Genomic DNA, 72089 nt, shown 5'->3' on the forward strand with positions numbered 1-72089 from the left:
CCTCCCTGCCTTCCCATCCCCCCCCGAACCCGATGTCCCACATCTGCCCCGTCCTTCCATTACAACCCCCTCCCGGCTTCATCCACCCCCCCACCCCCCCACCCCCCGCCCCTGTCAGCTTCACTGCTCACACATCACCACCTCTCTTTAAATAGAAATGTAAAACACACTCACAGTAGAGTGCGTGAGGGTCTCTGTCCATTTCTCTCTCTCTCTCCCTCTGTCTCTCTCTCTCTCTCTCTCTCTCTCCCTCCCTCTCTCAGCCTCCGTCAGCACACGGCTTCCTGTCTTGTCTGATCTGCTGATACCCACCGGGCCCGCACACTCCTATCTCTCTCAGCGCAATCGGGGTGGTCCAGAGCGACCCCTTTCGTCTGGCCTGTCCCGTTAGATGACATCGTTTATCCGGTCGGTGGCTTCGGTGGTGGGCCCACTGCAGCTGCCCGGGCCCAGGATGTAGAGCCCACACTGGGCCCGTCCCAGAGAGTTTCAGAGGCTCATAGGGAACAGTCCTGCAGAGTGGTCTTTATGTACCAGCACCAAGGGAGCTGGCCACCATTGCAAAAGCCATAGCAGGAAATGACCAAGGAGGTGACCACACTACAGCGCTCCAGCGCGCACGTGTTTGGGGCAGTGCATCAACAACCGCCATCCCACATCGCACACCGCACTGCAAGGCATGATGGGACGGGACACACGCTTTGAAGTGTGTGCCGTTCACCTCCGCGCGTTCTCTGCTCTCACGGAACCAAGATAACGGCGCCGCTCTCTCCCCTCCGCGCCCACCGGCTCTCATTAGCGGTTTGAATGCAGTGCCGTGCGAGCCGTACTCTCCCCTGCTCCTGCTCCACACACCTCCACACACACACACACACACACACACACACACACACACACACACCAGCTGTTCTCCTGATGAGCCTGTCCCTCCTCCTTCTCCTTTCTCTCTCATCCTCCACTTCCTCCCCACAGGGCCCTGCTGATATCCCACTACACTTCTCCAACAACCCCCCCCCCCCCCACACACACACACACACACACACACACACATACCTCTCCACCACCATCCCGTCAGCTTCAATCGCTCCACCTCAGCTTTCACTCTTGCTTCCTCTGTCTGCTCTCTCTGCCACGGCAATGTCATTTTGCTCTTTCCTTTCACCTTCTCTCTCTCTTTCTCCCCACCTCCCTCTTCATCACCCCTTGTTGATTGCCCTCTCATCTTTGTCCACCCAAACATACAAGAGCACACAATGTCTTCAGCACAAGTTATTATGCAGTCTAAGTTATTAGTCATATTGCAGCCCCACCCCCACCCCCCCCCCCCTCCTTAGACATTCCTCCTTCCTGTGCCTATCTTTCAACTCACCACAAACCCATGAATCTCTCTCTGTCCTCCCCCTCCTCACCACTCTTTCCCCCTCTCTCCCTCTCCATCTTTCTGTCTCTGGCCTATCTTCCAATTCATGGCACTCTCACTCTCATCACCCCTCTTCTTCTCTCTTCATCTATCTCTTGCCATCTCTCTCTCCTTCTTCTCTCCATCTTCATCTATCTCTCTCTCCCTTTCTCTCTCCCTGTCTCTCGCTCCCTCTCTCCCCATTTTCTCTCGCTCCCTCTCTATCTCTCTCTCTCTCTCTCTCTCTCTCTCTCTCTCCTCCTCCTCTCTCTCTTGCTCCCTTTCTCTATCTCTCCCCCCTCCCCTTTCCCCTCTCTCTATCTCTCTCTCTCTCTCGCCCCCCCTCTCTCTCTCTCTCTCTCTCTATCTCTCTCTCTCTCTCGCCCCCCCCTCTCTCTCTCTCTCTCTCTCTCTATCTCTCTCTCTCTCTCCCCTCTCTCTCTTTCTCACTCTCTCTATCTCTCTCTCTTCCTCCACTCTCTCTTTGTCTGTCATCCTCACCTCCCCCCCCCCCCAGTGTACTCCCACTCCTTCACTTTGTCCATTAGCTCTCCCATCATCCCCTATCCCATGACCGCTCTTATCGCTGGAGCGCTGGACCAGCCTCTTCCTCCACTCTCTTATCTTCCTCCTCCCCCACCCCCCTCTCTCTGCCATGTACATCTCTCCACTCCTCTCCCCCCCCCCCCCCCCCCCCCCCCCCCCCAGAGCCCCCTCTTCCCTCCTCCGTCCTCCTGGGGGGGCCAAATGGCATGCCCTGACGCACAAACCAATGCAACTGAAGTTCAGAGCCCTGCTGATTAACCCTTTCAGGCCCGACGGAGCTGAAACCTCTCGCGGTTTCCACTTTGGCTGACTTTGAAATGCTGAAATTATTTCGTGTTGACTTCGCCACTGGGTTAATTTTTTGTGTGAAAATCATCTTAGGAACTTGAATTGCAAGGAGGTGTGGTAGACCACTGTGGTTCATACACACAATAGGCAGATAGAGAGGCAGAGAGCATTCTCTGCTCCCATTGAACCCAGCAATTACAAACATAGCAATTAAAACATTATGTCCAGCAATCATGCCAATTATTTTTGTGAAACCCTTCAATGCACTCTCAATAAAAATGCGTTTTTCTTACCTTCATGTTACCTCTACACATTATCTCTCCCTGAACGCAGCAGGGGAACAATACATTTAAATTTCACATTTCTGTTTTCCCAAAAACAGGGAAATACAGTGCAGATGGAGCATCAGTGTTTGTGCTTCTGTGGTGTGGTGCAGGAAGCCCAGGTTCTGAAGGGTTTACCCGGTCTGTCCTGGTGATTCTCCGGCTGCAGAGTGTGCCACGTTAGCCGACCCTTTCCAGGTCTGATCCACACCTGGCCTGATGAAAATGTCATGTCAGAGGGGTCCAGCTCATCAGAAGAGCTCTCTGCAGTGACTGAATCTGTCCCCCCCCCCCCCCCCCCCCCCCCCCCAACTCCAATCTTCCTTTTGATCTTCAGTCTCCTCTCCTCTCTGTCTCTCCTTCACATCTCATTCTTCGCTTTTTCTCCCACCCGCCTGCGTCCTTCTTTCTCTCTCCTTTCCTCCTTCATCACTGCCCCCCTCTCTCCCTCTTTCTTCTCCCTCCTCCTTCACTGAACCCTCTCTCCATGCAGTACCTAAATACAGTACTTCTCAGACATGATCCCTGTCTGTACTGGTCCCTCAGTGATGGAATGAGCTCCCTGCAGAGGTTAGGACAGCAGAATCACTGGCCGTCTTCCGACACAGTTCCTGCTCGACTATGTCAACTACCATCACTCTGAGTCACTCTGTAAAAAGGGCCCCTGCCCAGCAAAGAAGTATCAGAAATTTTAAAAAAGAAGAAGAAGAAATATCCAAAGGCTTTCTCCTAATATGCTTGCTCTGCTTCAGGCTCGAGCTCGTTCTGCCTGTCTGTGAATCCGCGGTGACAAATCATAATGTTCTGAAAAGTCTACAGTAAAGTCAAAATGGCCAAGATCAGAGACTGCCTGCAGTTCTATTAGAGATGGGTGTCCACATGCCTCTGAACGCTTTTCCTCACTCTATTTTCCTCAACACAAGCTATTTGCGGTAACGGTTTCAATTATTTACACAGAATCTTGTTTACCTTAGAAAAAAAAAGTTATTTCGGGCGAAAAAAAGTAGGACAGTTGGGGCAGAGATAAACGCTAGTACGACCGTAAGCTCGGGGTTCAAACGGACTGCGTGACATTCAGCGCGATTGTGTCTGTCACCCGGACGCGTCGCGCTGGGCTCCTCCGTGAAATGTTAAATGAGTTAGAATTTGCTTCAGATGTAAAAAAAAAAAAAAAAAAAAAAAAAACTATTGATTATGTTCCTTCGCGATCTCCCTGCGTTAAGCTGAAACGGCGTGTTCCCGGGCCGGGAACAATGCGCAGGAAAGCGTGAAGGGACGAACAGCTTGCAATTACCGCTGGCAGCAGCAGGCAGAGAGGAGCGGCGGTCTGACGGGGCCACTTAGGAGCGGTAAGCAGGAGGTCACAAACAGCTCGCTGCCGAGGACGATCCCCCTGCAAATTCTCCGCGCACAACCGCCGAGATCCGGCGTCGTCCACGGCTATTTATAGAACGCCATAGTGAAACAAAAAAAATGCACTTGGTGGCATTTAAACAACTGCCCGTTTTGGTATGTGTATCTGCAATGTGGATGAATAAAAATCTCCAAATTCTGAGACAAAGCAATGCCACAAATAAGGTCTGAACAAAAACTGGAAATCTGAAAATCTGGAAAGGAAACGTGATAAAAGGATGAGCAAACCACCTTTTTGAAGGCCCTGAAATCCTCTCCACCAATCAAAACCTGTTAATACATATGTATAAATGACAGGCAACATTTACCATTCTTTCACATATACACCTAAAATTTGCAACAGTTATTGTGACTTTGAATCCTGTGCAATATGTGAACAACTAACTGTGCTTCTCGTCAAAGGCAAAAACAAACACGCTAAGTTCAAAAAGCATTCTGGACTGGAAGCATCCCTTTCTCCTCCAACCATATGTTTACTTATTGCCATTCGTATCAATAAGTAATGTTAGATTCACACTGAGATAAACGTTTGTGCTGAGATAAATGAGGTGCATTGCTTGACACCATTGAATCATCGTTGCTTGAAGTAGGAGGAGTTGAGATAAAGAAGCCTTTACGTCTTTGATGATGTGAAGGTTGGCTGTATTTTGGAGGGGGATTCAGACAGGACCAAGGTAGAAAGATGCCACAGTGATACTGGTATGTTATCACGGTCGTAAATAAACGCAAGGCAAAAAGTCTTTGCCCAAAGCAGGAGAAAGGTCTTTGCCAAAAGCAGAGAGAAAAGTCTTTGAAATCACTTTACTTTTAAAAGGCCAGGCAACAGTGTGGGGAGCAGTGCGTTCTTGTGTGGGAATTGCAGTGAAACGAGTCTGAGTTTCAGTCATTCTGTAGGCTGGACAGGAGTCTGTTCAACTTCATTCTGCGAACAGTGAGACTGATAATCACCAGGGAGACAATTCAATTCTGAGAAGGTATCAGCCTCAGGGATCTCACAGTTTGTCTCCATTAAGTACCTAGCTGTTAAAACGTAATGAAACGTCAATGCCTTTTACATTAAGGCGATGCATATGATAAGAGTGTGGATATTAGTGACGTTTTATATTCATTTCTTAGAATTTCTCACACCTTAGAAACAATCTGTTCAAATCAACTATCTGTAAAACATAATGTGATATTTTAATATACACATTTAACACGTAGCAGACTTCATCAAACGCAGACAAAGATTATACTTCCCTTCAAAAACCAAACAAGCCGAACATTTACCGTTGGTTTTTCTTCTTGTTTAATTTAAATCCAAGTGGCTTGTAACTGAGGACTGCTGCCTAACAATCACTGTTAACTATTGTGCTGGCATCTCCCTTGTTGCCTGGGTGACGGTCAGGGAAAGAGATGCGCAGCAAAAGACGAGAAGATCAGGAGGAAAGAGCAGAGTCTTTTGGTCTGAGGTCTTACTTCCCCAATTGGATAGATAATATTGATAGAAAAAACGTGGTCGAATTTGCCCCTGGTCATTCTGCATCTCGGTTTTGCAATTGTAAGGGAACCATATCCATCATCCTGACAGCATTAGCTGATGCCAAATACCACGGTGTATGTGAGGACCTGTAGGAAATGCCTTGATGGGGGTGTGCTGGAAGGCTCTCACTTAATGCAATTATAATAGTTGTAATATTATATTATATAATATTATATTATATATTTAATATTACTATATATTTTTTGATTATATTGTATTATATTGTTATAATTGTAATAACACAAAGTCATTCAAAATATTTTGCCTATGGAAAGACTTATGGTCTAAGAATGACTTCCTGTTAATAGCATTATGATGAAGGATGCCATTTTGGCTACAAATCGACCAATGATGAGGTCCGCTCGCCCACCAATGGTGGCCCATCATGACAGTCCACACCTCACACAGGGTCAAGAACATTAAATGGGATTTAATGTAACACACAAGGCCATATTTTTGGTGAAGGATTATTTCTGGGGGGGTCTACATTGGTGGCATTCATTGTTATTAACTGCTGCTTGATCATCCAATAACACGTGTAGCACGGTGCCAGTGATTGGATCTGGATTGGCCACGGTGATGAACAGCAGTGTGATGTCGGACATTACAGAAGCAAGCTGGTGTTAGCGGCGTGCTGTGTGGAAGCATTCCTCTGCAACCCTATTTGCTGTAACATTGGCGAGGCCTTTGCCACGTTGCATCACAAACAACTCTCGCAGGAGGACTGACCTTTCTTCTTGACAGAGGCAATGACAATGTACATTCATATATGTGTGGCCATATGACCTTCTAAATGCCAGCCAGGAAGCTATTTATATGGCTTATGACATCACGCCAGGAGCTTTTCTGTGTCCTACCATGTGTGTAGGGTATTAAATACTGTATTTGCAGGACATATGGTGTTAAAGCCGTCACTGTGACATTGAGACATACAGTTCAGTGTGTGGTCCTGTGTGTGTGTGTGTGTGTGTGTGTGTGTGTGTGTGTGTGTGTGTGTGTGTGTGTGTGTGTGTGCGTGTGTGCGTGTGTGCGTGTGTATGTGCATGTGAGTGTGACCTCCATGATACCATATATTATATCCATGTCTTATTTCTGTGGCTCATCTCGTGCATGAGAGAGCACAGAAACCTTTTTTCGTGTTCATAAAAAAACCCTTTAATGCTGGTTTATATTCCAGTCAGACTCAGTTGGCAGTACTGTCCCTATCACACAGTACAGTGCATTCTGAGAGGCAAAACTGCAGTTGTGAATTATCACTTAATTGCTCATGTCTTGTAGCAAACAGAAATACTACTATAGTGAAGGGTGAAGAAGCCCTTACAGCATGGCTCAGAGTACTGCTGTGCTGTCACATTGAGTCCAAGGGTTTTTATTAGGAAAGCATTCAGATGAAGGACGATGCTTTCAATGTCATCTTTCACAAATCGATTTACTGAAGTGGTCGATGGTTGGTACCTGCAACGCCTAAGGTCATCTTTTAGGTTGGAATCTGAGGAAGGAATCACACCTAGCCATTAGGAGGTGAGGTTGTGGACCACACCCACTGATTTCAGAGAGCAGAAAGGTAGAAGGAGAGGTGGAGGCGGGGACGGATGGGGATGCTCTGTGCCTCTGGAGGGTGTGTTTAGGTCTGTATGATTTTGGTCCACAATGGAAAAAGCAGTTCAGCAGTGACAAGGCTGTGTGTGGACACCTCCTTTCACATGGATGTGGACCACTGAGAAAAGCACATCTCTGCACCTCAGGCATCCAAGATTTGTCTCAAAGCCAGATGCTGAGCACAGGTGACACTGCAGCTTGTAGCTTCTCCATAAAGCTGCCCCAAATCCCACAGAAATACAGCCAACGGTCACACAGTCCTTGAAAATCCCTGAAAACATTTTCATCCTGGAAAGCCGTGGGAAACTCATAGAAAGTGGTTAGATATCTCCCCATCCTTGAAAGGGCAGTAAAATCCCGAAAAAAAAGAAGTTCAGTCCTATTTATTTAGTGCTACAGCAAGTGAAATATATCTTATATGTTTCTTACATATCTTTCTCGCAAATTCACTATCTTGATGTCATTTACTATCCGGTCATAGCAATGTTCGTGCACTGATTTTGCTGACCAATTGGCTAGCTCACTGGCTTGCACTTGAAGCCCTTTGTCAAAAGTTATCGCTGGCTGGTAACCACTGCCAGCAGCATTTGCAAGCATGTTTCCATGCAGACACAGAATACTTTGGAAATGATTTCTCTCAACACGTATTCCTCCTGCAGTTCTGTTTTCAAGATACAAGTCTTGAGAGAAATTGCAAAAGAGAGAACAATAATCCCTAGAAATCCTTAAAACAAAAAGTCATGGAAAGTATCTATCTTGATTTCATGTGGGAATTCTGATAGCCTGCTATTTGTAGAGGGGATCTTGAGCCCCACACAAGCCACCATCATCAACATCAAGATGATAGCAGGTGTGGTTCTCTTTGCTCCCTAAAATAAAACAAGTTATCAAAAAATCCCTGACCAAAATTGTGTAGAAGCACCCAAAAAATACATTAAATATGACATATTCAGACCTCATTTGCATCATTAATATTTATGCAAGTATATGAACAAGTCGCTGACATTTTGGTGCCGGTTGGTGACCTTCGACAGGCCGTCAACATGTCATGTGGACGGAGACCTCCAGGAGCCAATGACATCAGGCCCTTGTCCGCCTGTGGATCACAAAGTCTTCTTACAGTGGCAAGATATGACCACCCTCACTTATTATCAATTGTGACAGCAATGGGCAGTGGAGAGCTGTGATTTAATTAAAGAAAAAAAAAACCCTTGCCGGTGGTCTGGTTGAAACGGCCCTTTGATGTGTGAGTCATTGAGAACTTCGGCCAGTCGGCTGCTGCATGTCGTTACTCCCGGATACAAAGCTCGTTAAGTTCGAGGGAGGACACAGTGACGAATGGCAACTGTCTGCCGTCTGACGTGACGAGCCGCTGGATGGAAGCTGCGTATTCTGTGTTCTGCCTACTGGAAACCAGCGGTCTTTAAGAAAGGGACCACACAAACGACCACTCAATCAATGCTGATGTAAGGTCCCAGGTTTTCATTAGGTCCGTTTGTTAAGCAGAGCTGTGTGTGTTTTTTGGAGGTGTTATGTATGTGTGTTATTTTGAATATGAATTTTGGATTTTGGTCAGCTTGTTTGATGGCTAAAGTTGAACCATGGGGTCATTTTTCCTCTTTTGATAACCATTTCCTTTCTCTTCCCTCCTCCCTCTTTTGGTCTGGTGAGTGTGTCTGAGTTGTCCAGATTTGGGGAAAAAAATCAAAACAGTAACTATTTTGATTGTGAAATATGATTAAATATAATGCTCCCAATAATGGCTTGAATTCCAAGTGTGTTTTGGTGGCTAAGTGACTGCATTTGTCATCCAGAGATCACAAGGTCATTTCCCTGAAGTCACATTGCTATTAGCCTTTCAAAATATACTTGACGTGAGTTTCCTCAGTAATGACCCAACTATTAATGGATAAATTGCAGGTTAGAGAGGGAGAGAATCATTTTTGATAAGGCCTGTACACCTGTGGAATGAGGACTTAAAGAGAAACTTGCAGATACACCCTCTGGGAAAGGCCTGGCGACAGCCAGTGGTCCTGGAAGGTCTTTGGGAGGCGGGGGGTTGATCTATACCCTGGGCTTCTAGGTATTAGAGTCACTAAAGCCCTTTGATGTCTTTGCAAAGATTTCCACATTTAACAGGAGTGTAGGCAGAGTCACCTGGAAGTAGAGTATCACTGCTACCACTGCAGAACCCTCAGGAAAGGAGCCCAAGGTCCTACTGCCGTGGCCTGAGTGAAAAGGGGCGTATAGGACCCACAACCATGCTATTCCATCAATCCTTGCTTACTTCAGCAAGTGGCCAGGAAGCTGGGATAACATCCGGCTTGAATAAAGCCCTGCTGGAGGGGATATCCCGTCACTCTGGACCCCCATCTGTGCTCCTCACTGGCCAGGGCCGGAGCTCTGAGTCCTGGATCTTTGCTGAGATGTGCTCCAGACTGTCAGCATCCAGATGACCAGGATAAGCCCACTGCACTCACTGAGGGATGGACCTGCTGAGAGGGGCCCAGCTAGACCTCATTATGGTGCAGGACGAGGATGTCCAGGTGGCCCAGATGCTCCTGGAGCTACATTCTGGTGCTCGTGATGCCTGGTGGAGAGCTCAGGATTATCAGCTGAGGAGAGCTGTGTAGTCCCAGTCTGCCACTCCAGTGCTGTACATGATGTAAAAAAAAGGTAAACACTGGTGTTTACTTGAGTTCAACACAGCTCGCATGGATTTGGGGCAAGCTGTCTGCTAACTCAACGCATAGTGTAATATTGCTCTGTACTGACGGTGGTCTGTCCTCTCTAAATGAGCTGTTGATTGGCAGTGCAATTGTACCAGTGCTGAACAGTTACATCTAGAGTGAGAGACTACATTAATTAAAATGTAAAAACCATTCTATTTGGTGGTAATTTTATCACTTAAAGGCATTATTAAGTTAATTGAACTCCATCCACTGACAATTGTTGAGGTTATATTAACAAAAATTAAAAAAAAAAAAAATTATATTAAATTAAATTAACTGCACCTATTTACTGAGCACAATTGTGGAGATAACATTCACAAAAATAGCAAAAATCCAGAAGGCATTTATATTACTAAATGGCATTAAATAAGTTCATTGAACTGCTTTCAGAGCTTAATCAACCTACAAGCAATCGTTGAGATTGGATTCACACAAACAGCAAAACAACTGTGTCAATTTAGAAGGTGTTTATATCACTGAAGGGCATTATTAAGTTCACTGAACTGCTTTCAGAGTTTAATCAACCTACTAGACTGGATCCACATACACTGCCAAACAACTGTGTCAGTGTTGAAGGTGCTTATATCACTGAAGGGCATTATTAGGTTGATTGAACCGTTTCAGAAGTTTAACGGACCACGACGGCAGCCATTGTTCGGAAACTTGCAGTGCTCCGATCGCACGGCTTTGAACTTCTCGGTCGGATGAAGGCAGCTATCGTGCGTTTGATCCGGAAAGGTGCTCGGCAGCCGCGCCAGTAACCAGTCAGTAACCGGTCTTATCTTCATTTCTCTCATTTTTCAGGGATTAAAACATGATTCATCTGCGCAGAAGATAAACGTCCCACCACAGCCGTAGAAAGGGAGACTGGAATAGAATCTAAACTGTGTGGGCAGGCATGTCCTTTGGAGGGATAACGGGGCCGCGTATCAAGCCTCAACGATTTATTTTATTCATCGCCTCCACCTCCGCTTGCGACTATTTCTGAAGTTGATCGTTCCCATTCGCCGAGACCGTCAAGAGCCAAGGCATCTGTTTCTTTACCCTGAACCGAATCCAAAACCATGTATTTCCTTACAAAAAAGGTAATATATGCTGACAAAATGTCCAAAACAATGCAAGGATGTTCTTTGTGTATGTCAAAATGTGCAGTGCATGCTAGAAATTAGGTCAATTTTTGACACCTTTTGCCAATTTTATGGATGGTTATTTAGTATTAAATTAGATAAATTGTCAGGTATGTCATGGAACATAGGCCTATTCATGAAAATGCATTTGCAAAAATGGAAGTAGCATACATACTTTGTTGGGTGCAGATTTTACATATTTAAAAAGTATTCCATTAGTGTTATAAATTGTACCATGAACATTATCCTTAATATGTGGGCACCCCTGTCTTATAGTACATAAACAACCAGCCATTCAAGTAAAGCACCATACTTTAGGGATTTTAACTACATATTTTGGGTTTCATATTTGACAACGTATTAACATGGCTGTGTGTTTTTCTTACAGAGGACTTCAGTGTGCTGAATCCTCCCCCTGACCAAACTGGCACAGTCCTTACTTTTAATCTTCCCTCTATTCATAAACTATTTTTTGTTTTGAGAGGAAGCTTCCCAATTACCATTATAGAATAAGGTATAATTTAAAATGTTTGTTTAACTTCCAGTGTTGGCAAATGTTTTGACAGACAGCTAGAGAGAGTTTATTCAAACCTGTGGATCCTAGTCTTAAAAACCGGTGAAAAATTATGACAGGTAATTATTAAATAACGTTATCAGAATTCAAAAGTTAAAGAGGTTTCTCAGAGGTCTGCAGCAGACAAGGTGGTTTGCGCAGGACTTCCGCCCCCTGACGCAGTGAGTTGAGTTATTGTGAAAGTTTGCTTTTTCTGAAACAGACGTCAATGTTGGTGAAAAGATAAGGCTTCCATTTCACATGGGAATGCTTTTCGGGTCTTCGGGGCATCAGATTACGTTGCGAAGCAATTACAGGAATGTTTCCAGGGAAATTATGCGCCCTGACATATTTCTGGGAGCCAGTATTGCTGTCTGCTTTGGAGCGCTATACTCTCCTCCCTTCCAGTGATGTCTCATTTGGCAGCTTCAATACGACAACTCGGGCGCGGATCACCCCAGATTCCTGCAACGCTATGGGTGGTGTTTACATCACTAAAAATGGGCTTTGAAATAAAGCTCCAAACTGCTGTTGGAGGAACTTGAACTCCATAGCTACTCTTTGAATACCTCACTTAAACAAAACCAAAAAAAAGCACTGAAGTAGAGGTAACCACTACTAATACCTAAAAAGCATTGAAAATATATGTATTGATCTTTTTTGACCTGAGTGGCTTTAACAATGATCAGGGTAATGGGTAATGGGTAATGCATGTCAGTCTTTTTTACACCAGAAGGCTCACTGCACATCACCTGAGGTGGAGAGGGAGAGAGTTATTTAGCCAATCACAGTAGGGCATTAGAATTCCAGACTGAAAGAACCTGATTGAGAATTTAGCCAGGGCTCCAAGGAATCCCCTGTGTACCAGTACCATGGAAGTCCATGGAAGCTTTAATGACCACAGAGGTGTAAGATTATTTCGGGTATAAACAAATGCTCTTTTGGACAATGACATGCTCTTGCCCAATTTCATTCAGTGAATTCCGTTCAACAAGAATGCCTGGATAGCAGGCTCATCAAGTGGTGAAATAAAAAGCATAGATGAAAGCACAAAGCTCAGGGAAAAGCATAAAGAGTAGGGAATTCATTTCTTAAAACAAGTTTTAAGAAAACTTGAGGTTAGGACCTCAGTTTAAGGTGGCATCTCCTATACCACAGTGTCCCCATCACTGCACTGGGGCTTTGCTTTCCTGTCAGATCCAGAGGGAAGACTGCCCCCTACTGGACTACCAACACCGCTTCCAGGTGCAACGTAGTTTTCCCCAGATGGTCTCATATCCAAGCACTAACCAAGCCCATGCTTGCTTTGCTTCAGCTATTAGGCAGAAGAGTGATGTAGGATGGTAAGGCTATTGTTTGATTGACAGCACTGTTTGCCCTGTGTATTGTCCATTGCATGGGATTTTCACCAATCAAACAAAATTTTTTTTCAAGGTTTTAAAAAAAACACACCAGCCTGTGTTATTATTTGGACAGCGTGCGAAGCTTCGTGCCTCCAAGCGGTCTCTGCTGTCAGGTCGTTTTCTTAGCGGCCGCTGTCAGGCGTCCCTGACCGCCGGGACTCTGATGTGACATGTCAGGCCACAGAGCACGGTATGGAGGCTGCAGCTGTTGCCGATGCATTTCGTTTACCTGCGCCTCTCTGATATTATCATTATTATTATTATTATTATTATGGGCATTTAGCAGATGCTCTAATTCAGAGCAACTTACATCGATTACAGTTTTTTATGTCATCCATTCATAGAGGTGGATCATTACTGAGGCAATTGTGGGTTAAGTACCTTGCCCAAGGGTACAGCAGCAGTGCCCCAGCAGGGGGATTGACCTGGTAACCTTTCGGTTTCAAGTCCTGCTCCTTAACCACTATGCTACACTACTGCCCAGGGCGATGCCTCCACCCAGCACCGGAGCCTGAGGTGTGCTTTGCTCATGCTCCTCACGGACCAGAGTCCCATAGATACAAACAGCTGTACACAACACAGTGCAGTGTATAACTAACAGCTACACAGATCCACAGCCTGTACTCATGTATGCTTTAACTCATGCTCATTGTACATTAGCTGTTCATATATAATGTACCTCATTCACTCCATCCTTGTTCCATGTATGTGTCCTGCACTACTGTTGTTGTTTGTTGTATCACTACTGTCGCTTTATCACTAATCTGTCTATCACTAATTTGCTGTTGTCACTGTGATGTTGTGTGAAAGCACTATGAGAGACATTGGAACCAGAGTCAAATTCCTTGTATGCGTAGAAGCATGCTTGGCCAGTAAAGCCTGATTCTGATTCTGATTCTGATTCTGATTCCGATACTCCCTTCTAACCAAATATTCAGCTCCCGCTTTCCCCCCGTTCTCTGTGTAGGAGGTTCCAGTTGGTAACAGGTGGGGTTCATTGCTGGCTCTGTTCCTTTGCTGTCTGTGGGTGTTCTGTATTAAAACACGAGCCGCTCCAACAATGGCAGAGGCAGAATTGTTTTGTAAAGAAAGCAACAAGCTGACTGTCTAGTGCATACATTAAAAAAAAACGGTGAGAATCCATTGTTTGAGCATCACTTCCTGTCCTTTTTCTGGTACGTGATCCTCTCCCAGATGGAGATGTTTTGAGAGGAAACTTTGTTCCAGACGGGTGTTTATGTCAGAATAGATGTCAGTTTTGACAGGAAACCAGACAGCACTGAGAGTACAGCACAAAATTCAATCAGGTCCTGTGCTTCTAGGAAACATGCACATGCCCACGTGTAGAGACAATCACACACATACAAATACATACATACACACGCACGCACGCATGCACACACGCACACACACACACACACACACAATACGAGACACACACACAGACATACATACACACACACACACACACACAATACAATAGAGACACACACACGGACATACAGACACACACATGCATGCAATTTAGATACACATACCCACACACATACAGACACCTACATACATACATACATACATACACGCACACACAACGATACAATACAGACACACATACCCATACACACACACTCACAAAAGCAAATATCATTCCTTAAAAGGATGCCGCTGCGTTTGAAGTGTACGTGCTTCGCTTGAGCATCTCCTGTGAATAAACACTCAACAGTATGAAACGAGCTCTCTACACACTTTCCACAGTGAGTCACGCTCTGCTCCAGAGGCCTCTTGTTCCTGTAGGATGTAACATGTTCTCTCCTCTGATGCTGAAGCTCCTCTGTGGGCAGTCGGAAAAGGACGGACCAGAGAAGTTGCCCTCATTTTCACACCAAAGTTGAAGAAAAAAAAAAAACAATTTACAGCAAAAAAGACTAGCAAATAAATATCTTTCTGTGAAGCAGAAAGTAACAAGGTAAAATGTACATGATTGACTGAAGTCAGTTTTAAAATGCTGAATTAGACAATATCACTGAGAAAAATATGAAAAAATTAGATATTTTTACACATACACATTTACACTCCAGTTATATGCATTTACACATATACATGTCCATATGCATATTATGGATTTGTAAGGACTGTGTACAGAAAAAATCAGCACCACCTTAGCACAGTGATCAAATGAATGTCATTCTTTGTCACTACTTACTGAGCAAAATGCATGCTACATGCCTTCTCATATGTACCCATACAAACAAGCGCACTTATCCAAAACGCATCTCACAGACATAAACGCATGGTTACTCGCAGGCATATTTTAGCACAGCTGGTCCAGCCACACCATTGAATGTCCCATTGTAAATTTTCTGCACCATTTCACACATCCTATATGATATGTGTGAAATGGTTCAGAAAATGAAGACGCATTCAATTGAGACGAATGTGTTACTTAAGCCTTATGGCTTTAAATCAGCTATATCAAAGACAGCAGACATTATTCATAAAACTGATGTACCACCCGATTATATATATTAGACTGTGGACATTGTTCATAAATCTAATGTACCATAGATAGACATTTATTCATTCTGCATTATAGTCTTCATTGTGCATTATATGTACATATATAATATTCTAGATGGCATGTTATGATGTATTGATATTGGTATATTATAGATGATATAGTATGAAAAGGCGTTTATTTCTCGATTTCTGGACTTCTAGCTCAGAAGTCCAGAAGCTCACCCTGGTGGCTGTTCCATGTGGAAATGCCAGGTGGTGAATTTGACCGGATGCTAATGCTTACAAGGCCAGTGACTGATGTACCAAAAGAGTCACCTTCAGATGACCGACAGCGGCAGAAATGCAACTGGCTGCAGAAAACCAATCTCTCTTGCTTTATTGGATCCATTTAGCTGACAAATGTCTCTTATCTGCGAACCGGCAGTCAGGAAATTTCAGCAACCTTGAGAGGAAGGGGGGGAGAGACGAGGTTCACACTCTTTTGAATTCGTATGCATAATCAATGATTTTTGAATTTGCTTTTTTAAAAAATGGAACGCGGAAAAAGTCACGACTCTGGCACAAGTCAATATCGCCCAGAGGTGAGTCGGGCAGGGACGCTGGGGGAAGGGGAGAGAGAGAGAGAGACGCATCGGGGAGATGTTCGGCGCTGATTTCACGGGCCCAGCTCATGTGCTTAACATGATCTGGTCTACGGCAATCGCGGGCCCATGAGAGGCGCCTCCCCCTGGTCTAGCCAGACTTCAAGCACGACACAGCGAGGGGCAGGACGTCCAGGCCGCGGGAGGCCGTAATGATCGCTGTTGCATACATTCACGCTCCCGGCGGTTCGTCTCTTGGACCGCGTTTCCGTGCGCGCAGCATGCAGCGGGGCAGGAGAGCGGCGGTTTCATTACTCCAGCGTGTCGACGTTACCGCTTTCCTCACGTCTCCCATCCCGTTTCTCATCACTCCGGTCTCGCCCCGAGGATGTCCCGGCCCGCAGGCTTATGCCATTGTTTCATCTGTCATCTCCTCCCCCTCTTCTACGCTCCGCGGGCAATTCTTATTGCTACGCGGTGTGGCTGTCTCTTTCACTCGCACTGGTCCTACATCTATAAGGTCAGGTGGTCGCCTCGAAGAGAGGAGCTAAGCCTCGGCGTTTATGCGGCGGCCGTTTTGTGTGCAGTCATGTGCTGCGCATGATACATCATCTGTATTCATTTTCACAGCGTAGCAGTCGAAACCGGCCTCAAAAGCTGCGATCTGGAGCGCAGATCACAATCTAGGGTGCCGCAAACACACAAAGCACAGCGGAAACCGATCGGGGAGATTTAATTCCAATTTTGCTCAGGAAAGGAGCTGCTGCCGTGATACGAGAATATTGCTTTCAATTTTTTTTTCCCACTTTTTTTCTTCTTTTCTCCATCCCTTTCTTTTCCTTTCCTAATCTACCCCTAGCAAATTAAAAGCTAAAAAAAAAAAACCCACAAAATTCCACACTGAAGAACTTCATGATTGGTTGATCTTTCAGATTCAAAGGGTGAGCTTATCTAATGTTTTGGTCAATAGCATGAGTTTTAAATCCATTGAGTGAAGACTATTAATGCACATTTCATCTTGTTTTTATGATATATTTTGAAATCCCATTTCATTACCAGTTACTTGTGCCCTTAGTTGTTGAAGTTGACCTTGTGAGTTGGTCTGTTGGTTGAAAATTAAACCATTTATCAAACAAAATGTTTGGATGCATTGATGGTGCTGAATTTTAATGATGTTCTTAGTGTAGTTATAGAATGCATGAGAAGTTGCACGTGTACCGACTACCAAATACCGAGTGAATCATATTTAAGCTTTTAAAAGTTTAAGGCTTTAAAAATATCATGGTACAAAAAAGGTCTATTCACCTGTGAGTTAAATGTCACCTATCACCTCGGAGTGGACTGGCCTCATTCTGAAACGCTCAGATCAAAACGTTATTTTTTTTTTTTAGCAATCTCTGAAAAAAAAAAAACAATTGTTTAAAGTAAGGAGTTTAAAAGTAGGCCTTTTTAGAACTTCAGGCTCCAAATCCTCCTATTTGTCTGAGAGAAGAGGGGGGATTTGGACCAGCCCCCTCCCTCTGTTTTGGCATATGATTGATCTTCTCCTCCTCACCCCGCCGGCCCGTAGGTAGATGGGTAGCGTTTGATCAGCGGACCCCTTTGAAGAGTGCAGAACGCTTAAGACCCCGGCGTTATCTCCTGTAATCTCCTGCCGCTGTGTAATGACTGACTCAAATCCAATCCAAACAGCGGCCCATGGGGTGACCTTCCAACTCAATATCATACGAGCAGCCGGCCGTTGTGGAGGGAGGCACCGTCCTTTTAAAGATGATTCACCTCTTTCATTCGACAGCGTGGCACCAACGGACTCCAGGCCTGTTTTCAGAACTAGGATAAATGTTTTCAGCGTGTATTACCTTATTTTTTACAAGTGCTCTGAAGTGATTCTCCGATTCTTCAGAAATAATTTTCTTGCTTTCTAATTTCTATTAAAATCAGTTTTATTGAATGTTTCTTCTTTATAGTATGTGATGTGAGCTTCACTACATGGTGTAGGTTTCTATTTTTTTTTTAATTACGCTGAAATGAGTTACTTTATGTCAAAATGACTTGTTTTTCTCTTCTCTTCTGTTTTGTCCCCACAAGTGGATAGCATGAAAATACAACTGTATAGGAAGCCAGCGGTGGAGGCCGTTAAATAGAACCTATTTTAATGGCATTGTTTTGGCTTTACCGTCTGATCGCATAGAGAGACTACCGAAAGCCAGCCACTGGTAGCCAATTTGTAGCACGAAATGAAATTGGGGGCTCGACCGACATTTCTGACAATTTAGCTGTGAGATTAAGTCCCTGAAAACTTCAAAGACGGCCTAGTCACGCACGTCTCGGGCGGCCGAACCCTCGGGGACGTGCCGTGTGAGCTGTGCGGAGCCGATACGCCCGCATTTTTTTTTTTTTTTGTGCCTGTAAGAACCGTCAGCTCTGCCTTTCCACAGACAGGCCTGGCACAGTGTCAGTCTCCCTCCTGTGACGGCAGCCCGGGTATCGATCGGAAGCGGTGATACAGAAACACGTACAGGTAATCAGCCTGAGCGCAAAGCCGGCAGCAGGGAGCAGGGCACAAAAAAAAAAAAAAAACGGGCACAAAATATGCAACCCGTGACCGCTCTCAAGGGTTTCATGAATTCGAGTTTTGTATGCATTAGAGATATGCAGAACCTTGTTTTGGCCGTATCTGGACTACCAGGTTGAGAATGTGCAAGTAATGGAAATCTCTCTCTTGCTCTCTCTCTCTCTCTCTCTCTCTCTCTCTGTCTCTCTCTCTCTCTCTCTCCCTCTCCTCTCTCTCTCCCCCCCTTGGCTCCCTCCTCTCTCTGACCTTCTCCCGGTGCTCCTGGGGTTAACTCTGCATTAGGAAAAGGACAATGGACCATTCAGCCTTCATCAATCATACATCATACAGCACCTATGTCATTGCTAGGACATAAATTTGAATGAACAGAAAGAGGGTGTTAGAAAACACCACCAGGGTCTCATGTTCCAGCAATTCAGGCAAAGCCAAGAAGGGATTCTTAACTTTCACACTCACAATTTTGCGATGAAAGGCAAGTGGTACTCCCCAATATGAGAGACTCTTGTGTTTTTCGTGAACTTCAACATTGTATTTGTGACCGCTGTAAAGTATTTGTGAAGTATCCCCATAAACAGCCATCCACCTTGCTCACTCATTCACTGTGAACACAGAGCACTTGGCAATTAACAGCAGTGACAGCATTGTACCACTAGAGGGCGAAGAGGCCAGTGAAGTAGTAACTACCGTTGACGTAGACAGTTTTAACACAATCCTCTTTCCTCAACACATTAGCTGAAAATCATGATCTTCTCTCCTCCTCTTGCCAAGTCCAGACGTAGCGAGATGCTAATGAGGTGCAATGCTACCTCTCTGTGGATAATAGGGAATACTGCAGCTCTCCTGAAGCGCCTTTTTAAGTCTTTAAGCAGCTCCTGACGTGACCGAGGAGAAGCTGTGGTGAGGTAAACACTGGCATTGCTGGGGCGCCTGCCGATCCAGCTGATCCAGCTGCCGCATGAAGAAATATCTCATGAAGAAACCATTAAGCCATGAATAACCTGAGGTGATGCGGCGACTTGCCTCACAGTCCATGGCGTTGTATTATGAGGCTGCGCTCAAATGCCTGTGCAGTTCTAATTGCGCACCCCCCCCCCCCCGCCACCAGCTGGCTGATTATGCAAATAATAATTGCGGCACTTCAAGCTGTCGTCGTGGAGCAGAGGCGCCTGTACCAGCGCGATTGAACCTGATGGCACTTATCGTTTTTTTTTTTGACCAAAAGGGGTAGGTTACTTAGGAAGGACAGCTGCTCATTAAAAACGGACTGTAGCTGCTGCGAAAAATGTCCTCCTAATCCATGCTGGTCTCTTTGGGTTCAATCCGGCAGCTTTTTGTGTCATTTTACACCCATGTGTGCTGTCCTTCCTCTGAATTTTACTGCTTATTTTACTAATTCACTGTGCAGAACCGGGGTTAAAACGATTACTGAACAATTGGGGAAACAAAAGCAAAGCACCTGTTGGAGCACGGTTCTGGCCCATAGTGATTATAACAGCCACACCCCAGGACAAAACATGGAGAGCTGAAATAAAAAGCTTTTGCGCCACAGGACATATATATTCTATCGTGTAATATAGGGTGATATATACTGTGTATAATTATAATAATTTAATTTGAGGGCACCTATTCAGAAGTTTTGGCTTTTGATCATGTTTGGAGCTGTTTCAGGGGGCTCAATGCATTTCAGGACAGCCGCACTGAGCTTCACCTTAAGGGAACGTTCGACACTCAGATAGGGGAGATTACATCTTGAAAACAAACGATGTCAGGAGACAGGGTTTAATTCAGCCCCTCCTGGGAGCCATGTCTGCTACGATTATCACCGCTAAGCAAACACAGCGGGATCTCCAGCTTCCAGTAGATCCATGAAAGGACAGGGATGAAACAGTGTCATTATTAACGGATTTATGGTGATAATGTGAAGCTGCCGTCGAAAACAGTACCGCTGCCGCCCCGTTCATTCCCGGAGTTTAGGATCGGCCCCGGGCAAACCTTGTCATTATGATGGAGGTGTTACCTTCTGGCAGCAGAGATGTCATTTCAGGATAGCAGTCCTAAGGTCTCTCTCTCATGTCTGCACTGTCTGAACTGCTTCATTAGAGCATACACAGGGCACAGAGGAAAGGGCTCTTCCCGAACACAGATGAAAATCGATTTCGCTTTGTAGACTGTCTGCATGAGCTTCTCTTGAGCACCTCATAAATTGTACATAAAATGAACACAATAGTTAATTATGCTTTTATTTCTAAAACATCATAGTGTTTGAAGGCTACATAAGGCAGTTGTGATATACATCTTAATTAAGTTATTAATAACTTTCCAGAGGAGTCTTCGGATTAATATTTGCAATCTCTATCAGTAAAAGCTCACATGGTTTTCTATGCATGACGATAGTGAAAAGTTAGATGATGATTAATAATTCAGACACAAATTATAATGAAGTTTAGACAAATAAGTCACAATGATGGCCATTTCATGGCTCATAAATGACTCACCCAAATTACTTTGATTGCATTATTAAAGGCACAATTAAACATCATATTTAAAATGCTAGTAGTTGTACCTAATTATAAATGCACACATTCTGACCTTGATGGTCATAGTGTTGATTTTTTTTTAGTATGACTACTGAGTCAACTGTCATCACGAGGTTGTGTTAGGAGCCACAACTGTTCAACACACCTAAATATACAATCAAAAGTATAACTCTGAGTTTAAGTGCTAATGCTTACACACTAACGGGCCTTCTACGACCAGCTGCGGTACCTCAAAAATATGTGCATATGCCATTAATTATGCACAATGTCAAGTATCAAATATAATAATTTTCAAAACTGAATATTGCATTTGTTCAGTGGCTGTTACAATAAGGATCATAAGGCGAAGCAGTTATATAAGAGAAATTCAGGTTAACAACCAACCAAGGGAAGATGTAATCATTGGGGAATGAATCTCAGGGCATTAGATACATGAGTCTCAAGAAAATATAGACAATAGAGAAAATTTTGAAAAATTCAGCAGGGGAAATGTGCCAGTATGCGCAGTTCAGAGAAGTGCATTGTAATGAGTTACTGCATACTTCTTAAGACCACAGAGGTCAGTGTGCCCGTCGTTAACGCTCCGAGAGGACAAGTGAGGAAGCAAGGAGAAATGATGACCAGAGCAGTATTAGCACTGAGATCAGCCAGGCCCTGTGTCCCCAGTGCACACGCGTGCAGATTCATTAGCGTTCATACAAAAACACTGCTATTCTTCATCCTTTTTCTCCCTGTGTTTCTAGTTGCTTGTTTGAGCTAACACATTCAGTACTGCGGGGTATGCTTTGTGTGCATGCTTTGTGAAGGATTACAGGCCAGGCAGCATTTTTAAATGTGCAGCCTTTTATAGCCAATTAGACATTTCTCTTGATCTGTATTAATCATGGACGGTGCCAACATGATCTTATAATTTATATGAAAAGAAGGCAGCATAATGATTAGAACTGACCATGCAAGCCATTTTGACTCATCATTTGCCTGCCAAGTAAACTAGCGTGACTATATCACTATATCAAGTCTGCTCTGGATGGAGCCTGGTGTCTCCATTAGACTATCAGACCAAATAGTCTGACTATTAGACCAAATGTGACTTACATGACAAATATTCTGCCTCCAGCATCACTTCATCTTTCGTTGACCTTGTACCAATGTAACAATATTGTAATTACTTTACGGACTAGTGCGTAACAACATATTTTTCCACAGCAATCACATTTCAATTTCAGCCTAAACTGTACCTCAAAGGTAAAACCTCAACCGTATCCCAACCTTACAGCTTACCACAAATCAACCTTAACACTGACCCACCCCTGACATACATGATTACACAACCTTTGCAATAACATGAAGCTGCCTATCATTTTAACAGCACTCCCTTGTAATTACATGGTAGTTACATATTTAATTACCTCATAAAAAAAAACTCCACACTAGCTTTAGCAATTTAATTTTTTCTCTTACTGACCTCTTGTAATACTTTATGATGTCTACTCTTAGCATAGTAATGCACTTATTTGTAAGTCGTTCTGGGTAAGAGCGTCTGTTAAATGATGTAATGTAATGTAATGTAATAACATATTGTAAGTACAGGTCTGCTTTATATGAAGTGTGCCCCCGTTTCCTGTCCTCTCCATGGTCTTATTTTCCAAGCTAATTCATTCTATCACTCTCAAGAAGTCCGGCAATGGGAGAAAAAAAAAAACATTGGCAATTTGACCAATCAGAGGGGAGATAAGAGATAAGAGATGAAAAGACGATAATACAGGGGGAAATGCACTGTTTGTTACCCTGCCTGCTCTGTCCCTGGCAGCCACCCTTCATGCCCCTGCAGCAATGGCTGGTCACAGCTCAGCAGAGGGGCCAGGTGAACCGCGTGGTCCGAGCAGCAAAGGAAACAGTGACGGACTGGCGCGTGCTGAAATAACCGCGATGTGCGGGAGGGAGCAGGGGACACTCCGGTGCAATACTCTGAGTACCACGAGGAGAGACTAAGAAGGAAAGGAGGAAAATAATGAGCCCGGGAATGGACCTGTGGGAGACGCTGCGGCATTCTGACAGAGAGGAGGGCTGGCTGCATGCAGCTACTGAGGAGACACTGTGTGTGTGTGTGTGTGTGTGTGTGTGTGTGTGTGTGTGTGTGAGTGTGTGCGTCGGGATGGAAGTGAGGGTATGAGTGTGTGTGTGTGTGTGTGTGTGTGAGTGTGTGTGTGTGTGTGCGTGCGTGTGTGTGTGTGGATGTGAGTGTGTGTGTGTGTGTGTGTGTGTGTGTGTGTGTGTGTGTGTGTGTGTGTGTGTGTGTGTGAGTGTGTGCGTCGGGATGGAAGTGAGGGTATGTGTGTGTGTGTGTGTGTGTGTGTGTAGGTGGAGGTTGGGGTATGGGTGTGCATGGGTGTGTGTGTTTCTGTGTATGTGTGTGTGTGTGTGTGTGAATGTGTGCGTCAGGATGGAAGTGAGGGTATGAGTGTGTGTGTGTGTGTGTGTGTGTGTGTGTGTGTGTGTAGGTGGAGGTTGGGGTATGGGTGTGCATGGGTGTGTGTGTTTCTGTGTATGTGTGTGTGTGTGTGTGAGTGTGTGCGTCAGGATGGAAGTGAGGGTATGAGTGTGTGTGTGTGTGTGTGTGTGTGTGTGTGTGTGTGTGTATGTTTGTGTGCGTGTGCGTGCGTGTGTGCGGATGTGTGTGTATGTCTGTGTGTATGTTTGTGTGGGTGGAGGTGAGGGTATCAGTGGGTGTGTGAATGCGTGTAGGTGTGTGTTTGTGTGCTTCGGCAGGGTGGTGGTTGGGAGGGTAGTCTTCAGCGCATTCTCTTCTCCAGCTTGATCCAGATCCCCTTCTCTGGCCTCAGGATGAGCTCCCCTAGGGGGCGCAGTTCCTCCCGATTCTGTGTGGCCTCGATGTTGAAGTTGCGCAGAATCGATGCCAAGACCACCTTCTCCTCCATCACGGCGAAGCGCTGGCCTGCAACAACACACACATCCTTAAAGATTTAAAAGCAGATACTGCACACAAAGACACATGTACACACACACACACACACACAGATACACATCTGAGCACAGACACACATGCATGCAAACAGCACACACATATGCACATATCCATTCATAAACAAAGACAGACACACATATTTACCAGTTCATGCACACACACACACACTCATTCACATGCTGTGCAAAAAAGTGTGCAACACACAAAACCTTACAGAGACAGAAATACATGCAAACATTCAAATATACATATTCACAAGCACATAAAGTAGACATACACAGATAAATCACAGAAACAGACACTAAGGACAGTATAACAGTTCACATGGTAGGCAGCACATAACACATAAAAAATACAGATACACACCTATGCAGGGATAGACATATACACACAGACCCAACCACGCACACATATAATCTATGCGTAAATTATTCACATATAATTATAAATTAATACCAGAGCTGCAACACTATCCTTTATGAATAACCTCTTGTGCTTTGTCTCTCCAAAAAGCGAGGCAGAATTTCTCAATAACCATTTTTCTCAAAGGAAAAAAAATACAAAACAGAAGTTCAGAAATCTAAAGCGTGTTTGCAAAAAAATAATAAATAAAATAATAATAAATAAAAAATGACAACATAATAGCATGATTCCCAGAGCTTCATGTGTTTGCCGGTGTCTCTGTGGAGACTCTTACTGGAAGACAGAAGTTATTGTTCCTGCCCGCCATGTTTCATGAATGATTGATTTTGCGAGCCGGACGGACAGAGTGAGACAAAAGGTAGTGATTAGGGCCTGCTGTCATGGCACATCCTCAATGACATGCAAAGTGACCTCTCTGAAAAAAGATCCAGCCCCATTTCACATCCCCGTGCTGCACAGAACGTCCAGATGGGCAGTCATGAGCTGTAGGATGCTTAACGACCCAAAATGCACATCACACATTACTGTATACTGTGTACTTTAAACCGGAAAGCGATAATTTACCAGCTGCTCCAGAAAAAAAAAAAAAAAACATTAGCAGATACTCTTATCCAGAGCGACTTAATAGGTTACAATTTTTACATGCTATCCATTTATACAGCTGGATATTTACTGAGGTTAAGTACCTTGCCTACGGGTGCAGCAGTGCCACAGCAGGGAATTGAACCGGCAACCTTTCGGTTCCAAGCCCTGCTCCTTACCAATATGCTACACTGCCTCCCCATAACCAGTATTCCGCCGGGCACAGCGCAAGTTTGAACACCGCAGTGGGAACACAGACAAGGGCAAAATAGCCGGGTTTAAATAATCAAGGAACCAAGAGCTTGAGGAGGGGGTCACGTTTCTGGGGGGGGGGCACAGAGGGGCGGCTACGTACCGATGCAGTTCCTCAGGCCGGCCGAGAATGGGATGAAGGCATACGCGTGCCTCCCGGCGGAATTCTCCGGCAGAAAACGTTCCGGGCGGAACTCCTCGGGGTCGGGGAAGTAGCGGGGGTCACGGTGAAGGGCGTACGGCATGATGATGGCATTGGCACCTTTTGGGACCTTGAAGCCATCTACAGAGGCACAAGGAGTGGAGCTCAGCAACATGCAACGCTGACCGCAGAAACAAATTACATTACATCACTGTCATTTAGCAGATGCTCTTGCACAAGTAACAATTTTTACGTGTTATCCATTTATACAGCTGCATATTTACTGAGGTTACCAAAGTTACAGCAGTAGTGCCCCAGAATCAAACCAGCAACCTTTCAGTTACGAGCCCTGCTGCCTTACCACTATGCTATACTGCTGCTATTCTTCATCCATAGACTACGTTCTGCAGCATTAACAGGTGCTGACAGCAACACTACATGTAATTAGCATCCTGCAAAACATCAGATATAATTAACACGTAGCACTGTAAAAAAAATCTGTTTACGAAAGCTATAAAAAAAAAAAAACTACTGGGTGGAGCTGAATGAAAAACTTTTCACATGGATGGCAGACAATAATCTCCTCACATTCATACAGCTTTTTGCATCCCTCCCTTGTCCTGGGACTGCGGCTGTCCAGTTGTTGGACCCCTGAGCTCAAAGCACCCAGCTGCATAAATAAGTAATAGGCACTGTAAAATATTAACTCTGTCAGCCACGCTAGAGGGATGCTTCTGCTACTGCTGGCAAACAAAATGCCACCAATACTACTACGCTACTACGGGCACTACTACTACAGCTGATATTACTACTGCCACTATGGCTGCTGCCGCGCCTGGTATTGCTAACAATACTACTAAAAATGAATAAATACCAATAATAGCAGTAATGAAAGAGGCAGGCGTGTGGGACTCACTGATGTGGCAGTCCTCACAGATGCTGCGGGCGAAGAAGGGGACGGCAGGGAAGAGGCGCAGGGACTCCTTGATGACGCACTCCAGGTAGCGCAGTTTCTTCAGGTCCTCCGTGTTAATGGGCCTGTCCGACTGGCCTGGGACACAGGGAGCAGGGGTTTACGTTAGATTACCTTACATTGTCGTCATTTACCAGACGCCCTTATCCTGAGCGGCTTACATACATGTAGGTTACAGCGCTATCCGTTTGTACAGCTGGTTATTTACCCAGGCAATTGTGCGTTAAGTACTTTCCCCAAGGTTGCAACAGCAGTGCCCCAGCAAGGAATCAAGCCAGCAACCTCTTTAAGACCTGCTCCTTAACACTATGCCACACTGCTACACTGTTTACTGGAGTAGCACTGATACTCTGGCCTGAGACACAGGGATCAGTGGCTTACTGGATTATGTACTATTACTTACTGTTTACTCTAGACTGGGGATCATGTGTGGGAATCTATTACATACTGCACTATGCTGCCACTCCGTAGGGCACTCAGCTCGATCGCTGCAGAAAGGAGAGAACCTCCAGTATAAATAAGTGTATAAATGTATAAATAAGTGAGAATGTGTATGATGTAGTAGAAGTCGCCCTCAATGAAGCCATTAGCCATTCACGCAAGTGATGTCATGTTTAAAGCAAACTGGCAGTAGCGACAGAGGGGTTTTCGTGGGTTTACCAAACACTTCCTGGAGCTCCAGCTGAACTTTCCTCTGAACCTCCGGGTGAGAGCCAATTAGGTGAATGGCCCAGTTCATGGATGCTGCTGTAGTGTCATGACCCTACCAGAGGGGGGAGACAAAAATACACAAACTGTCATCAACCCTCAAAATACCTGGACAATATTACATACTACATACATACCACCTTCTTATTTCTAATTCTCATCTATTGCTAATTTCCTTTCTATTATTGTTAATAATCTAAGTTAATTGCATTTAGCGTGTGCTCAAAGGCCATAAAGATACTGAATACAGCAAACAGAGGACTCTGCTCTTGGATTCATACGGATCAAAACATTGGTAATGACAATTTCTACATGTATCAAGCATGCAGAGAAAATAATCCCTGTGTGATAACTTTATAGAATGTATGAAAAGAACACTTTGAGCGCTTTCACTACTTGCGCTTTGTGTGATTAAAGTAATGTTCAGTCTCCACTGTACCTGAGGCTGATGTTTCTGTGGCAACAACTGGCTCTTAAACGCAAGCCAACTATAAAAAGACACTTAGATGGATGTGTGCCTTGATTTTACTGTGTAGCAGGGTAACACTACAGCAAATGAAAGGGGCTCATTTCAATGTAAAGAAACGGATAAATTCAGCAGAATTCTCCTCGATGCCAGATGATTCACCCAATACATTACCCACCCAGCTCTCTGTTTTTTCTACTTAAATGAGACAACTCAAATCCTGCTTAGATGATTTAAGCATTAAGGTCATGTCATTAACCTCAGACCATTAATTTAAAAAACTAAGCCTCATGTTTTTTGTGCTACCCTTTTGAAGACACCATCATATCCACACTGATTTGGATACACACTGAATGCATACCAAATTTTAATGTTCCGCTCTGCAAATACAGCCTTCCAAGGCCCATGCCGAATCTATTCTTGCTTTGCAGTGGAAAGCTGAGTAGATCACGCCTGCCCAAAGAAGGGTTAACAAAACAGACTCTGCTTTTTAGCCCCTTAAATCCTACTAGACTATATGAATGTGCCCTGTGCCTCTCTGATAAGAGACAAGCGAGGATGTTCCTGGATCAGTTTGTGTTCTGTGCTTCCTTGATAAGAGGAACGCGAGGATGTTCTGGGATCAGTCTGTGTCCTGCACTTCCGTGATAAAAGAAAAGTGAGGGTGTTCCTGGATCAGTTTGTGTCCTGCACTCCTATGATAAGAGAAAAGTGAAGGCATTCCTGGATCAGTTTCAGCTGGTAATTATTCAGAGTTGAGACTCTGACCTGGCCTTGTGGGAGATCAGATGTGGCAACCTGGCCAATAGGATATGTAATTTAAAATTTCTACAAAAAAACTTAGGAAAAAACAAACACACACACACACACACTCACACACACATTACACACATTACACTCATGGTAGCATATGAAATCCAAAATATAAGGAATGCATATTTTAATGCAGTTGAAAATATGAAGCATATATTTGTGAAATATATCAACTATTGCATGAATATATTAACAGCATGCATATATATTAACAGTTGCATTCATATTTTCTATGTATTTTTATATTTTAATTATGCAGTTTATTTTGACATGTGTTGTCAAAGATGATTTGAAGATTAAAAATTAAAATAAATATTTCTATGATTAATTTTAAATGCATACAGTACATGTACCATGCATTAATGTTCACACTGCTCACGTTCTGCTCACAGGCTGTGTTCCTACATGACCCCTGGTGCCTTTGCTCACTGTTCAACAAGTTATTTGCTGAAAAAGTAAAACTTCAGTGTTTTTTTATGATTTCACAGTTCACTCTAATGAGTACTACACATGATTTCCTCAGATTTTAATTTCTGACCACATATCACCTATAGCATGCATTATCTTTTAATAATATGCAAGCACATACCCCCACAGCAGTGCACAATCTTTTCATTTCACCCTGTTAAGTATATTACCATATAAATTACATTTTCATAAAGATCAGCGTTCAGTCGATCTGCCCCATGTTGTTTTGCACACACAAGCTTATGTGTCACTCCAGTGCAGAGTATTGTATAATACGACCATAAGAGTGACACTGACACTGAACTGTGTGTGTTTACAGAATCAGGGCCTGAAAAACAAGCTGACCGCATGTTTCAGCCCGTACCGTAAACAGCCTTTTCCCAGAAGCGCTGTGTCCCACCAGGGCTGAGGGGGTGAGGATTTTTTTTACCTCAAACATGAAGGTGTCCACCTCCTCCTGGATGTCTTTGTGGGTCAGCTTGTTGCCGTCCTCGTCCGTGGTCTTCAGGAGCATGTCCAGGAACGCCCTTCGCTTCTTCATGCCCTGGTCCGACTCACTGTCGGACTCTATGTAAGCGATGTACTCTGCTCTCTCATAAATCACCTGCAGGGAGGGAGATCCAGTCTTTACATTACATTATTGTCATTTACCATTGTATTACATTACCCGGAGCCACAAACATAGGGTACAATTTTGTCCATTTATACAGCTGCATATTTACCGAGGCAAGTGTGCGTTAAGTATCTTGTCCAAGGGTGTAACAACAGTGCCCCAGCGGGGAATCAGACCAGGAGCCTTTTGGTTACTAACCCTGCTCCCTACCATTACATTACATGGCTACCCAGTTTTGCTTTTAAAAGGGGAGCAAGGTGCAATTCAAAGGATGTTTGGAAGCACCAATGATTTATACAGCAGCCTTATAAGGACCTCTTGCTGTGTGTGTTTCCTTATGGCCAACCAAACCCTTTCCCTGTGTTGTTAAAGGTTGACTTGAAAGCATTTAGTTAAATCTGAAATTTGACGTATGTGTTACATGACAATGTGCAAGAAAGTACCAAGGTTTTTTATTCAAAGAACACATAATCAAACGTGTAATTACAGATTACCAAAAAAAAGTAGCAGCTAAGGGGAAACAGGTGCGTTTTGTGGTTTGCGTAATCAGACTGTATGTCATTAGCCTCTATGTCATCTTAGCCCTACACCTTTCGATTAAATCCAAACCCAATCACGCTATGTGACATGGCACAGACAACACCTCTGGTATATTATTACTATCTACTATCTACCACTGGATTACTATCTGGGATAAATTCAAAAGGAGAGCAGGACCAGGTTGATGGATCATGTCACACACTCTCTGCCCCAGCTGTGAACCTCTCCCTCACTCACACTCTCTGTGAAGGAGTGGAGGACCTTCAGGCTTCTGTTATGTTCCTTCCCCTCCCCCAGGGAATAGTAGACAAAATCCGGCCAATACCACGGCATCCTCTGTCTGCGGGTTATGATGTCACTCATCCTACCAGAGAGAACAACAGGTCAGTGAACCTGGGCTTCCTGCAAAAGGTTACACAACAGCAGGTCTCCAAAATGGATTCCAATGCATAAAATAATTAATACTGACCTAAAAGTTATTATATTCACAATTTTCTACCTTGGAAGGATTAGTGATCACAGCTCTCTTAGCAGTGAATCATTGCTTACAGTGTTTCATATATTTCTTCCCATTTCAGGTAGGACTTGAGTATTGAAATATGCTATCTTAGAAGCTATACAATATTCAGATTTCTAATTCATTGTAAATGAGTAGAGGTGTCAACTCCTAACCCAGCACAGCCCAGAAAGTTTCCAGCCCCCTGCAAGTAACACCTCAGACCTGGGAGGACTAATTTAACAAAGGCAGTAATTAGCTTAATTAGGTGCATGTGTCCGGTGGCTGGGGAGGATCGAAGAACAACAATTACACCCTTAAATTCATAACTTTGAAAATAGCAACAAAGCACATTCTGGTTATATTCACTCTCAGGACCAGCAGCATTATTTGTCCTAAATATTTCAGTACTGCAGACATTACAAAGCTCTGTAAACCCTGACCGGACAGCCTGTCTCTGTGTGTATCAAAGGACACTGATCTGAGGTATGCAAGTGAGGGCAGTGCTGTTGACCCACTCGACAGAAGAACCAAAACAAACTCTGTGTGACCTTTACTCAACGACCTATGATTGCTACTCTTCAAACAGCGAAGCGTAATCATGTCAGCAAGTTTCACTCACTCTATGATCTTCTATGTCCTCTGTGTCTATATTTTGTCCTGAGTGTGTATACAGAAAAGTGAACCTAAATAAGTACTTACTTGTACACACAGCGGACATACTCCGAATCGTAGTTACTCTGCGCATAAATTTTCTTGCCCATTGCGGTCTCTAGAAACAATATATGAAGACAGAATTAAAACACAAAAAAATACTAAATGCCTTTGCTTTTATAGCTGTATATAGCACAGTGCCCAGTCTAATCTGGTCAGTGCTGTGCTGAGAGGGTCTGCAAAACACAGATTGGAAATAGAGGCTTGCTATAATGTACTCAATTCGATCCATCCATTTCAAATGACAGCAAGGTGGTGTAATGATGCACTCGTAACGCGCCCTTGTAATGAGGAAGATGGCCGGGAGGGGAGAAACCGACCACAAATGATGTCCAGCGCGCAGAGGGTGATGTGGTTGAAGCAGTTGAAGGTCCCTTTGCCCGCCTGCTTCTCCAGCTTCTCGATGAGCACCTCCGCCTGCTCGTTCATCACCTCCAGGAACTCGGTCAGGATGGAGAAGTGGAAGGTGGGGGTCAGCATCTTTCTGCGCCTCCGCCACTTGTCCCCCGTGCTGCGGCAGACGGGAGGAGAGAGAGGAGGCGCGCTGACGTGAGCGGACTGCTTCAAAGCGGAGCAGCGGTGTAGCACAGCAGCTAAGGAGCAGGGCTTGTAACCAGAAGGTTGTCGGTTTGATTCCCTGCTGGGGCACTGCTGTTGCACCCTTGGGCAAGGTACTTTAGCCCAGAATTGCTTCAGTAAATATCCAGCCACATAGATGGACAACATGTGAAAACTGTAACCTATGTAAGTCACTCACACAGATAAAATTGCCTGCTAAATGCCAATAATGTAATGTAAATGGAGACTGTGACTTGGACAAGGAGACTGATTTCCCCTCATTGACTTTTAACTGCTCAGATGATCTCAAGTGGAGCTACCCATGTACCTTCAGGGGACAGTGGGAAGCAGTGGCCAACCCAAAGGTTGCAGGCTCACATCCCAGCTGGGACACTGCTGCTGTGCTCTTGAGCAAAGCAGGTAACCTGGATTTTTCATGCAAAATGCAATATAATGCAAAGGAAATGTCTTCCCAAATGTTTCCCTATGAAACCCTATGTCAGCTCAGAAAATGTTTTTTGTCCGCATAAGATGTCCATGCGGCTCACCTGGTCAGAAGCCCGGTGCCCAGCCAAGGGTGCAGGAATTTGTATGCGTAAGCTTTATCCATGTGTTTGGGGTTGTTCAGCACCATCTGGGGAAGGACACGTCCACACATGAGCCAATCAGAGAGAAGCATCCATACCGGCACATAACACCCAGTAGCACCCTTAATCCCGAATCCCCACCCCCCAGATTTTAATGGTCTTTTAGAGAGCCACAGAGCACATTTCAGAAAGCCTGACTTTTTCGTTACGCAATATTAATTGTTGTTTTTTTTTTTTTTTTTGCAGTGACCTCACAGCTGATGCTGTTAAGAGTTTGAGTGATGGGACACAGGTCAAATGTAATCTAAATGTGCTGCATATCAAAGCTGAGAACAGAGCACAACCCGGCAGGGTAGAATAAGGCCATTACCCTAGGCAATGAATGTTTTCCCTCAGACTCAGAAAAGAGCTATTTAAGCATGTATTTGACAGCACTGGGGTCAGATAGGCTGCTGATAACAGTTATCTCGAACTTGGAACTGTTTTTCCTATCCAGCAAAAACATGGAGTGAGTGAGAATGAGGTGTTTTCTCTTCAAGGTCTTTATAAACCTGAGAGCAATTTGTATCAGTTCCTGAAGCTACACACTGCATTGAGTACTGATGAAAAGTCATCGTGCTGTGAATTTGTAGTTTATATTCCTCATTATGATTCATTGAAATCAATGAATGCATTCATTAAAATAACATTGAATACTGAAATTTATATTATAGAATAATAATAAAAAAATCTGTTATTTTCATTCTTCAGTTATTCGTTATATGTAAAACATTCCAACATTTCTTTTTTCTCAAGAAATGATGGTGTGGCATATGAAATGTGCAATTAGGAAAGAGGCTACAGTCTAAAGTAAATACAGCACACAATTTAAACACAATGGACTTACTACTTACAGAGTATTCAAAAATGCCAAAAAAACAACACTGAATGTGACTCTGGTTGACCTTTGGCCTTGCTTACCTCGATGGTTTCAGCGTGAAACAAGATGAGAAAAGGGACAGGTCCGATCCAGACCTTCATCAGCGGCACGTTCCGGAACTGGTTTGTATATTCCACCAGCTGGCAGAAGAAATCTGCAAGTAACGCAGCAGAAACATTCGCAAAACGTAAGGCAGCTGGGCCCTTACGTACTTTTCAGGTAAAAATTTGCGAGGAGGGGTAAGCACTGCCCTGCGGGGGATTACCAGCCACAGTGTATGAATCTGACAAACACTGCATCAACACTGAATAATCATACCATCTGTTACCTGTCAGGGCCGATGCCGATCCATGTCATCACCATTTCATAAAGCATAACTTTACAACAGCCGTCGAGAGAACAGCTAAAACGAATAACTGGCGTCTCACCTCCTGCATTAGCCTTGAACTGAAGAGCATTGCCTATCAGGGGGTAAGTGCCTTCCAGCCCAGGAATCGCCTTCATTTCCTTCCATTTGTGAATATAGCGGCTCAACAGATGGTAAGTCATGTAAGTCAGAATTGCTATGAATATGGCCACAGCAATGGAGCCCAAGGTGTAGACGCCCAGAGCGATCGCCATCCTCACACCACGGCAGGGAGTGTAGACTGACCGCGGCTGCGGCCGCTCGTGGCTTTTACCTTACCTTTCCCCGAGACCTTCAGACTGACTCGTGCCCCACTCCCCTCTCTTCACCTGAGCAGGCCACTGCATAGGCAAACATTAGCTAATGCTTGGATGTGGAATTTAGAGGCAATGAGAGCAAGTTATGTGTGGGGTTATCAAAAAGATAAAATGAAATAGAACGCTATAGTATAATAACAAGTGTGTGTGTATAGGTGTGTGTGTGTCCCTTATTCCATATTATAGTTGTATATATATATATATATAATCAAAAAAATCAGGCCATGGAAAAGATTTGACTCGTCTGATACTGCTGCTTAATCTTGAATGGACCACAATATTTCAGTGGTACCATGCCAGTCTGGGCATAGGCAAGAAACCTGTGCCAATTATGGAATTTAACGGACAGTAAATAATGAAAGAAATAAAGGCCGTGTGTGTACCTGCAAATTTCTCCTCCCCCCAACAAAGAGTATGACCATGCCATGAGCATGATTACCAAACTGTTCTGCAAAGAAAAATAGAATAAGGCGATGCCTTAAAGTATGTAATGTCTATCCATGACATTTCAATGATATCAATAATTTCCATTAATAATACCTAACAGTGGCTTTAAATTGGGCTTTTTCGTAGGTAGCAAGTACTTTACACAAGATCTACTCAACCAGATTCCTGTGGGGTTTCCACAGGGCTCTACCTCTCCTACTGCTGGGCAGAGTTTGCAACTCACCTTCTCTGTGCGTTACGCTAAACGGAATCATCACTAGCGATCAGAATAAATAAAGGCTAATAGATCGATTGATAGCAAATAACAGTGCTGGTTGTTGGAAAGAATGTAAGCATTGCCTTGCTGCGTGGACTCAGCGTGTTTTGAAATGTTTACAAGCACAGCTTGGCGGGTGTACGCGCTCGTGCACGTGCATGTGTGCGTGCACTGGTTCACCAGGAGCGACGCTTACGTGCGCATCACTGTTGCTTGAAGTGTTCCCATGACATAACAGTCATGTAAACACATTAATTGGATAACCTTATTCATTGTAATTATAGCTTGAACAAAGATATAAGAAACCGGGATAAGGCATGTAGGATATGCATCTATAAAACACAGTATTGAATCGTGTAAAACCTTATCTGGAAAAGTCCTCTTACGATCTCAGGTCTGTGCCTGCCCAAGGTTTTACAGGGAAACTTGGACCACCCGCTAGCTGTCATGCCTAACAAAAAGGCTGTATTTTCTGTGCGACAAGAATACCATATTTCACAAATTGCTTGCAAAAGTGATTCATTCAAGCTATATAAAACTGAGCATCTTCCGAACCGTTGTAAAATGGACAATAATAAGTAAAATTCACATCTCTCCCTTGCAAGGCTTAAACCGAGATACCTGGATTAACATGTAGGCTGGGAAATAATATTAGATGTGGTCGTCTTTCATGTTGCATGTAAATATCTCCTTCGGAATATTACCATTACGAGGGTTAGGACCGTTACCAGTAATAGCCTGCTTTGTGCATGTAGTTGAATGGAGTCAAGTGGCGAAATTGCTTGATAAAAGAGTATCTGAGATAAGTAGGCCAATGTGGCCACTCTAGGTAGAACAATGAGGCTCCTCTTTTTTGGCTTCATGTACTTTTTAAACGATTGACTCAACAACTCCAGCTCATAAGATTGAACACCTGCTTGTGTAAACGTCTGGCCAAAGTCAAAGAGGAACGGCGGTCACGTCCTTCTGAACAGCGACAAAATTGTAATGGATCCTATGCATATCAAAAGGTCACATCAGATAGTTAAAAGTTGTGAGGTAAAGTGTTTATATATTTCGTTCTCTGCATTCATTGTCCTACTGTCATAAACAGTTTCCCTCCAACATTCCGCTGTCAATTAAGGAGCCCCTCTTCACTCTACTAACCAACAAAAGCCGACCTGCAATGTGCCATGCATTTCTGTTGCCAAGCGACGGGTCTCAGCGCAGTGGCAATTCAGGCCGTGGTACGACATTATTGTGTTAATGAGATGCTGTAATTAAGGATGTTGACTCATCAGGGATGAAAAGGCTTGCTCCTCGTGATCAACAGTGGAAAAATTCCGAATCTTAATCCTAATATCAACCTACTCCATAATTAAGCAGTACGGGATAATTAACACAATTTTATTTAGTTTATAACACGCAGTGACTTTCTCGTCATGTTGCACTCTACATGTCGTTTAAAAAGTTGACCTGGAAGTTTGACTAGCTGAGTGAAACATGTCCATTTCAATTTAAGTGGGGAATCTGTTGACTATTTCAGCTGTTTTGTGTTCAAAAGTAATCTAACATCCAACACTAAGCACTATGTAGATATACCACTATAATTAAGTATCTGCCTCGTGCGTTCTAGGAAATATCATAATGCATGCATACACTATTTATAGCGCACAAGCCTAAAAACAGCGCATTTCTTACCTCTTCCGTTAGATTTAAAGGAGAGCGCATTGCCGAGTAAAGGATAGGTCGGGCTTATGCCTGGAATAGGCTTCATCTCTCTCCACTTGCGCACATAGCTGCTGAGCATCTGGTGGGTTAAAATTGCCAGCAAAGTTAAGAATAAGACAAAAACCATCGATCCCCCCAACAATTCTCCGATCTCAGGTGCCATATTTGCGAGCGCTGTAGATGAATGAATCTTCGCGCGTCTCCAAGAAAGCGCTCCAGTTAAATGCTTCACCAAACGCACCGGTGATCGCTCTTTACGACAATATTGATTTACTCCGTTTCTCGGAGCGGCCTTGGCTCAATGCAAACTTTTGAAACAGCAGCGGCACAGCGACATTTCATTGTTATCAAACAGACGCTGCCTCAGAAGCGTCCTCCTTGTTTTGGAGGCAGGCGCAACTGCCCTGACTGGTTCATTGACGCAGTTCCCGTGGTGGAAATTATTGCTGTCTGATTGCTGGGTCATACCCAGTTTACTATGGATGCTTTCTATTAATTTCATTTAATTTTTTGTTCATCTTGGCAATACTGCTTTCAACTGTCCTCCTATGTATATCTTTTGGAATTTCTTAAATTTCTTATACTTTTTAATTTATTCTTTTCTTGCTCACTTTTTTACTTTTTATTTTATACTAAAAAAAAACTTGCTGAGTTTATACCCCTGTCACAGGACTGGTTTGCCCTCAATAGAAATTACTACCTGGGATAGGCAGAGAGTGATGGTGAGTATTTCTATGGCTCCCTGTAAAATCAGCTTTGATATTAATCTCCCTTAACACCTGGCCTTGGCACTTAATTCAAAGACTGTACAAAGTTTACATAAAACAGAAAAACCCAGGACAGTGTACCGTGATGCATCATATCATAGAAATGAGTTATTTTGTGTTAAAAAGACTCATGAGAAAGAGTCACATCTGTATTTTTTCTATTATACTTCTCATTGCAAACCTAGGGCAGGACACACATCTAGAAGAGATGTTACATGTAGCTGCTGAAACAAACACCTCCAGTTACATGCCACTGAACTGACACATGCCGTTCATCTGCTCTGGAGAGTCCCCCGTGAAATTCAGTCTTCATCATATGTTTCTGTTATGTTTGTAATTTGACTTATTTACTCCAAACCTTTCACTCCTGGTGCAAGTAACACAGGGATATTGCTTAAAATGTGCCTACAATAATCCTCTGAAAATCATTTTCACCTCATCCTACTTTTATTATTTTACATCCACATCATTGTTTTGTATTTCTCAGTACATTTCTCTTATGTTTATTTACAGTTATGTCCCCTGAAACAATTGAAATGAAGTGTTACAGAACGAAGTTTTGAATGATGGTTGTCTGGACGTTCAAAGTGTGAATCATGTATATGCCTGTAACAAGGATGATGCAGAAACACCTGATGTATGCAATAAGACATATTCCCCAGGCTTTTCGTATTCAATGATAAGATCTGGGTGCCCTTTAACGATTTTGCAGAACCATTCTGAAAAACAGCCGAGGGAAATGATCACATGAACATGCATTCCGGTGAAATAACATATGTTGTTCTCTTTTTTTTTTTTTGTGTATAATTACCAGCACCGCGAGCATCGTGCTGTGAGAGAATACTGTTCAGAGCAGATTTCATAATGAGCCAATGTCCCTTAAGGCCAAGTAAGTAACTAAGGTGACTGCGTGAGGCATGACCTGACCTGAATAGATAGTCTGCCTCGTTAAAAACACTTGCTGGGCAGCCAGAAGCTGGAGCTCTAAATTAGACAAAAAGGGGAAAAAGGGGGCGGGGCGGGGGGGGGGGGGGTTAATGCACAATGCAGCAAACTCAAATGACCTTAGAGCTGAAAGAAATTCCACCGCACTTATCTAACGAGCAGTTACCAGGAATCTCATTCACAAGCCAGCCATTTGCTACGTGTGTGTGGGTTTTTATGAGCTCCTGCACAGCGACCAGGCTAGGGATGCAAAGTCAGCGATCAGAGGGTTTGCGGGTTCTCATCCACGGTGCTTAAATAAACCCAATTCGGGTTCAGCTGGAGATGATGATCTTGAAAATGTATTTCAGTGATACTGTCAAAATTAACTTTCCTGGGTTAGATTTTACCGCAAGCAGACATGCAGAAGGACTCTGTGATTAAGGCAGCTTTGCTCTAATTGGCCTAATTAACCATGTAATTAACCACAGTCTCTGCCTTACACCAGTCAGTGCTTTTGCATCAGAATTATTCTATGGAACGAGTATCCTTGTGAGGGAAGTGCTCCGTGTTTCCAGATCACCCTACTGGTTTAAAAATAGATCCCCCCAGCAACAGATCTCAGCTAACCTCATTTCCACATGAGAGACACACGATACACACAGAAAATATAATGTACTTTGTTTGGATGTTCCACCGTGTGGCTGTGAAACATGAAACAGCCCTTAACGTGCACAATGGCTTTAATGAACCGGTTTTGTGGACGGGAAGGGGAGCCGATAAGCTCAGGTTTTAATTGGCCTGTAGAGGTAAAGGCAGTGCTGACCCAGGATCAGTTTTCCCCCTCACAGCAAACTCACAGCCTCATGAAATAAATACATCAGCGGCACAGACATAGGAAGAGCCCCGGCTTAAACACAGAGGTCTGCTTTCCCACAAGCCTTTGCAACTTCAAGCCATGACCCAGAGAAACTACTGAGCTCACATCTCGCAGTTTTAAAAGGTTCTGTGTTTTCACATAGGTTTGTATGAAAAACACTGACATTCTTGGCGCTTGTGAACAGCTTGTACACATGGGTGATATTACTGTTTAGACATGGGCATTTTGTTATCGTCTTACAAATAAATGACCACGCTTATTTGTATATACATATTCTGACATTAATGTGTTAATGAGGTGGAACAGTTTAAATGGCTGTCTTTCTCATATGACATACCCTAGAAACTTAAAAAAGCAATCCTACTGAAATTGGGTCATTTTTACAGCAGGTAACTGTACAGTCATTCATTTAAGCTGAGTGCTTATATGTACAAGCACTGAACTGTATATAACTGTACAATCGACAAGTGTGTGGAATGATTCATTTTCTGAAAAATGAAAAACTCTTGGGCCCAGATCCTGTGACGTTTAGCTTTGCTTTATTACAGATTGGCCACCAGGTGGAGCCTGTTGCAGTACATGGCTTCCCAGGGGGTTGTGAAATGACCAGTAATTTATTGCTGCTTTCATAGTTCAAACCAGAACATTAAGTGTACATACACAGTCCTAAATCAAGGGAATGAAGTTATTCTGGCTGTATTTCCACTATGGTCTGGTTAATGCGGGACTGTTGACACTTCCTTTTAAAGAAAACTGAAAAGCATTAATGCTGAAGGCAGGGCAGCATGAATAAAGTACTATGGTAAATGTGTCTCCTACATATGTGAGCAAATCTGTTTCTGCATTAAATAGCGTAGAGCAACTTACAAGCTGCAATGTTACAGAACAGGGCACGGTCCCTTGCAGGTTTTGACTTCTTACTTGTAAACATGAGGAAATATTACCGCTTCTCCATGCAATCCTGTCATTTTATGATAACACCACTAGAGGTCATCCAAACACATAACAAAAGTATAGTACATTTAATACAGTCCGTTGATTCAGTTTCTAAGCACCCTAGGTCAATTAGCATAAGTGCACAAATGCCGTGTTTTGGTTGGTGAATTTTCCAAGCAAGCTCTCTTCCAGGCCATGACAATATATGGGAATAACCACAAACCATCTCAGTATACTCATACTGTGTTACAATACAGTACAAAATCTTTTTTACCTGCAAGAACAATAAAACAAAAAACAAATCATCACTACATATACCAAACAATGAAGTGGTTAATGAACATGAAGTTATTAATTATTTATTATCTGAATTATTTTTCTGTCAAGATATAGTCCCATTTAGTTTTGTTTGAGTCCAACTCAAGTTGTCTCAAATAAAACCATATATATAGAGTTTAGGGAGCTTAAACACCTTTAGAGGCATCAGGCCTGTGTAAATACAATGAAAATGCAAAAAAAGAGGCCCTGACAACAAAACCATCATGTTGCTTGATGAAATCTGATTTTTTCCCTTTTTTTGTATTCTTACAAACCCAGTGATCACATCTTATTCTCACCACCGAAACACTGATTTGATTGACAATTTCTACCCTGTGTCCAGCTCAGTTCTGCTAAAATAATAGCAAACAGATCAAAAAATAACTTTAACATACTGCAGCAATGACAAGTGCCCATTCAGAAAGAAGCATCTCACACAGGTAAAAATGGAAGCCATTCAAAATTCAAGTTTTTCTTTAAGAAATTTGACATTTGAAATTGTAAATCTTATATCATAATTTCAGCAAAATGATAAATTATTAAAATAATATCTTTCAGTGTATACTTGAACTAGCCTTTGTGCTTGTTAAATATCTTCAAACATAAACACTGCAACAATCAAGACCTCTGAATGTCACAACCACTTCCGCTTCAACCACACATTGTTTCAACCACACATTGTTTTAAACATCAAGGCCAGGAGTCCTGACCTACAGAAATGGTATCCAGTTCCCTTTCAACTGCTAGCAGCCCCATACTTCAGAAGGGAAGTTGCATATCCCTGGATACACTGTGTGTACCTCCAGGGTTGAGTAGCTCAGCAGACACTGTGGTTCTCCAGGGTTGAGTAGCTCAGCAGATGCTGCAGACCTCTAGGGTTGAGTAGCTCAGCAGACACTGTGGTTCTCCAGGGTTGAGCAGCTCAGCAGACACTGTGAATCTCCAGGGTTGAGTGGCTCAGCAAATACTGCAAATCCTCCAGGATTGAGTAGCTCAGCAGACACTGTGGTTCTCTAGGGTTGAGTAGCTCAGCAGGTGCTGCAGACATCCAGGGTTGAGTAGATCAGCAGACACTGTGGTTGTCCAGGGTTGAGTAGAGATCTAGAGACTAACTTTACTACTTTTGACACAGCAGTCACTTGAAATGGCACTGGTGGGTGGAGCAGAGGTTATGTGATCACTCCGGTCATTGAGGAGGAAGACAGCTGCATAAGTTCGGTACAAATCTGGGTGAAACTTGGCAAAAACGACGGGCTCTGGGACATCAGCGTTCCTATGGCAGCTGCTGGGGGAGGCAGGCATTCTGCTGAGGGAGACCCCTAATGTACGTGTATGCTGATTTTAGCACTCCGTCTGTCAATCCAACAGGCGGTCACATGATTGGAATCACCACACTTGGAGTATAACCACTGCACTTTCCACTCAAGCCTACAGTCAGCTGGTTTGTCCCGTTATCGTGAAGAGGATCAGGGCTTCTTCACTGTGCTGCTGGAGCATAAAAGCTGGCTGGATTGTCCTGCCGTCATGGAGAGAATATAAGGCTACTGCACTATGTTGCTGGAGCCTAGCGCCACCTGGAGCTTGTGGCGGAAGGCGGAAATGCGCTCTCTCTGCACGGGCCAGTGCAGGACGCAGCGGGACTTGAGCATGCCGCGGCGGATGAGGAGAGTCTGCCCCAGCCTGTAGTCGGGAATGTCCTCCAGGAGGATCAACACCACTGAGTCCCGGCTGTCCTCGATCACCTGGTGCAAGGCCTGGCGTGCCTTGTACCTGTAAGGCCAAAGGGGGCGCTGTTACACAGACTCAGATAAGCAAGCGTGCTTTCATTATAAGCAGTGGTACTAATATTAGAATTATTATGCCAGTGATGATTATTGTTTTTATTATAATCATTATTTTCAAAATGATAGTACATGCAATTATTGAAAAACACACAACATCAATGAAAAACATTACTAATAGAGCTGCTTGTAAATACATCGAGAATATAGCATATGCACTGCGCATTGCATACTGCCAAAATTATTTTAAAAATGTGTTTGAGGTTTGAGGATGCAGGCAGAGTTTACGAAGAAGTGGCCACATGCAGTAACAGTTATAATAACACGCCCTTCTCTTTTTCTCTGTTTCACTTCTCCTGACCACCGCTGGAATTCATGGTGGTGATTCCCCTCATTTTGCTGATAGCTACAGTTGGAAAAGTGCATTTGAACAAGTTCAGAATGCAGTGCCAAGTGCTAAACACTTATTAAGTACAAGTACTGGGAATATGGCATTACTTATCTCAGCTAATAATACAATTTATTGGCTTTGCGTAATGCTGAAAAGCAAAATAATGCCATTCAGTTTATAGTCCATCAGTTAGTCACCGTATAGGAAAAACCACAACCTACTTAGAACAATTGCAAACTCTGATTTGATTTGATACCACATTACAACTTTTCATACTGTATATAACTACTGAGGTGAATAAATATAATCAAATGAATCAAACCAAATTTAAACGTTACATTAACCATCACTTACTGTGTGCACCAAGAATCTTTCAGGAGCCTTTCTGTGACAATGAACATAATTTTCCTGGAGTTTTTCATAGTTTCAACAATGGCCTCCAGTTGTGAAGTACCTGGTATAAAGTCACGGTCTTCCATGCAGAACTTAAACTGCTCGTCCTCCAGGGGGAGCAGATGTCTCTCCACCCACTTCTTGTCTTTTTCCGCATAAAGTAAATAGGCATCGTATTCAAACCTGACCTCCCCCGGATCCAGCTCTTTGACTCCAAGGACACGGCTCACCAGGACGTTCCAGTAGAACAGAATCCTCCATCCCTGGAAACGGAATACGAGGGTGACTGCCGTGAAGGTCAGCACCACGAAGTGGGTGACGACGTACAGGATGAAGAACCAGATCAGGTCCTTGCAGGACGGTGAGTCCAGGCTGCTGATGGAGGTGTTGAACTTGCCCGGCGGGGTGTTACAGATGTACTCCGAGTCCAGGAAGGGCACACTGGCGTTGGTGGTGGCCAGCCAGTCCACAAACCAGAGGATGCTCTCACAAGTGCAGTCGAAGGGGTTCCGTTCCATGCGCAGCGTGGCGAGGTTCTGGAAGGCCGGGCCGAACACCTCCCTCCGCACCGACGTGATGAAGTTCTTCTGCAGCCTCAGCGTACGCAGGGAGCCCAGGTCGTCGAAGATGGAGTCGCGCAGGTAGTCCAGGTAGTTCCCGGACAGGCTCAGCTCCTGCAGCCGGAACAGGCCCCGCAGCCCCTCCGCGGGAATCTCGTCTATCCCGTTGTAATCCAGGCTGAGCGTCTCCAGGCTGCGCAGGCCCCTGAGGAAGAGGATGGGCCCGCCCGGGTGGGCCCTCTTCCACGCCCCTCCCAGGTTGTTGTGCTGAAGCCTGAGGACCCTGAGGTTCTCCAGGCCCTGCAGCAGCCCTGCGCTGATGTTGGCAACGTTGTTGTTGCTGAGGTCCAGGGTGGAGAGGTTACGGAGAGGCTGGAACGGGGAGGGGTCCAGGTCCAGGTTTCTCACCAGGCACCGTCCCAGCGTCAGGGTCCTCAAGTTGGGCACGTGGCGGAAGGACCAGGGTGTGAGGTTTATCACCTTGTTGCCAGACATGAAGATTTCCTCGACGCTGGCCAGCCCTTTGAACTCCTCCCCCGTCAGGGTCTGGTCGATGAAGTTGCGGTCGAGCACCAGCACGGTGAGGTTCCCCAGCCAGAAGAAGGCACCAGCGCCAAGGCGGGCGATGGACATGCTGGTCAGGTTGAGCGCTCGGAGGGGCGAGCCGGCCAGGGAGGCGAACGTGGCATTGCTCACCATCTTCAGGTTTACGCGGCTCCAGCCCAGGCTGAGGCGCCGCAGGCTCCGGAGGCCGGAGAACAGGTGCGGCGCCACCTCCTGAAAGGTCACGTTGTCCATCAGCAGGGTCTCCAGGCTGACTAACGGCTCGAAGGAGAAGTCGTCGATCACGGGGTAGGCGGACGTTTTGCTCTTCACCAGCGCGGTCCTGAGGTTCAACAGCTTCAGCTTCTCCAGCCCAAGGAACGTGCTCCTGGTGAGGTGCTTAAAGTTGTTCCTCTCCAGGATCAGGGTCTCCAAAGTGCGCAGCCATCGGAAGGGACTGTCGTGCGCGGCCGCCATGCTGTTTCTAGAAAGATCCAGGAAGGTGAGGTTGGTGGTCTGGAGGCCGCTGAAGGTGGCGTTTGTGAGAGAGGTCAGCTGAGTGTTCCGGAGCCAGAGGTTACGGATCCCCGTCATCGACAGCTCCTGGCTGAGTTTAGGGGTGAGATTAAGGGAGAGCTTGGTGCCATCCATCACCAGGTCACATAGTTCCCCGATAGGCTTGAAGCAGCCTGGCTCAAACTGTGAACGGGGGGAAAAAATGTTATCATTAGATGGTAGAATTAGAGTTGGTTGACATGGAAATTCTCTCCTCGTATCCACCTGGGGAAAAATGATTTTACATTACGTTTACTTATCCAGACGCACTTATCCAGACAGACTTCCAGCACAATAAAACATAAGTGTAAAACTTGTCTGAACCTGAGCGGCTCAGTTAGCAGGGTGCACGCCTTAAACACAGACTGCACCCTACAGCCTGCGTCAGGTTGCAGCCACACTTTTCTTTTTTTGCCTCTTTGTTTCTTTTTTGCAAAAAACTTGAATTTAGTCTTGGGGAGCTTGGTCATGAACACACTCAAGGACTTCCACATCTTTGTTTGCTGAGGGGGTCACATTTACCGTTTTGATGGGTAAAAAGGAGAGCTCCAGCGTCCTGAGGGAGGAGTTGCTGAGGTAATGGAAGTCGTTGCTCTGGAGGACGGATATCTCGTTCCCCGACAGCGAGAGAGTCTCCAGGCTCCACAGCTGCGGCTGGGTCCCGAGCCGGGCCGAGGTGAGTCTGTTAGCCGACACGTTCAGAACCGCTAGCCGCTGTCGCAAAGAGAGCCAGGTTAAACCAAGGGCCTTACTCCTGCCTCCTCCCTCGTCCTGCTTGGCTCTGAGCAGAGGGGACCCCCTCCCCACAGCTGTACTGTGTTTGGGAATGTGCGGGTCAGTGGTTAGAGAATCCCACCTGGGATCCCGCCCAACGTATTTCAGACATGCGGCACTAACTGAACTAAGGAGCTATAGAATGCATTAGAAATCTCTGCAAATAAGTGTTAATGCTAAATTAAAAAATATAATCCCTTTCTCACCCTTCATTTAAGTGAGCTGACAGTATAGCTTCTCAACAGTCAATTTCTGCATTGTCATTTTGTGTGTGTGTGTGTGTGTGTGTGTTTTGTTCATTGTTAATTGCTCTATTTTGTATTTCACACACACAATATCTACAGTACCACAAATTTAATATGCAAGACATCCGTGGAATTAAAAGAAATTCTGCACCCTGAGTCTGGCCATAGCTATTGAAAGGGCGGCAGTGTAGCATAGTGGTCCTTGGGCAAGGTACTTAACCTACAACTGCCTCAGTTAATATCCAGCAGTATAAATGGATAACATGTAAAAACTGTCTCATAAATGATAATAATGTAATATAAAATTCTTAAGTTACTACATGACGTGGGTTTCATGAGAAGGAAGTAGAAACTGTACAAGAAGGAACTGTAAATCAGTGTTCAACAATCTGATAACAGTGGCATATTGGTACTATTTATTAAGGAGGTGCAGGTGTTTGGCCAAGTCGACCTGGGTATGAATGAAGCTTATTACCTTTTTTGAAAATTCACTTTGTCTTCTGGATTTCTGGATTTCTCCCATTTCTGGACATAAATGGGCAACTAAAAAGCTATGGGTTATACTGGGCAGCTCTGCAATTCAGTTTTGCAACCTTTTGACTAGTTTATGCATTTTCATTATTTTTACAGTTAATATACTGTAAAACTTCCATTCATTTCTCTGGCATTAATTTGTTTAGAAGTCAAATTAACCTTGGCATCTGTAAGAGACCAGCTACTGTTGGAGACAGGTATTTAAAGGTCTCACGTACAAAACAGAAAAGAGAAAATCATGGCATCAAAACCGCCAATGGATCTGTGCTCTGTTCTGCAACAGCCTGCAAGTTGCTCTACGCTGTTCTTTAATGCTGATATACATTTGCGCTCTAGGCGTGTGCCTTGACGCTTGTGCTGATACGTACGCTCCCTGTTGCCGGGGCAAAGTCTCTTTTAACTTATCGTGGCGGGAATTCTGATTGGCCAGTACACAGTCGCACACCCTCCCTCATTAAAGGCGTAATACCAGTCCCGGTGGTGTGTTTGCATTTGTGCTATCAACATACCAGACTGGTTTGGACAAGCCCTGGAGATTTGCATGTGTGCCTGGAAAGCTTTGTTTCTGCCATTTAAATGGGCCAATACTTCACTATAATGAATTGAGATCTCAGTTAAAATAAACACCAGAACATACAGTGTGTCCACTGGGCCTGCTTTGAGAATCCACCCTAAACCATGACTGAAAACAGCACAGTGCATTTTGCACCTTTTGCAGGTGTGTGTATACGGACGGAAATAGTTAAGAAAAGTGAAAGTGGGCTTTCAAATCACCACACTCTGGCCATCCGTTGAACAACTGTTCAACAGCTTCAGGTGTGACCACAGTTATGCTATGACCTTAAGTAGGTCATTGTTGTGTTTCTATTTCCTTGTTTTGCAATCAGCGATTGACACTTCAGACGAGTGTGTTGTGAATAAAGGCGTTCCTCTAGGACAGCGTTTCTCAAACCTCTCCTGGAGTACCCCCTGCCCTGCAGGTTTTAGATCTCTCCCTGCTCCAACACAGCTGATTCAAATGATCAGTTTGTTATTAAGCAGCTTCAGGAGTTCATAACGAGTGGATCATTTGAATCAGCTGTGTTGGAGCAGGGAGAGATCTAAAACCTGCAGGGCAGGGGGTACTCCAGGAGAGGTTTGAGAAACGCTGCTCTAGGATACCTGAAAAACAGGAAGCTGTGAGAGACAGTGAAAGTGGCATGAACTGCGTCTGAATGCAACCTTGCTGCACTTCTTAAGTGCTTGGAAATGCCATGGGCTTTACCCTCAGTCTTCCCCCCAGCCAGCTTTAGTTCGAGTCCTGACACATGAAAGTGAATAAAATATTACATATTACGCTTAGCAGATGCTCTTACCCAGATCAACTTCCAGCACAAGAGAACAGAATAAGCCTAAGTGTTAGACCAGTATAAAACAAGTATAAAAGACCAAATATCAAAACATATTCCAAAAAATATGCAACAAAAGTGTATGTCACCACCCTGGATAAGAATGTCTGATACGCAAACAACTGATGAAATTTAAACTTTAAACCTGTCATTTTCCTTCGGTTATCTTTTTTCCATAGAATGACTCCCCACTGCTTTTTAAAAGAGTTTCAAGCAGTCATATTCCCTCCTACCATTTTTGGCTGACATGCCCCTTTTAATATTGCTAATTTTCTTCACAATAATTCTCCAATAATATTATCTGCATATTCCAGGAAGACCTCTACTGTATGTGAGATGAATAAAGAAATACTTGTAATCATTCATCACGTCTGACTGCACGCTTCATGGGGTTTACTTTCCCATGGAGCAATGCTAACTTCTGTTGGCCACCAGGGGGCATCGTTCAGGGAGCACTCTTTACCTGCAGTGGCAGGAAAGGATCCCCGCGTAGTTTGAGGCGGTTCTTGGACAGGTCAAGCCAGGTCAGGTTGGAGCAGTGCAGCAGGTCCTTCTCGGTGAGAAAGTGCACGACGTTGTGCGGCAGGCTCAGGGTGCGCAGAGCAGGAAGCACGCGGCACATGTTCTCCTGCAGACGCGGGATGCTGTTGTATCCCGCATCAATGCGGACCAGCCGCGGGTAACGCGCAAGAATTAGCGCGTCCAGGGCCCTCAGCGTGTTGTGGGACACGTCCAGGCTGGTGATGTTGGCGGGGAGGTTTGAGGGGACCTCTCTGAGGCTCATGTGGCTGCAGTCTGCTTTCTGACCTTCGACCTCGCAGGCATCCTTCTTCCGCACAGGGTGGCAGGAGTTCAGGGCCAGAAGATCCAGCCAGAAAACCAACAGGACAAACACTGCACTCATCGTTGCCATGTCTCCAAACCTAAAGCACGGGAAGAGTGTGCATACAGCGTACAGCACAGTGCAAGACTGTAAGTGCATTCTTTAAGACTGGCAGCAGGATGCTGCAGTGGTAGGTAGCGTGGCTAGTAACCTGAAGGTTCTTCGTTCAATTCCCAGGTGAGGCAGAGCCCCTGTACCCTTAAGCCAGGTACGTAACCTGAATAGCTTTGACAAATCTCCCGCTGTGTTAATAGAGGTCACCTACCCCCCCCCCCCCATTTAACATTAAACATTGTGTTTAATGTTAAATGTGTTGATAATAAGGATAATTGTCTTCTGATTTTCAACTTTATCAATAAGTGAGCTCATTTCAGTCAGCTGCATCCAAACCAGTTAAGCGTTTAATTGTTAATTGCCTGTAATTGCAAGTCATTGTCTGTGTATAACTGTTAAATCGTAGCTGACCAGACATTGGTCAATGAGCCACATCAGCCTAATCAGAGGTATATTAAATACAGGTGTGTGCATTTTAAGTATTTAAATATACATCATGTGTCAGAAATAAAATAAATGACCAGTTCCATGTCTATAACTTTATGTGTATTGTGTAAAATGAATAAATTATACGTTTTGTAAAGGACCAAGTCATCAGGCAAGGCAATGCAGCTTTCTTCTAAGCTAAACAAACAGGTAGAGTACATAAAAACATTAATCTTAAAACATCAGATGGACTGAATTAGTTCAATAATGACCATCACATGGTTTTTATAGTAAGGCAGGAACCAACGCTGCTCCATAGCCTAACAATGTACCAGCAAATACCAAGGTAATGCACCTTTTTAACATTACATTGTTTGTTTTATATGCTTAGATACCCGTATCCAAGGCAATTTACGTGGGAGGTAACTTCCATATTATCGATTTAGAGAGCTAGACTGCCAAGTGCGTGGGGAGTCCTGCACTCTCAAATTCCGTATATTTTCTCACCCCAAAACTAGCCTAAAAAAAATCTGATTATTAGATCTCATTAACAAATAGGAGGTCCGACACACGTCACTGTTCCCTTTTTATTGAAAAGCACGATGAACCATGAAACTTTTACGCCACAACCGTCATGACACCCCTGGGGAATGCAATGAAATCAAACAAACAAAAGTCTACAAGTTTAGCATGCATGTCAACTTTAGTTCGCAATGGTCGGAAAATGCAAACAGGTAGCAATGTAACTTACCTGTCATTAGCTAATGCACTTACAATCTTGTTCAGTACCTTCTAGTTTATAAATCAATGAACTTTTTCGGAGGCTAGAATTATTCGTATTATCTGTTCATCTGGATGGCGCCCTTAGCCGGGGCGATTTAGCCGAGAGCTCGTCAGAAATTGCAGTGAATATACGATTTTAATGCTCAATGCTCTGTATTTGTTTCCCATATAAAAGCAAATATAGTTTCGCACGTACCTTAGTCGCTACAAGTTGGTTTTACACTGCAAATGATTGCTGTCCGACGTAACAGCAATCCGAACGTAACCACCCGTCTACGGCTACGAGTCACAGACCTTTTCCATAAACGGTGTCTTGTGCCAGCCCAAAAACGAAACTGGCGAAGTGGTCCGATCTGGTTAGCCACGCCGTCTCACGTCTTTCAAACGTTGTTTTGACATTTTGAGAGAACCGTGATGTTGATGTACTTGTTTCCTGACCAACCATGTTCCCATTTCTTAAACAGAGTGACTTTCAGCTTCCACACATGACGACAGTGAAACGGAAATGAAGTTGTGGCGATATTTTTATACGAATAATCCGTTATTGCTTCGTTACTTGTGCGAGTGCATGGTGTAAATAATTGAATTCTGAATATGTTTTATAGCGTAGTTTGCAATGAGCACGGACGCTTACCCTCTGTTTTGTTTTATTTTATTTTTAGAGACTGGTATCGATGGATATTTATTCTTTGTATTCTTTTGTAGTGTTGCATTAATTAAAATCCAGCAGAGACGTAGCCATGATGGTCCATCTGTGTGTGGGAGTTTTACTTTTACATTTATTTGACGGAATCGCGGGGTATCGCGACAAAACTTCTTGTTCTGGCACAAGTAATGTCGACGAACACAAGAGCCAGCCACAACTGATGTCCTTAGTTATGTCATCCAGCTGCGTTGTCTGGGTCAGAGTTGGATGGGCTTAGGCTGTCTACATTAAATGCCGACAATGGCGTTTTCAAACCGTCTACAAACGTTCTGCTCTAGGTTTCTTCCTGATAGGGAGTTTTTCCTTGCCACTGTTGCCTTAGGCTTGCTCTCAGGGGGTCTCAGGCCTGGGAACAATGTAAAGCTGCTTTGTGACAACTTGTGTTGTAAAAAGCACTATAAAAATAAAAATGAATTGAATGAATATATATATATATATGCACGCACACACACAATGAACATTCTTTTGTTGTACTGTTGTATACAAGGTGGAAATGCACATAAAAATCGAATGCACATCATTTTTTCTTTGATTTTAGAAAAGTCATTTGTTTGTACTGTACAGAGGCAATCCAGCACATGGGAATTCTCCCAGAATACGTCATTGGAAATCCTGTCCCTTGACTATTGTGTTGGTTTGAAACCAAGTCATTTTGCTTTTTGTTGCAGTGAGTAAAATGAGATCTCCAAGGGCCTGACCATTATTTTGTCTACATTTTATCCATCCTGAGGCTCCTCTCCGATCGGCCGTCTCTGTGCTTCTGTCAGAACTGTTATTTCTGATGTAATCCCACTTCCCTTTTACACACACTTACCCAAACAGCTGCTGACGGCAAAAAAAAATATATATATACATATATACCACAGACATTACTGTCCAGCTGTCTGGGTTTTATTTCATCATAATTACAAAGTGGAAAGAGGAAATGCCAGCCGTCTGTGTGATTCACAAATGTCTTCCTCTGGATGGCATTCAGAACTCTCGCTTTGCTGCGTAATAGACTTTTAAAAGGAAGTTTTAGGAAGTGTTACTTTCACTGGGGGTAGAGCAAGATCTCAGTCTTAGAGCCAATCATGGTTATTTATAGTTTTCATCCTTACAAAAATCACAATTTTAGAACATAATATATGTTAGATATGGGATTTATTTTAACATATACCTTAACATACTGCATATGAGATTACACAGATATTGTTACACTGATATGGGCTTATGTTGAATAAATGAGTGTCAATATGTCAACAGTTCAATATTTTTCTATTGAATAAAACCTCTAATCTTTACACTTCATATTTAAGATTATTTTCACACACATAAATATTACTTTTCACACTGGAGAAGGTGAGAGCAACCTTGTTATGATTAAATGTTGAACTGACGGTGAAGACTGTAATGAGTTACCATACATTATTAGGATTAAGACGTACAGCACTCCTAACTTGGTACATGCATTTTGTTCAAAGTGCCATCAATGAGCGGCCGGTCTGGGAGTATTACAGTGCTTCCCTTTTTGCCTAACGTGCGTTGTCTCCAGGCAGATGGTGTAGGTTGATGGTTTTGTACACCGGTCTGTCTGGTGGAAACCGGAATTCATACGTAAAATCAACCTTATTAATTCATAACATGTAGGGTAAGCGCAATGTCCGTAGCAACAGTAATTATTCGGCGGCACCATACTGAGGCCGAACTACTTCTGTTCTGAGTGTTACTTTAAAACTGAGAGAGATTAGTACTAGCCAGGTACTACATGCGCTATATATCGCAAGACAATGGCCGACGTGGTGATCTACAATGCAGCCACTAGGGGGAGCACGCGGATCATGCAATGAAGGCAGATGAACAAAGTCAGTAATCATTCAAATACGCAAATTAACATGCAAGGACGTTTGTTATCATATATTATACAAGGATCATATACGACATATATGAAAATTTTGAATGAAAAAGTTGAAACATAGCAGCGATGATTCACATAATAAATAGTGAATCATAAAAAGACAGTTGTCAGAGAGATCTTTAAACCAAACAAACAACAAAAAAGTTTGACAGGGCACTTAATCACGGATCAGAGAAGCTCGGGGTGCCAATCTGTATAGCATTCTCATTAATATTCTTAATGTTCTGTTTATTTCACTCAGTGCACGTACGGAATTGCCAAATTCTTCCTCTAACGTCTGTCTCAGCATTGCATGCGCAGTAATTATGTTTTATGCTGACTAATGATTTTTTTCTTTTAATGATTTACTGTTGCTTTTTCGAGGGACTGAATGATGTTTACACGATAGCTATTTAATTTATTACAGAGTGTGCAGGCATTGCTTTCTCGTGTCTCCCATGACATCCGAGTGTCCATACAGTAAACACGCATTACTTTATCACGCACACTTGCATTGAAATGTAACTGTGTTTGTGTTGAACAAAGTTCAGAGGTGGTTGACCGGCACTTTCATGAAACTATTAGATTAATACAAAAATTTCCATTAAAATGAATAGAGAAAGCTTCTGACGATCACAGTTCTAACAGTGGAAATTCTGCATTTGGTAAGCACCACTTTCTTATCACTGAAGTTTCCAGTAAGTGCATTATTGTGGCAGTCTAGCTTTGAGTGACCTCAAAATATCAATATGTCAGTTCAGATCAGAGGGGAATCCATTGATTTTGATGTCTGGAAAGTAACCCATGCAGCTGAAATTGCTGACATCGATTTTTATATCAAAATAACTTGTGCAAACTTGGGAGGCATAAAAAAGTTGAGTAATGGTCTATGTCTTGGTTAACCTCTGTGATTTAACGTCTTGTGATTTTATGAGATGTTAAATCGCTCACCTTCCTGTTAATTGCTGTGAGACACAGTGTGCCGATAAGCAGCAGTTCTCTTAGATGAAAATAAGAGCCTGGCGTATGGTCAAAGTTGGTGTTCAGGACTGGCGTTCAGGGCTGGTGTGCAGAGTGGTGCTCAGGGTGCTGGTGTTCTGGCCTGCTGTTCAGATGTTCCAGGCAAAATGCCACGTAGAGAAGGATGCAGCTCTGGAAGAACAGAGAGGCAGAGAGAAGATGGAAAAAGGGTCAGATTTCCTGAAGGGGAAGCGTTTTACGAGCGCTGCTCTCAGTGTAAATTAATAATGAGATGCTGGAGGCCTCGCTGTTTGCCGGTAATGAGTGGAGTTTACTCAGTAATGAGGAGAGTTTACACAAAACCAAAGAGGAAAGTAAAATCATAAACGTGCAGGGACGCTTTAAGCATGGATGAAAACACTTACAGAATTTAAAAAGTCCACATCGGTTGGCAGTGTAGCATGGCAGTAAGGGGCGGGGCTCATAACCAAAAGGATGCTGGTTTGATTCCCTGCTGGGACACTGCCACTGTACCACTGGGCAAGGTACTTAACCCAGAATTTCCTCAGCAAATATCCAGCTGCACAAATGGATAACACGTGAAACTTGTAACCTATCTAAGTCACTCTGAATAAGAGCATCTGCTAAATGAACATAATGTGATTGTAATTATATCATGCAGAGACTGGCGAAAAGAAATTCAAGTTTGTTTTAACGGTGGGTGCAAACTACTTTAAATTATGCCCAGTTCCAAAAGCACTTCAAAAAACATTTGTCCCTAACAGGCATAAAATTCTGAAACAGACTGACATTCCCTTCTGCTTTGATTAATGGACATCCTGCATGTAAGCACCCTGAGACTTGATTGGCAGTAATGTGCTGGGCTAAAGTGGCTTACGGTAAAACCATGAAAGCATAAAAGAAACTCATGGGGTTGCAGCTGCTGCTACCTTTTGGAATGGAGACAGTTTCTTCTGCTGTTGCAATCAGGGCAGTGAGACTGCCTCTCGTACCTGCAGCTTAATGGGGTCTGGCCCAGAGCCTAGCTGCAGCTCCTCCTGGTCCATCTGAAATCTGAGCCGACGCCCCCCTCTCTGGAGTTTCCGCCAGGCTGACCCGCCCCTCACTGCAGCCAGGTTGACTGGCGGGGAGGTTTATTGATTTAAATTCATGAGGGGAAACACACTACATGCAATGTGAAAGGGTCAGATGCTGGGGAAAGGCATTGCTAAAGGAATGGTAATTCAGGCTGGAATCCTGCATCTGGAGATGGAGTCGGAGCCACATCTTGAACCAGAGCTGAAATCAAAGCTGGAGTGAGTCGTGGGCGGAGTTGGATCATGAGAAGAGAACCTGGAGATGGAGGCGGAGCCAGATCTTGAACCAGAGCTGAAATCAAAGCTGGAGTCGTGGGCGGAGTTGGATCATGAGGAGAACCTGGAGATGGAGGCGGAGCCAGAGCTTGAGGTGGATAAAATCGTAAAATGGAATTGGTGGGAGGGGCTGGAGCAGGAAGTGGAGTCATAATTGGCCACCAAAGGGTCCCCTCCCAATTATGACTCCAGACTCACATCTAGATTAGTGACACCTGTGTGGTGTGTGTGTGTGTGTGTGTGTGTGTGTGTGTGTGGGGGGGGGGGGGGGGGGGGGGATGTCAAGGGTCAAGGGGCACTGGCATGTGTATTCACATATATGACATACTTACATACCTTCATTGATGATCCTGTGTCTCTGCCTGTGTGTATGTGTGTGTGTGTGTGTGTGTGTGTGTGTGTGTGTGTGTGTGTGTGTGTGTGTGTGTGTGAGATCTTGCTGGTTTGAAGGAAAAAAATGATATATTCAGTGTGCTAATTACAATGACATGCAGAACAAGGACTGACAGCGGAGATAATGAAGTCATAATGGTTGAAGATATGATTCATATATTCATGAATGAAACTGCCTATCTGCACTAAAGACTGAGGGGAAGGGGAGTGAGATCACTAAATCAGCTATTCTTTAAATTAACACTTTAATTATGGAGGATAAAGGGTAGAGATTCAAAGCCTCCCTCCAAACAGACTATGTGTACCTGACTATTTTGTAACAGTTACTTACTGTAGCTATTTCCCAGCGCATTGAATTTTAATTGCAAGAGAGAAATAGGCTGACCGGGGGTTGTCATGGGGGTGTGCATGTGAGTGTCTGCATGCATGTAAGCGTGCATGTGTGCGTGTGGGTGTGTGTGCATGCATGTGGGTGTGTGTTCGTGCACGTGAGTGTGTGTGTTTGTCCAGGTGAGTGTGCGTGTTTGGATGTGTGTGTGTGCATGCATGTGGGTCTGTGTGTGCATGTGGGCGTGTGTTCGTTCAGGTGAGTGTGGGTGTGTGAGTGCGGGTGTGTGTGCATGCATGTGGGTGTGTGAATGCGGGTGTGTGTGCATGCATGTGGGTGTGTGAGTGCGGGTGTGTGTGCATGCATGTGGGTGTGTGAATGCGGGTGTGTGTGCATGCATGTGGGTGTGTGAGTGCGGGTGTGTGTGCATGCATGTGGGTGTGTGAATGCGGGTGTGTGTGCATGCATGTGGGTGCTTGAATGCGGGTGTGTGTGCATGCATGTGGGTGTGTGAATGCGGGTGTGTGTGCATGCATGTGGGTGCTTGAATGCGGGTGTGTGTGCATGCATGTGGGTGTGTGAATGCGGGTGTGTGTGCATGCATGTGGGTGTGTGAGTGCGGGTGTGTGTGCATGCATGTGGGTGTGTGAGTGCGGGTGTGTGTGCATGCATGTGGGTGTGTGAATGCGGGTGTGTGTGCATGCATGTGGGTGTGTGAATGCGGGTGTGTGTGCATAAATGTGGGTGTGTGAATGCAGGTGTGTGTGCATGCATGTGGGTGTGTGAATGCGGGTGTGTGTGCATGCATGTGGGTCTGTGTGTGCGGGTGTGTGTGCATGCATGTGGGTGTGTGAATGCGGGTGTGTGTGCATGCATGTGGGTGTGTGAATGCGGGTGTGTGTGCATGCATGTGGGTGTGTGAATGCGGGTGTGTGTGCATGCATGTGGGTGTGTGAATGCGGGTGTGTGTGCATGCATGTGGGTGTGTGAATGCGGGTGTGTGTGCATGCATGTGGGTGTGTGAATGCGGGTGTGTGTGCATGCATGTGGGTGTGTGAATGCGGGTGTGTGTGCATGCATGTGGGTGTGTGAATGCAAAGGGATTCCTATGTTTTGTGCCCATGCTGGAAACACTGTAGTGGGCTCTTCTCATTTGCTGACAGATGATGTTTGGAGGTCAGTGCTACGGCACAGATATTGGATTTACCTCCTTCCATCCTGAGCTCTAGAGCACTCTGGCCATTATTAACACACGGCAGATCATAAAAAAGAACTAAAGGGTATGCACTTTTGACAGGGTAAAATGAATGCAAAATGCTATCTTTTAAACACAAATCAAATTAGAAGGATTTTTTTTTAAATTTTCTACTCTGTAGATTTAAATTATTGGCGTCAGCTGGAAATCTTTCTCACCATGTGTGAAGCACAATCTCATTAGTCGCAGTACTGCCCAGGCAGGTCTTACAGGGGCATGTGTTTTGCTGATGCTTTTCAGCAATGCTTGGTGGTGTGGTTTTTCCATCAGTGAACTACAGCGCCTGAATGCTGATTCGCCTTTCTCTCAGGCTGAAACTGTAGGAAGCCCCAGGGACCGGCGAATCAATACCGCACTGGGAGGGAGGGAATCCACAGCAGCTCACTGCTTACAATGGGACAGGAATCCAAACAGAAAACGAGATTTATGGAAATATTATCCCATTGTCCAATTAATACAATACAGAATTGTTTGGTCACAGCAGGGGCCAAGTGTTGTAAGTGCTCAGCAATTAAATACTGTTTAACTGCTGGGTATGCAAGCATATGTAATGACATAAAGGATTAGGGTTAGCTTGTGTATGTTAGATTAGTTACCCATTTGCGACATAGCAATTGTTGTGTGGTATAAATTGCCATTCGTTGTGAGTGAGTACAGTCGCCGCAAAGTGGCTAAAATCACTCCTTGCAGTGGTAGCAAGCAATGGAGGATGAAAGGATTACAGCACATTCAGTCACGGCATATTGCAGACGTGTCACCATGTGGTACCAAAATGAGAACAAGTTGACTTCAATGCATGCTTGAGCAAAATACTGTAACTGTATAGATATCAATGGTGCTATAATATCTCTCCTGTTCCTTTGTGAATTTGTACTGAAGCCAAATTGCTACCTCTCTGGTTTCCATCCAGTTTAATTATTACTTAAATTAATTAATTTGCTTGTATACATCTCTTGGTCATTGACATCAGACATTCATTCATTCACTGTATGGCCCAAAGTCATGTAAACGCAAAAAAAAAAAAAATTACTCAACGCTAAAGAGGTTGGGTTTGTAGTCATTTGAAAAAGCCTTTTCCTGTCATATACATTTTAATATCATGCTGAAATTTAATTAAAACTATATACAATAGTCCATTCTGTATTCATCAACCTGTCTATGACACAGAAATGTATCTGGTGTTGTGCATGCACTCGGTGGGAGTGTTGCTAGCCCAGTCTGACACTGTTGCTCTTATAACTTGGATGGATACACATCTGTTCACTTGTACTGGAAGTCGCTGTGGGCAAGAGCATCTGCTAAATTAATGTAATGTAACATAATGCTGGTAGTTATATGGATTTATTTCTCTACTGATGGGCTGTAATGTATGTGTGAGATTGTGTTTTACATGCAACAGAATTACTCATCTAATCCTAGAGGAGTTTAGTCGCTGCCCCATAGGGTCAGGCTGTGGATACATATTATGGTGGTTGTGGTTAAATATTGTGGGTATATATTATAACCACTCCCCTTAATTACTGCTTGGCTGATGCATGGGGCTGTACCAGAGAAAGGGTTTTAACCTGGATCAAAACAAAACCCAGAGTGTTACATGCGCCAAACGATAATCAGCTGCCAATGGGAGAGTGATTTCCATTTACACAGAGCAACCACAATGCCTTTAGCCTTTGAAGAAATGGAAATATACAGCATATAGTTGTAACAATAATGATGATGTATTGATTGCTTGAAGCTAAGGATCTTCAGTGCCCTTTGAAACCATTCTGCATGTATGGCTGAGTAAGAGAAAAAAAAATGCCTGTTCATCGTTCATACTGCATCGATACCTGGAAGGTACACTGTCACTCACTATTTAGAAAGGTTTTGGAGGCAACACAGTGTTTAAAAAGTGTTCTCTGCATAGAGATTTCTCTAGCAGAGCATTGAAGCATAGCAATCCGGGTGTCTGAAAAATAATGCATTCAACATTATTTATATTACATTATTTTTCTCCTTTCGTAAGCATCCATCCGTTTTAGCTAGATTGTAAAGATGTTTTCCTGCGTCACAAAGTCAGACTTTTAAAGCTGACTTTTTACTTGCTGTTAGTAGCGAACAAAGTTAACAACACCGTCAGGAGAAATGCCAAAACATTTTAGCAACCTGATGTAAAATAAGTAATCCAAGTGGGATGTCATCCCCTGGCATATTTCATAATGAAATTAATGTGCATGGTGTTAGTATTATTACAGATAAATGTGACAATTTAAGGGGCAAAATTCCACGTTTGTTAATACAGAATTTTGCACATTTAAATTGTCACATTATTCTGTAATAATACTAACGACATGCACATGTCTTGTTATATGTTGTCATGGCACTGACATGGGGTAGCAACTATAATTTCCTTGTGCTGAACAATGACAATAAAGCTCTGTTATCTATAATATAAGATAAGATAACAGAGCTTTATTGTCATTGTTCAGCACAACGAAAATTATGGTTGCTACCATGTGTCAGTGCCATGACAACATATAGCAAGAACCTAAGACAACAAGAATATATACAAGATGTATGAATGTATAAAATATGCGGAGTGTATGAAAAAAATAATAATAATTAAGTGTCTGTGCATTGACAGGAACAGTCAGCAAGAGTATGTAGAAGGCCCCAAAGAGGATGAATATTTCTATGATTTAGACTTGTGGCATGTATATAGAGTTGGATTATGTTAGACTGAAAGTTTAAACGTTATTGAAGGATGTTACTGTTATATGCCAGAGCACAGCAGATTCAGTGAGTTCAGACTTCAGTGACCAAGAGGGAACAGCAGTCACTTCACAACTGATACACAGATCATAAACTGGGACGTGAGCTCGTGTTTGGCTGAGCGATTAGCTTCTGCTTGAATGATTTGTCAGAAAGTGAGGTCATACACCCATGCACAGCAGGGAGCAGCATTCTCTTCCCACTGCATGATTTAGCAACAGAATTTCACCCGCCAGTAGCATGTGGGTGTCAAACAGTGACATATTCAACTATATGTGGCTCCTTAATTTTGCAGAATTTTTTAGAAGCGAATTTCAACCAGTAGTTGACTGACACCAGAATGCCTCCAAGACCAGGCTTGAATAGTCCTGAACAGTGATGTTACTCAGACTTTACATATTATCCAGTATACAGCTTGATTGATGGTCCAACAGCCCACCTAATGTGGTTAGGGTTAAATACAATACCTTGCCCAAAGGTACAGTGGTCTACCTGGGCTCCGAAACTTTGGTCTCCAAGTTACACATCCAGTGCCTTAACCTCTATGCTACACTGCTGGTCAATGCATTACTCTGATTGGTCCACAGGTAAATAACACCAAAGGCACATATGGACAGGAGCCATTGAACCAGCAGCGATTCTCACCAAAGATCTTTAATCCCATTTAAACGGGTGTGGTCCCTCTGTAGGTTCAGTGGTGCTGCTCCAGTTTCCTCTGTCTCCTCCTGAACAGGGGTGTGTATGTGTCCCCCTTCCGCCATTTTGTGTCTCAGACCCGCGTCGCACTGGAAATGGTTTTGGTTCACTGGATTTTGGCGAGATCGGGGTTTGGAGTCGCAGGTGCGCCGAGGAGGTGTTAATTACCTCGGGAGGACAACCTTTCGCTCTGCGTAACGACCTCGCTGGGCGGTGACAGGCTCTGTGTCCTAATTACAGCATCGCTCCGTGCTGCTGGAGATGGCAGCGCGGGCCTGTCAGACGGGCTGCGCTCTAGCGCATCTATCACTTTGACTGCTTTTGTTTCGGTGTGTCATTAACACCACAGTCATCCACCTTACATATATCTCTCCTTCCTCCCTGGACTTCTGGCCTGGTTGTCGTGACTACAGAGGTACCTTATTGTTAAGGCTGCAGAGGCACAAGTAGGTTTTCATGACAGCAGTGGCTAAAATACTTGTCATCTCAAATCCTCTACTCATACTAAAGTGTGTGTGTGTGTGTGCGTGTGTGTGTGTGTGTGTGTGTGTACACGCTTGTGTGGATGTACAGACACATTGCACATGTATGTATGTGTCTGGGCATATTTGAATGCTTGTGTGTGAATGCACACAGACCGGGCTTGTTTGTGCATGTGCATGTGTGTGTACAGTATTCATCTTTTTGCACACATGTGGACGCTGTGCCTGTATGTGTCTGTTTACATGAGTGCACATGCATGTGACACATCACTGCGGCGGTTTAATGCAGCTCCTCTCTGCGATGCTGTGCTCCCTGTAGCGTGACGGAGCTGATGGAATTAATTGACCCATTACCTAATTATGGTGCTGAAAAACACAGAAAACCACTGAGAGGATTTATCACACTGCCTGCGCAGGGGCAATTTTTCATAAATACAAAATATACCTAGCAATTAAGAAGGAATAAAGAGAGGGAGACCGGTGTTCGAGGAGGAGCATGAGTATGAGTAGGCTACACCATCTGTACACATCTTCTACTGATGTTTACTTCATTGTGTGTGCGTTTCTGTATGTGTATGTGTGTGTATTTGTGTGTGTGTGTGTGTGTGTGTATGAGTGTGTGAGCGAGTGTGTGTGTGTGTATGAGTGTGTGAGCGAGTGTGTGAGTGACTGAGATGACGTCAGCGATAGGGAAGGGATGTCTTTGTCTTGGTTCCAGTCAGAGTCTCACCGCCATGCCATGTTGATACGATACCTTCGGTTGCCTCTTTTATTGCTCTGTAAAGCAGAATTCCACTGGGCATTGCCGATGGGAACCCCTTAATCACAGAGGCCCCGCTGGTCATTAATGCGCTAGGACGGGTGTGCCCAGTCATGGACTCCGGCCAATATAAGAGGCCAGAATTTATGTTCCCGTTCGGTGGGACAATAGTGAGAGGAGAACATTCTGCTCCTCCTGCTTTTGATACTATATGGCCAAACAGTGAGACTCTGTTGTATTAAACATGAGTCACTGTCGGTGTATCAGTGTTAATGAGCGATAGAAATGAGTTAATGCTCTCTGCATCCCACGTTGCCTCTCTGGTGAATCAATTGAAACTGATGGATGAAGTTCTCTCTCATCTAATGCTCCACCGGGGGGGGCGGGGGGGTGCGGGGGCTCCCAGCATCCTGCACCAATAAAGATTTCATTTGCAAATGCACTGCTGGATTGCACGGCCTAGAATGTTATTGACTCTGTGTGTGTGTGTGTGTGTGTGTGTGTGTGTGTGCCTGTGTATGTGTGCATGTGTTTCAGTGTATCCTTGCCTTCAAAATTGAATGTTCTCATTTCCTTTATGATATTTGTGACATTTTTTTTTCTTTTTGCTTTGTATGAAAAGTGTCATTTCTACCCACTAGCCAGCAGGGGGCACTATCAAAATATCTTATAACGAATCAAGTTTTTTTCAACATAAACAGTACAGTACCTGCATTGTGTCTCTTAAAATTTGATTTTGCTCTCAACAGAGTTCAACAGCTTAGTTCAAATGTATATTACCTAGTATACTTTACAACAGCAAACGATTTTGCCCATTTGAAGGTGGGAAGCAGGAATGTAGTGTGCAGTAGTATACATACAAAAAGAACATCGCCTGAACCTTATACAGACACAGATCAATGATTATTAGAGATGTGTCAGTGATGGAAACAGATTCAATAAAATCTTTCTGCTGGACATCACACTGTAAACTAATATCTCAAAGGAACTTGAACTGCTTGTAGCAAACAAGTTTCATTTAGAATTACATTACATTCTTAAATTAGGTTTAAGAAAAAATAAAATGGTTTTCAAATGCAATGTAAAAAAAAATCTCATGTTTATAACAAGAGTCAGGCTTACAGCACACTCTTTTCATGATGAGAGTGTGCACAAAAGCAATACATAGAGATTTTAACATGCATAATATGTTAGCATAATATGTTTGCTGTCTTGGATAAGGTAGTGTAAACATGTCTAAACTGTTATAGCGGATAAACGGTTCCTCAGACCTGCGTTGGTTCTGTGCCTCCAGAGTGACTGGAGAGCACTGCAGGGGTGAATGTGATTGGCTGATGTGTGAGGAGGCTGTTAGTTAGCCCGGGCCCGTTCCCTGCGCCCAGCGGGAGCGGCCTCCACAAGCCGGGGTGTGGGAGGGGAGCGGAGACCGCCTGCAGCGCCGGCGCTCTCCAAACGGCTCCAAGGCTCGGCTGTGTGCACAGTGCCAAGCCTGAGAGAAGCTGCAGCCCTGCAGAACTTTGCAAGAGAGCGCAGCCTTCAGAACCTCCCGACGGAACAGCAACTGGCCTTTCAGAACCTTTTCGGTAGAACTCCACCTGGCTTTCAGAATCTTTCAGCAGAACAGCACCTGGCTTTCAGAACCTTTCAACAGAACTCCACCTGGCTTTTAGAATCTTTCAGCGGAACAGGAACTGGCCTTCGGAGCCCCTCAAAAGGAGGCTATTCGGCCTTCGTAGCTGCCAGGTAGAGCAGCAATTAGCCAACCTACCGGAATTCACAGGAATGTAGGCCACAAATTAATGAGTGTGCCAGATGGCAATTTCATTGCCCAGTATCAGTTCTTCATGTGAGAGAGATTAATGCCCAAGGAATGTGTGCAGTCCACTGGCACTGAGGGAAATGAAACCATTTGATTTTGAGCCCAAAATCTCGCCGTGCATGAGCAATATCTGAAGACTGAAATCAAGGCTCACAAGTATCACTACATTTAGAGAAAGGCGGCAAAGAACATAATCAAGGACCACATTAATGTCAGTCCATTAGAGTTCACCGCTAAAGGCAAGTGAAATTTCTAAATCGGTTAAGTGGGACAAATATTCCCCCGGTATCCGCCCACAATCCAGTGATACCACCCCCCTACACCTCCCCCCACCCCAACACACACACTCCCTCCTCAGCCTGCCATCACTACACAGTGAAAGACCAGAATCACATCCAGGTTCAGCAAACCTTACTGGTGCTGTAAGGTCTCTTAACCATAATCATGTTCTGGATCCATTTCTGGTGGAACTCGGTGATGTCATAAAACCCGCTGCAGCCACGGTAACACCCGAGGAGCTGATATGATACACTGATAGGCCAACACTGTGCATACTGGGAACCGTGGCAGAATGTGACAGATGCAGGAGACAGTGGATGTTCTCCAAAGACCACCATCACCATAGTAACGGAACGTATGTAACCAGCAGTAGCAGATGGGGAGGTACCGCTCGTCACAGTTGGTAGGGGCGTGTCAACGACGCCAGAGTTACAGACAACCGATGGCCCTGTGCATATAGACTGATCTGAAATTTAAATATTTATATCTGATGCTCTCACTTGCTGGAGTGGTGTTCACAACGGCTCCTGCAACCAGATTGAATTAATGATGATTGTGCAGTTGTTAAAGAATGTAGGACAATAAACTGCTGTGACCATGTTCTCTTAACTTGGACGTGTCTTTTTTTGCACGCAAACAGGGGATCACATTTATGGTGTTTGTCACAAATGAATTTACAAAAAGGTAACACAAGCACAAGATGAGCTAATGTGATCTTTGGCTTGGAGTCCAAGAGAGGGATTTTACCAGGCCAATAGGGTGAGGTAACTGACCCTGGGTGTCCAATAGGAATGATCCATTCAGACTGACCGTGGCAGGTTGGGTGCCAATCAGTCAAGGGCCTGCTGTGCCAAAATCCCCATCACTGCTACCAGCAACAGCCACTTATAGGGGAGCCAGAGAACTTATCTATAACCTTTAATCCACCTGCTACTCAAAACTGTTCAGCACTGCCCAACAAGTGGCCTTTTCCTGATACAGAAGAGATTTCTGTATTATAGTTATACCTTTTTTTTACCATCATTGGTATCATACTGCACTTGACATGTGAAATATTACTGTTACCATTTCCAATACTTGTAGTTCCCAGCTCTATTAAATATTTTACACCACTTACAAGGTGTTTTTGGAAATCTAATACAATTCTCTCCCTGAACCTATAACTTAGAAACCCTACAAACTTCCTCTGAAACATGCTGCGCAGTGGTGCAGAACAGGGTTTATATAATAGCAGGAAAATGTGTTTTGGGTATTGTCTCATGGGCTTTTAAAGAGAAAAATGAATGTGCACACGGTTTGGTTTCACAGCAATGGAATAGAATCCTCTGCCACCATGTTTCCATTTCATTCTGTGGCGACTCTGATCAATGCGGTAGTTTTTGGCAGCGTAGCATAGCGGTAAGGAGCAGGGCTTGTGACTGCAAAGGTTGCTGTATAAATGCGTAACGTAAAAACTGTAACCTATGTAAGTCGCCCTGGATAAGAGGGCTTGCTAAATGCCAATAATGTCATGTGCTGTAACAACAGTTCTAATGCCAACACCATACCATTCTTTACCTCTCTTCTGCCTAATAGCTGAAGCTAAGCAGGGATGGGCTTGGTTAGTACTTGGATATGAGACCATTTGGGAAAAATTGGGCTTCTCTATGTTGAAATGAGCCCCTTTCATTTACTGGAGTGTTTCCCTGTCAAAGAATAAGATTAAGGCACACATCCATCTGAGTGTCTTTTTATAGTTGGCTTGGATTTAGGGGGCCGACTGTTGCCACAGAAACATTAGCCTCAGGTACAGTGGGTGGCAGTGTAGCATAGCGGTAAGGAGCAGGACTCGTATCCAAAAGGTTGCCAGTTCGATTCCCTGCTGGGGCAATGCCGTTGTACCCTTGGGAGTGTATTCTGAGTGAGGTGAGCCTCCCTAGAGGCTTACTGTAAGGCAGCATTCCCCTTTGGTTGACTGGGGGGTTGATGTGCATGTGGGGGAGGTGCTGCCACAGACCGGAGGCTTAGCACCTCTGCAGCAGGTGAGAAGAGAGGAACGGATCACCAGAAGCAGAGCTGGCACTGTCAACCCGGCAAGCCCGTGCCAACCCGAGAGGTGCAGAACCCGGCTCTGCAAGCCCTGTCACTTTCCCTGGGTGTGAGAAACGGTCAGCCACCTGCTCCGCACGTCAGCTCCCTGAAACAGGTCTCTACAACACATTGGCACTGCCTTTATTTTTTTCTTTTTTATTCAAAGAGTTTTGTTTTCAGACTTTGTCACAATTTTTATTTCAGAAATGCAACTTACATTGCATTATTGGCATTTAGCGGATGCTCTTATCCAGAGCAGCTTACATTAGTTATAGTTTTTTACCCATTTATACAGCTGGATGTTTACTGAGGCAATTGTGGGTTAAGTACCTTGCCAAAGGGTACAGCCGCAGTGCCCTAGCGGGGAATCAAACCAGCAACCTTTCAGTTATGAGTCCTGCTCCTTACCACTATGCTACACTACTACACAATTTCTTTTGACTTTTCAAACTCTCAGATAAAAAAAGAAACGATAATAGTAATGATAAAATCATTAGGTAATTAAATAGAGACTTGACTCCCTTCCTGCTAATGGTTACTGAAGAATTCATAGTCAGTGGAGTTTGTTTTGCTGATCCCCCCTGATCTCACCCACCCCTGGACCCACCGTGGGAGTGCTCCCCAAACACAGGCCTCCCCCGACGTGCTAAAGCGGGGAGAGGATGAGGCATGTAAAAATAAATCAGAACCGCCAGCCGGCCCCAGCGTGCTGTTATCACCTCTCCCTCTCTCTCTCCCCCTCCCTCCCTTTCTCTCTCTCTGTCTCTTTCTCTCTCTCTCCCTCCCTCCCTCCCTCATGGACTCTCTCTCTCTCTTTCTCTCTCTCTCTCTCCCTCTCTCTCTGTCTCTTTGTCTTTCTCTCTTTCTATCTCCCTCCCTCCCTCCTTCCCTCATGCTCTCTCTCTCCCTCTCTTTCTCTCCCTCTCTCTACCTCTCTCCCTCCCTTTCCCTCTCTCTCTATCCCTTTCCCTCCCTCTCTTTCTCTCTCTCTCTGCTCCTCTCTCTCCCTCTCTCTCTCTCTCTCTGCTCTGAGGCATATCCTGTTAGGGGCGGACGCACTCCTTTGAATCTCAGGTTCACAGGTTTAGCATTGCATCACCGCCGAGCCACGCACGCCCTTTTTATAGCCACGGATCTCACTTGGTTTGCTCTCTCCCTTCTCAGGCTACAAGGTGTGGAGAGAACGGCAGCTGAAGTGTGGGGGTGGAATTAGATACGGGGCATAGGTGCGGCCTGACGGCCACAGCAGCCGCCAGGGCATGGGGAAAATGGCGCGCGTGACCCGAACCAAACACCAAAATCTGACAGGGGGCCACAGGGCCCCACTAAGCTTTACAGCACCCTCTGAATCAGAGTGAGAACTGTGCAACACCCACTGATCAAGAGACTCAAAACCAATAAAGGCAAAAAGGTCTTTTCTATTCAGGAGTGATACTGAATCATATAAAATCAGTCTCATTCTGACCGTGGAAAAATGAAATAGTATTTATTTTACAGGTTCTTAGAGAAAATTAATGGTTGTAATAACGTGTAACAGACACCCTCTGTTCTAAGTTGGACATAAATCTATAGAGACCAAGAGCTGCATTATCAGCTGGATATTATGCAAGAAACATGCCACTGAAGATGCATAACGATAAATATTTCATTGTATGCTTTTATGTGAAATATAAATGTGAGAGTATGTCTCTTGCCGCGTTGTAACTCTGTGAAGACGTCAATTTTCACGAAAGTGCCGTGCTCTGTTCTGTACACACAGTGTATGACTCCAAGGTAATGTAGAGAGCTGGGACTACTGACATTTCAATAGAACCATTCCTCTTTGTGGACATCGAGAGGAGAAAAGAAAAGCTTGGGAATTCATCACTGCTGAGGGCATGATAGGCCTGTTTGTACAGTGCAGCAGCTACTGTATTTACTGATTGTCCTTAGAATCAAAGCCACATGCAGTAAATGGGTGAAATTCAGGGCTGAGATTCCTCCTGGCTCTCTCTCTACAGCTTGTAGAGTGTTATGCAATGCTCATAATGACGACACATGAGAAAATGCCATCAGCGGCCTGACTAATCTCAGACCCCAGACCCCGAGGGTGGACGTGTGTGTGTGTGTGGGTGTGTGTGTGGGTGGATATGTGTGTGTGTGGGTGGATGTCCATGTGTGTATGCCAATGGCAGTGTTAATACTGTTTCAGCATAATTCCCTGAGCATGTGTGTGTGTGTGTGTGTGTGTGTGTGTGTGTGTGTGTGTGTGTGTGTGTGTGTGTGCGCGCCAATGACAGTGTTAGTTCAGTTTCAGCATCATTCCCTGTGTGTGTGTGTGTGTGTGTGTGTGTGTGTGTGTGTGTGTGTGAATGTGAGCTCATATCAGCAATGGAAATTTCCTGTGACAGGCGAAGAACAGAAAATTCCAGGCCTCGTGGTCTGTTCTCACACACTATGGACTGTGGACAGGTTTTCGGCACTCTCGTTTTTTAAATCCTTGCCTTTAGACAGTTTGTCCGGCAGTTGCAAAGATTCTGTCAGCAGTTTTGAGCTGGAAATGAGGAGCGATGGGAGTATAAATTTAACAGGTGACTTTTTGCTTCCACACGGATGCCATCTTTCCAAGCTTTTTGTAGACAATTGATGACAATTCTCCACAATTGTCAATGGTGTGCTGCACCAATTGTGCTGCAGTATGCCTCACCAAAGCAACACAGGCTAAGCACCTTACACAAGCGAGGGGAACAGAACTTCCCCATCAGGGATTTGACTCTTACAGTTCAAGCCAGCACCACACTGGCACTCCACCTGTGCTTCTGGGGAGGTCCTGGGTAGCCGATAAATGTTTTTCTTTCATTTTAATTCTTTGTCGATGGAGGAACCGACAGGGCAGCTCTACTGCACGCCTCTGTGATCTCGTCTTGCCTTGCAAAGTAATCTTTCAGACCCGCCCGCTTCTGCTGGTGGCGGGGCTGGACATTCAGCGAGACAGAGGCGGTAGTTATGCGAGCAGCGCAGCGTCTGAAACAGCCATCTGTCCAGGACGAGGGGACAAGTTTCTCACGAATTCACTGCTCGTACCTCCGGCCGGCAGCAGGCTTCACCTACTGACCGTTGCCCGGGACCATGTGGTAAAGTCTGCAGAGGAAAGAGAGTGACCTTAGCCTTTCGCGGCTGTATCCTCAGAAAGTTTCAAAGTCAAGCGGGCTTGAAAAATTCCATTTTGCACAAAGTTTTGACAGCATACTTAAAAGGCACCAAGGGTGGTTATATGAGAACCTAAACCAAGGTAAGGTGTTTAGGTGGAAATACCAAGCATTTGTGCATCTTTTAAGAGCATTTCACATTAATGATGCATGTCCAGCTAAGCTCTTTCCCTAGATATCATAAATATGTATTGACACTTTTATGCAGAAAACATCATATTACTGTCAGGTTCAGAGAGAAAAGAAGAAAATTAGTTTTTTTTTCCAGTGAATAGCCCCCTGTGTCCCTTTATAGCAGTAACGTTTCTGTCAGCATTTTCTGCAAGCCAGTTCCACTCAAGGACAGTGATGTCACTGAATTGTCACATTGAACTGAAGGAGAACATCTGCCAGCAGCTGCCGGAATGCCAGGGGCACAGCCTGAGAGTCTGACACAGCGGTTAACATCCCTCCTTCTGCGGTTTGTAGGGACGGAAAGGCATGCCGTGACTTAAAGGTCAGCTGTGGGATGGGGTAGGGGGCGCCCCAGCGTGTATCCTTGGTAGCAGACCCAGTCTGAGATCCAGGTGACTCCTCTTGAGTGCTATCATGGCTTTATCTGGAGCTGTGGGCCAGGCCTCAAGCCCACCAGCCCCGCCGACTGCTTCAACAACATCTACATTTGCATTTACATTTATTCATTTGGAAGATGCCTTTATCCAAGGCGACTTACAAATGAGGTAGAGTACGACATAAGCAAAAAAAACCATAAGGAGTCAACAATATTAGAAGCGCTGCATGACCAGGTTTCAATGGTTGGCCAGGCAAGGTACAAGCTAGCTGGTAGACCTAATGAGCGCGTTAAACCATTAGATTACATTTTTTATATATAAATATTTTATAGTAGGACACAGTTTGAGATATGAGAAATTCCTCTAGGGGGTAGTGTTTCAGGTGCTCAGGTGAGAGCGGAAGAACTGTGACAACAACACAGCCCAGGTGTACGAGTGGCCGCTATGGACAACAATGTCACCCTCTGGAGTCAGGTCAGCAGTTTGAGTGCACCGCAAACAAGGGACCTAGGTCTTTTTGCAGTGAGTTAAATGCGTGCAATGTCAGGGAACTATGCCACAGGGTTGCAATGGTTGTGGGTTCACACTTGAATCACACTGAGTTGCATTGAGTGCGATTCCTGTTTCAAAGAGCGCTGTAACAGTTATGGTTTTTGCTGCTGCCTCCTGATGGTGATCTAAGAGTCTATATCATTATGATTTCAATTCTGGGGGGCAAAATCTATGTGCTGAAAAGCACATTTTAATATCACACACTGTGTTATAACTGCCGTGCTCATAAAGCACACTTGATGACCTGTTCCATTTACCAACATCCAACTTGGCCAGTTGCACTGTGATGATTGCATAGAAACTATATTTAAATAATGAAATATGGCTTCAAAATGTGTTATTATTACCAAAAACCAAAAAAATCCCTTTGTAGCACAATCAAAAGAAAACATTACTTGATATTTACCCAACACAGATATCATAGCCTTTTGATAACCACTTCACAGACTCATTTTGGGGCCCACTGCAACAAAACAATGTTTGATCCGCTGACAGGGAGCCCGTAACTGTACTCTTAATGGATACTTATGAATAATTACACTAGCTGAATGTAGAGATGCACTATGAATCGTGCTATGAATTGTGGGACCTTACATACACAGGTGTGTGCCTTTCTAAATCAAGTCCAGTCGATTCAATTTGCCAGAGGTGGACTCCAGTCATGTTCTAGACTCTGTCTCAGGGATAATCAAAGCAAAGGGGATGTACCTGAGCCATAGCAAAGGATCTGAATACTTATATAAATAGGATATTTCAGTTTTTGATTTTTAATACATTTACAAAAAATTCTAAAAAAATAAATGTTTTTGCTTTGTCATTGTGGGTTATTTTATATAGATTGATGGGCAAAAGAATACACCTAAGTCTATAACACAACAGATCTTTCCAAAAAGCGAAGGGGTCTGAATACTTTACAAAGCCACAGTATCCATATCCATGAAAGGGGACAGGCATTTCCATTGGCAGAGCATTACTGGTTAGTCACCGCCCTGTTTGACCATTCAGCACTGAGCACGAGAGAAAGGCAGGCCAACTCTCTCTGTTACATTACTTTACATTACATTATTGGCATTTAGCAGACACTCTTATCCAGAGCAACTTACATCAATTACAGGTTTTCACAATGTTATCCATTTATACAGCTGGACATTTACTGAGGAAATTGTGGGTTCCCAAGGGTACAGCAGCAGCGCCCCAGTGGGGAATTGAACCAGCAGCCTTTTGGTTACGAGTCCTACTCAAGTATCTGTTAGAGCGTGCTGATCAATGCTCTGCTGTACGCCCGTGCCACGGGGAGCTGATAGTGCTTTACCATGACGCACTGCACAGAAAAACGGAAAACGACAAAAAAAAACTAATGGAACGACAGAAAACGGAAACTAAAGAGGCTATGCCTGACGCCGAAGGCGCTTTCTGCCTTTGGTGAAGCGTTTTCCTTAGCCAAGCCAGGCCGTGTATTTGGACCATCGCCTTGCACGTAGTCTAAACTCCACGGCCACGACGCTTTGATATCAAAAGGGCTTCGTCCGAGTCAGAACAGACCATCTGCGGTGGCGTTAATGACACCCGCGTGCTACTGGAGGCGACAGGTTCACGAAAGTGCTAAAAATCCAAGCAGGCTATGATAAGCCATTAATGTCTGAGGATCGGAATGTGAAATCTCTCAGAGGCTAAGAGCATGCAAGAGAGAGAGCGAGAGAGAGAGAGAGAGACGGAGATAAGGGAGGCTATTTTCCCGCGAAATTTATCACCCGCTCCCTCCTGCATTGCATTGTGTTTGAATAACCAAGGCCTTCTCGGCCAGGACGCTATATTTAGCTGGAAGTGAGATAATTACAGACGCAGCCATGACCTCATCCTCTGTCCACCGCTGCATTTGCCAGGCATCTTTAACGGGGGGACCTGTCACCGGGGGGCGGTAGGGACCCCTTAAGATGTCATTTTTGTCCATGTAAATAACCCATGTCGAGAGGCTGGCATCCGCAATGTGTTAAATGGGAATAAACTAGTCCAGACTTGCAAGTTCTCTATGAATGCAATTACCTCACTCTCACCTAAGTTTATCTGCAGATAATTATGTCACCTAAGTATATCTACTGCTTGAGTGTATCACCTAAGCATATCTACAATGTAAGTATGTAACATAAGCACATCTGTCACGTAAGTATATCACCTAAGGCTTAGGTGATATACAATAGATTTGCTTAGGTCCTAAACATACCTATTGCATAACTATATCACCCAGGCATATCTGTGGGTCACCTGCTGCGTTCCAGACAATCCCGCAAGCAATGAGATCTGGGGTCCACAGAACGGATAACGGTGCTAAAAAAGGCCCGCTTGGCGGGCACGGCGGCTTTCTGGGTCTAGATTGCAGGCGGATGCCGCCAGAGACAAAACAGAAGCCCAAAGGTCAGCTATCAA

The 72089-nt window shown here is 44.2% G+C and overlaps 2 protein-coding genes across 3 annotated transcripts; both read right to left on the reverse strand.

The window, feature by feature from the left end:
• Nucleotides 1-23811: 23811 nt before the first annotated feature.
• Nucleotides 23812-36879, reverse strand: LOC118769993 (cytochrome P450 4V2). Of its 2 annotated transcripts, none has more exons than XM_036517435.1 (11): nt 36462-36879; nt 33397-33509; nt 32398-32483; nt 31612-31802; nt 31280-31349; nt 30319-30445; nt 29359-29532; nt 27134-27236; nt 26417-26551; nt 25462-25641; nt 23812-24071 (listed from the first exon to the last, which is right to left on the reverse strand). In XM_036517435.1, exons 1-11 carry the CDS (start codon nt 36652-36654, stop codon nt 23908-23910), a joined length of 1536 nt encoding a protein of 511 aa, XP_036373328.1. In that variant the 5' UTR covers nt 36655-36879; the 3' UTR covers nt 23812-23907. The 2 variants fall into 2 exon arrangements, with proteins under 2 accessions (XP_036373328.1, XP_036373327.1); XM_036517434.1 differs by lacking the exon at nt 36462-36879 and adding an exon at nt 33784-34084.
• A 4978-nt stretch (nt 36880-41857) lies between these two features.
• Nucleotides 41858-49854, reverse strand: tlr3 (toll-like receptor 3). Its single transcript, XM_036516980.1, has 5 exons — nt 49823-49854; nt 47944-48403; nt 45062-45253; nt 42843-44683; nt 41858-42086 (listed from the first exon to the last, which is right to left on the reverse strand). The coding sequence occupies exons 2-5, from the start codon at nt 48391-48393 to the stop codon at nt 41858-41860; spliced, it is 2712 nt and encodes a 903-aa protein (XP_036372873.1). The 5' UTR covers nt 48394-48403; nt 49823-49854.
• Nucleotides 49855-72089: the final 22235 nt, after the last annotated feature.

Source organism: Megalops cyprinoides, chromosome 22, assembly GCF_013368585.1.
Source record: "Megalops cyprinoides isolate fMegCyp1 chromosome 22, fMegCyp1.pri, whole genome shotgun sequence".
Lineage (NCBI taxonomy): Eukaryota > Metazoa > Chordata > Actinopteri > Elopiformes > Megalopidae > Megalops > Megalops cyprinoides.

Coding starts and splice junctions, on each gene's coding strand:
- LOC118769993 (XM_036517435.1), bottom strand. CDS start 36,654: ATGGCACCTGAGATCGGAGAATTGTTGGGGGGATCGATGGTTTTTGTC. Junction 31,803..32,397: donor GGCACCGGGCTTCTGACCAG/GTGAGCCGCATG, acceptor CGTCTGCCGCAG/CACGGGGGACAAGTGGCGGA. Junction 27,237..29,358: donor TGGACACCTTCATGTTTGAG/GTAAAAAAAATC, acceptor CCCCTCTGGTAG/GGTCATGACACTACAGCAGC.
- tlr3 (XM_036516980.1), bottom strand. CDS start 48,393: ATGGCAACGATGAGTGCAGTGTTTGTCCTGTTGGTTTTCTGGCTGGAT. Junction 45,254..47,943: donor ATCCTTTCCTGCCACTGCAG/GTAAAGAGTGCT, acceptor TCTTTGCGACAG/CGGCTAGCGGTTCTGAACGT. Junction 42,087..42,842: donor AAAGATTCTTGGTGCACACA/GTAAGTGATGGT, acceptor TTGGCCTTACAG/GTACAAGGCACGCCAGGCCT.